General features: G+C 36.6%; 1 long non-coding RNA gene across 4 annotated transcripts; it reads left to right on the forward strand.

Annotated features, from left to right (window-relative positions):
* Positions 1-20,607: 20,607 nt before the first annotated feature.
* Positions 20,608-49,219, forward strand: LOC146406113 (uncharacterized). 4 transcript variants are annotated; one of them, XR_014831596.1, is made up of 3 exons: positions 20,608-20,769; positions 22,853-22,955; positions 45,203-49,219. It is a non-coding gene; the product is annotated as an uncharacterized LOC146406113 (long non-coding RNA). The 4 variants fall into 4 exon arrangements; XR_014831609.1 differs by lacking the exon at positions 45,203-49,219 and adding an exon at positions 32,316-32,388 and having other exon boundaries at positions 22,816-22,955; XR_014831610.1 differs by lacking the exon at positions 45,203-49,219 and adding an exon at positions 32,316-32,388.
* Positions 49,220-72,089: the final 22,870 nt, after the last annotated feature.

Consider the following 72,089-nt stretch of genomic DNA (forward strand, 5'->3'; position numbering starts at 1 on the left):
TCTTTTGGGTATTTCAGGGTTATGTTTCTTTATTTCTTGCCCTCGGCTTCCTCCCTCTAGGGATGTTGTCCCTCATGGATTAAGATTTCCTTCACCTCAGTCTGCAACAACACTTTCTTCTTTTATTTTAGATGTTTAAAAGCTATCTCAGGAATTTTTGGTGTAGCTCCTAATTCAGCTGCACTGATGGTAATTGAGAGGGGAATACAAACTGAACTCCAGCACAGAGCCGCTTAAATTTACCTCCCCTGAGAGAAGAATTTCCAAAGCTGCCAGTCCAAAGGACTCTATAAAATTTGTGTTTGTAAAAGCAACCCTTCATTATATTTTATTCTTTTTGAAATGATCTAGACTTCTATGAAAATAATCACAGCTTCCAAAGGGGTTGAGTGAAGTTTGTCTGTGGTTAAAAGAAAACTAATGGGCCTTGAGAGCGTTCCTTTTTTGTTTAAAAATACACACTGGTATCTCTGAATAAAATATCGTGGCTGCACTGCCATTCTGTTTATAGACCTCTCCACAGGGACTTTCTTCTGCATGGAGACTGTCTAGGACGATCATCGCTCTCTTGTATTCAAAGGTGATGGGTAGCCCCTGTGGCTTTATATCTTTATATCCATAGATGTATGTATACATGTTATAGAGCTAGATATTGTTATAGATATTCATATTGGTAGCTATAGAAATAGATAGGAATAAATTCAGTCTGAGGGATGACTTGCAGCCCCTCAGAGGGATTTCTGACTTTTGTGTGGTATGTACTCTTGTATAGGATGTAGCCATATTGACACTTAAATTAGATGTCATTTTGAGGAACAAACTGTGTCATTATTATGAGTTTTTTTTTTTCTGTAGGAGTTCATTGGCATCAAAGCTACCTGTAAAGCTCTGAGATTGATGAACTGGATGAGGAAAACTAGGGAGTAGATTTCTACACAAGCAGCTATTCAGGGTATGTAAAATGAGGGCAAAATGTCAATACATTTGCATGCTTCTATCAGACAGAACTGCAAAAACACAAATTCTTGTGAGGGAAGACTTCTTGGTGGAAGTCACATTTCAAAAATAATTTGAATGGGGAATTCCTGCTGTGGCTCAGCAGATTAAGAACCCGACTAAAATCCATGAGTGTGCAGGTTCTATCCTTGGCCTTGCTTAATGAGTTAAGGATCCAGTGTGGCCGTAAACTGCAGTGTTATGTTGTAGATACAGCTCAGATCTAGTTTTGCTGTGGCCGTGGCATAGGCCAGCAGCTACAGCTCTAATTCAACCCCAAGCCTGGGAACTTCCATATACCACAAGTGCAGCCCTAAAAAAAAAATAAATAAATAACAATAACAATAACAATTTGAATGTAAATCAAATTGGTCAGTTGAAAAGTGATAGGGTATGCTTGCAAGTGAGTTAAGTAAGAGTCAAAATTAGAAATACTATCTATAAACTTTGAGAAAGGATGCTATTTTAAAGGACTATGTTTTTCCTGAAGGTCTTAATGCTGTCCTTAACCCTACTCTTGCTGTCCCTGAGTAGGAGGTGCACCAATGTGGAGCGTTAGTAAACTGGAGGAGACTGAGGTGAATGGTATCACAGAACTATTAGCCTAGGAATAGCAAAGTCCCTTCATCTGCCCTTTGATCAGTCCAGCTTTGATCAGCCCAGTTTCTTCTTGCTTGCTTTCCCTGGTTTCCCAGAAATATCATATCAAAGTAATTTAACATGCTCTTTAGCTCTTTTCTCCCACTATCCTTTCCTTTCTTTACTCTGGTACAATTAGAATCTTCTGGTTGTTAATTCATCATTGACCACTTCTTCTCAGTCCTTGAGTCATTATTTAATTATATATTTTACATAACATAATTTTAAGCTATGTAAAATATTGAATTACTCCCATCTCTTTGGGGAGGGTCAGTTGGCTCCATGTTGGAATCTCCTGTATTTTCTTTTGGTAACATCTTCACATTGGAGGAAGTAGAGGTTACTGTACAACAAATAAATGAGTACATACATGCACATAAATTTTTAAAATTTAAAATTACAATCTTTCTCTTCCGTAGTGGTATGCCTCTACATTTTTCTTTATGAGGCGGTGCTGGAAGTAGTTCAGGTTGATGTTGAACAGGATAGGGAGACTCTTCTATTCTCTTGATGAATATTGTCCCCTCAGGGTTCAAGATATTTATAAGGAGAGGGAACAGAGCCCAGATAATTAAGGTTGCACTGGAGAATCACAAGACACTCTCAGGAAAAGAAAGGGACCTAATACTCATTGAGAATAGTCCAAACTTAGACTAAATTGAAGGTAATGCTGTGATGTGCCAACCTGATTGGCTTTGGGGACTGTGTTATTATTCTTCCAGTTCCCAAGAGTGTTGGCTGCTGATAGCTCATGGCCATGTCTCTCCCCAGGCACTGTTGTTTGCTAAAAGAAGCTGTTTTGTCCATTATTACACCCCTTTTATGAGAGCAGCTAGCATCCAATGACCAGTTTATGTGAATTTCAGTGTCTCAGGATCTAATTTCTAGGGAACCCTAAACTCTGGCTTTTGTTTTCCAAAATTAATGTGTGACAATATTTATAAATCACCGCAAGTCAGGCATCCCTTCCACAACGAATACAAAGTAGAATTTAGAGAACGAGCACACATAAGTCCTTTCCTCCAAGACTTTGGACATGAAATCATAAAGCAATAAAGCCCCACACTTCAGGGCAGGAAATATAGTCACACCAACACTGAGTATCACAATGCCATCACTGTTCAAATTGATAAGGAGATATCTATTTGGAGTCCTGGCCCTAAGCAAGAAGTGACTCTTCCAGCTGAAAAGGTTTTAAATCCTCTCAGAGAGCATGCTGACCCCAGTGAGAGCTGACACCAACCACACGATTTTAACACAGAGCACTTGGTCTGTAGTCAATGAACCATGGCATCACAGAGCCATGCTGCACATGGCGGCCTTATGGGAGGAAGGAAAGTCTTCCACAGAGACCAATGAGTAATTGCCTCACAAAGACTGTACTTTGATCAAGGGCACTTTTAGTAAATTAAGATATTGTGTCACAAAGTGATCTAATAAAACTTAGTTATGCACAACTGGTAGGATATTTTAGGTGGCCATGTAACTGCCATTTCTTATGCTTCCTAACAAAGCAATAATGTAAGCAAGTGTCAGATCAAATTCTGCCACCCACAGAGACATATATTAAACCATCATGTGTTGGCAAGCAGGCATAAAACATTTCAAACAACTTACTCTATAGGATGAATGAAATCTCAGTCCCTTAGATTTGTAGGTTCTACTGTCATACTTTGCATCGGAGGATCATCTGAAGCAGATATGACAGAATTCTTGAGACCAAATGGCTGGACACAGGGCCATTAAAATATCAAGCCTCAGGCATTGTCCCTATGTGTAAGCCCTAAAAGGCTTGTTAGAATGTTACTCTCTGTTCATGAGATAGTAGTTTGTCTCTGAAATTATTAAGCCAATTCACATATATGAATAATATTAATTTTACTAGAGAAAGATGATTTCTACAATATATTACCATATATGTCAAAGTTACTAATTTTATAAATGAAAACCTCTCCCTAAAAATGGATTAAGCTAAACAGCTAAGCTCCTGTGTTGCTCAAAGTCATGAGTTGCTGAAGTGCTTGTATTAATTTTAACCACAAGAAACTGACAATGTCCAAGCATGTCTGATCAAAAAATGGCACCTGGGAGTGTCCTTCTAGTCAGATATTTACTACCCTTGGAGTGATGTATGATTAGAACAATTGACCACCTCCACATAGCTGTCACATACATAATCTATGCCAAAATATTTTCAAGTAAATTCTAATCATCACCTGAAGTAATAATAAGGACAGTAGAATACAAAGATGTTCTTGATAGTCCATTTCTCATAGGAGATGTAGGCTTTAGAAGAACCAAGAGTAAAACTGAACCAAAACAATTTACTTAGTCATGTCACTGACAATTATCTCTAACTTTTTGATGAAAAGACGCTAAAGGCCACCAGAAATCACATTCACTATCTAGGTTTTATAGTCTATTAGCACTTCTTAAAAATTTTTTTTTTTGTTTTGTCTTTTTGCCTTTTCTAGGGCCTCTCCCGCAGCATATGGAGGCTCCTAGACTAGGGGTCTAATCGCAGCTGTAGCTGCCGGCCTCTACCACAGCCACAGCCACAGCAACGCAGGATCCGAGCCAAGTCTGTGACTTACACCACAGCTCACATCAATGCCGGATCCTTAACGCACTGAGCAAGGCCAGGGATCAAACCCGCAACCTCATGGTTCATAGTCTGATTCATTAACCACTGAGCCCTGACAGGAACTCCTGTTAGTACTATTTTAATCAGAGGCAGTGGGATGTACCCATCTCAACACATGATTATCATTAAGTTCTAAGTTAAAGGAGCCCTTCTCAGTATTTCATTGTGTGGATAGGTAAAGCTATCTGACTCTCACAATGAGAGCCTCACTCCAACCCCTGGACCTCAGAGAAAACTCTCTATTGAGGCTCTCTTGCTTGTTTGGATGTGGAATAGGTTAAATGATAGAGCAATAGGGGAAAAAAAAAGGAAAAATTCAAGGGCTTTTAGTTAAGAGAATGTAAGAGTTAATACTTTTTTTTAGAACCATCAAATCACATTTCTGAATTGTAATTACAGATATAATAAAAACCCCATCAATGAAATAGACATAACAAGACTCACAAGACCACCATTTATTGATTTTGTAAGCATTACACTAGTATATTTGATGTGCATGGTGTCTCCAAGTATTACAGATTTAAGAATCTGTTGAAGGTTGGAGAAATGCTAAATCAATCTCGAGGATTGTGACATTTGTACAGAGTGATTGGCCTTTGAACATCATTTATATCTCAGAGAGAAAACACATTTTAGTACTAATGGCTAAGGATTGGATAGATACATATCTATGTAAAAACAATTCAAACAAAAAGCAATCTAAAGGTACATCAAAATCATCTGAACATTTTGGAAAACAGCAACTTCCGAAGGAATAGCACTGTTTCCAAATATCTCTTTGGTGAATATTTTTGGTGTTTATTAGGCTCAATAAGTGTATGAAAGTATTGTAATAATCAAAGTACCTGGCTTTTTCAACTTTTTAAATAAAATTCTATGAGTGAAGATCTCTGAATAAAGATTATGAGAATCATAATTATTCTTATCTTTTGTTCCATAATTGCTTTTGGGGGATATAATTTTCTCTGAAAGATGTTGAAACTAAGACTCAGAGATATTAAACAAATTGGTGAAGGACATTCCTTAGTGGTTTTTTTCAACATGCCATGTATAAATAAGCAATATTTCATGGCTCAACCCCCTTTTTCTGTGAGAAACTACTCAAATAAGGAGGAAAAGCCCAAATATTTATTGAGCACCATCTCTGTGTTAGACACATTTTTATATAAATTTTAAACTGTTTATTTTTTCTCATTTTGTCAATATTGATATTGTGATTCAGTATAATTCAATTAACTTGCCTAAAGTCATAGGATGGCTGAGAATTCTACATTAAAATCCAGTTATGCCCATTCCAAAGCCCATGCCCATTCCACTGATTAAAAAATTTCTAAATTCCCACCATGGTGGGGTGGGTTAAGAATCCAACTGCAGCAGCTCGGGTTGCTACAGAGCTGCAGGTTAGATCCCTAGGGCTAAAGGATCCAGCGTTGCCACAGCTTCAGTGTAATTTGCAGCTGTGGCTTGGATTCAATTTCTGGCCTGGAAACTTCCATATGCCATGGGTGCAGCTATAATTTTTTTTAATTAAAAAAAATTCCCTTGCCAAAAATAATAATAATAATAACCTGTGTCATCAGTTGCCTGTGTATGCTAATGTCACTCCTGATTTTCCTCTCTCAAGACAGTCCTCCACACACACCAAAAGTAATATTTGCTATGATATTTGAGTCTCCTGCTCTGATTCTTCCATAATGAAATCTAAAGTGTGGGAGCTAGGGACAGAACTGTAGATGACAAAGGACAGTGGTCTCTCTGTGGGACTGTGCCTCATCTATAGGCTGCCTCCTCCATCTCTCAAGCTATGCTGCACACTCTTGAGGTGTAAATGGATTGAGAGGAGAGGAGAGGCTCTAGGTGACTCTCATTAGGGCACACAGCCCTCAGCCCCACCCTGTCAGGACTGCTCTCAAGGCTGGCAAGGCCATGACTAGTTTTGGAGTCATTTGAGAGGATAAGTATAAAGCCTTTATTTTCATGCAGTGAGGGATTTGGTTTCCCTGGCCCATGTGGCACTTCCAGGTGTCTGCACTTACCAGGATCTACCAACTTCAGGGGGGGAAGCAGGACTTAACACCTACTTTAAAAGGCATTTTCTTGACAGCCGGTACTGCTGACCCAGGGAGATCCAAATTAGGCCAAGACACTTTTCTATCTCCCATTTTTTTTAATGTCAGGCAGGATTTTTTTTCCCTATTAAAGTCTCTTCTTATTTTTTTCTATACATTCCCCACAACTGTATTTACTTGTTTATTTTTCTTGTGTGGACTTTGTAGATGAGGTTTTGCTTTTAAAGTGCTGTAGAGGTTAAGGGGTGGGAAAGAAGTATTAAATTATTTTCGCTTCTAAAACAGCAATACCAACAACAACACAAATCGTAACGAAACTTTTTGACACAGTGTAATGAAAAGGAAAGTAGCCTTTGAACTCAGGCAGCACTGAAGTTTGAATGCCACCTTGGCTGCTCAGGATTCAATATCTCATTCCCTCAAATTTTAGAGTTGTTAAGAGCATTAGAAATGATAAGATGTTCATCACAACAACCTAGCCTGTGCTCATCATTCAGTCAATCATGGCTCCTGTCATTTACCTGCTACTACTACCATTACTATTTTCTCCAGTAACCTATTAAGAAAGTTGCTAGATCAGAGATTAGTGAAATGTAAAGCTGAGATGGAGCAGGGCACCCACCCATAGCCCAGAAGGCTCCAAGGAGCAGAGCCCAAGCTACAAGGGCTGTCAGAACAGCCCTCCCTGGGCTCTGTTCTCTCTTCCAGTTTTGCAGTCTCCAGATCATCCATGTGGGTAACTGAATGATGTGGAACATAAAACCAAAGTCTCTTGACTGTAAATATTCTTGGAATTGCATGAGCAGGAAAATCCAGGGTCCAGAAGTTGGTGTCCTTTCTCCCATTCTGGAGCACTACACCCTCCACTGTGGCTACAGTGAGATTTGGACAAGGTAGTTCATGTTACTTCCTTGCTTAAACCCAGGCCTTCCTGTCCCTGCCCCAACCACCACCTTGAAGTGAACTGATCTGTCCTCTGGGTTTCAAATGTCAAGTCCTTCTCAAACTCCATCTTTTGTCTCAAATCTCACTCATTCCAAGAGAGCTTCCATGAATTTTTCTTCGAAGACATCCCTCCCCCAACTATTCCCTATTATTTTGTCATTTATTTTTGCAGTGTAGTTTTGAAAACATGAAATTCAAACTTAGTAAATGTCTTTTCTATATCGGAGTCTAGAATAATACATTGGAGGGTGAGAACCACCACATGCCCAGCCTAATACATAGCGAGCACTCAATCATATAATTGTTGATTAATTCATATGCCTGGAATGTGGTGTCTGAGAAGAGATGGCAAAGGATGAGACTAGAAAGACAGACAGGAGCTAGGTCATAGCAAACCTTCTATGAGGCTAAAGATTTATTTTCCTTTCATCTTTCTCCCCCACCCCCAGATTAGAAGTTGAAGGCTTTGAATGGATGAATAGCATAGTCAGATTTATACAATATCTCAGGTGTATGACTTGTGCATGGACAGGGCAGTGTTAGAATAGATAAAGTAGAGGTGCTGGAACCAGACTTTTTAAAAATGCAGGCTTGGTAGGGTTTGATGATTTCTTTGAACAAGGAGAGAAGAAGGTATTGTAAAGTAATTTTTGATCACGAATTGTTGGACATTTGCTGAGTTCTACTTTTTCCTATAACTGATATAAAATTAATCTTTAATGAATGATTACCTCTTTAAAAAAGAGGGTCATATTTCATGACCTCTCCAGACATAAGCTTTTTACATTTTGAATGTCAGCTTTAGGACTGATTTTAAGAGTACCTAGGAATTCCCATATATATTTCAAACTGATCTAACATCATATTTCAAACAACCTCACAAACTCAGCTTGAGCCATAGTTCAGGTTCATACCTTTGCATTAATTTGAAACTCTATTGTTTCCCTTCAAAGAAGAACTATTTCAATATTTCATTACCAAGTTCTGAGGCCAATGGTACTCTTCAGAAGTCTCTACATACAGTGGAGTCTATCATGACAGAATGCTTTACAAATTATCTGATGCCTATTGCTTACATTCTAATGCTTTATCTATCTCTTCCCCAAATTCCAGGAAAATATATTTAGCAAAATAATAAAATAGGCAAAACAAAAAAATAAATTTATGAGAGAAATTTTCAGGTTGAAAGAGCTACTCAACAGAACTACTTCAATTCTGACTCTCTTTTTCTCTTTTGACTCTCTTATTCTCTTTTTGGACTGTCCCCTTTTGGGATTCGGAGCTATTGTTTTAGAGGTGACTAGGCTAGCTTTACAGATGAGTCTTAGAGGCTGTGAAGTCTAATTCCAGATCATTACAGAATTCTGCTACAGCAAAAGAAGTTTTAGATTCAAGCCAGAGGGTTTTCTTTGAGTTCACCCAACTATGAGTTACACATGCTCCATGTAAGACTTGGGCTTGAGCAAAGACCTGTCTTATTTGAATATTGGTGAGCTTATTACCATGACTTCCTTGTATTGCTATCATTTAAATTACATTTATCCTTCTTTTGTTTCCATTCTTTCCCCTGATTCAAAACATTACCTTCTTTGGTGTATATAAAGTTCAGATTTATAAAATGAAAAGTTCATGCCCCAGAAGAATTACCCATTACCTTTATATTTTGTGATTGAGGGCAGAGATTTGTTTTACCTTTATAGATCATGTCTTTGGCCTATCTAGAGACTGTGACAGCTCATGCGTTACTAACTCCTGCTACTTTTTCAGGAAATCCTTAAGATTTCATCCAATCTCACCTCCCACATTTCCTCTTTATAGAGGGGCAAATAAGTCCACAGATGGAAAATGATTTTCAATGTAGGGTCATAATTATACTTAATAAGGACAAAACTGTTATCTTGCTTTTCAATGGTTTATATTTACCCCTACCCTATATCGTATTTAAAACACATATTCACCAAGACATGGCTTTTTATGGTCTTTTTAGAATATTTCTCATCTTGTAATAAAAGTGATATGTATCTTTACATCAAAGTATTTGTAAAGTAAACAGAAAAGGAAAGAAATTACCCTATGTCTCTCTTCTGGTTTAACATCTTCCACTTTCATAAACCAGATGAAGTTTTCCTCAAATCTTAGGACAGTGCTTTCACAAGACCGGTCACCCCATTGGCCCATCCTACTCCAGCTTCTGCCATTTTCTAGGACTTGGGTTTCTTGTCCCTTCTGCCTTGAAAACTCTTTCCTCAGAACTGAAAAATCCTAGTTAAGTCTCATTTTTCGAATGTTAGTTATAAAATCATTTCATCAGCATGGATTTTATAACCATTCTATTTGACAATCATAATTGAAATTTCTCCAGATTTCTCAAGAAAAGCCAGAAATTTTTATTTTTATGTGAAGATTTCCAATTTTGAAATATTACCTAATGCCATCTAATTTATATTTAAAAACAAATACTTTACAAACCATACAAGATTGGCCATCTGCTATCCATATTTTACCCACTGGTGACCAATTTGAGACTTTTGATTTATCACAATCAATATGTATCTTGCTTATTTGCTTCTTCTTTAAAGTTGTCTCTCATTGGAAAAAAATGTTCCAAGAGAGCAGAGCCCTTAATTTGTCTTGCTCTGTGCTATTTCCCTAGCATCTGTGTTGCAGCAGATATTCAACTGATTGGTCAAACAAATAAATCTCAAAACCTGAAAATAAAATTTTAGTATCTATATATTCTCTTTTGCCATAAATAGACATTAACAAGAATGAGTAACAATATGCATATTTTACAGGACGCATTTTTCTTATAACTTGATTTTGTGCAATTTATCAATGACAGTTTTCATCCAATACTGCTATATATTCTTCTATATTGTATCAAGTTTAGCGGCTATATAGAATTGCCAGAATATTTTTGTTGATTCCTTTCCCCCATCATCACTCTACAGATTCTCAGCACTTATGTGCACTGTGAACATTGTTCATTGAGTGGTGTTTAACTTGTAGCTCCTCTTGAATCTTTGTCATGTGCCCTCATTTCCCTTTGTAACCTGGATATTCTTCAGAGGGTCAGAACCACAGTCTCAAAATATATGTGTTCAAATAGAGTTAAGTTAAGGGATAGTTGTATGGTTGGATGCATTGTTTACTGTTATTTACATAACAAAACACAACCTGGGTCACTTTTGGAAAACCAAATTGAAGTTCTTGACTAACAGACCTGGGTTTTCCATCTCTGATTTACTCCTAACTCTGTAGATAGAAACAAACTTTGTGGCTCAACATTTTTTGATCTGCAAAAAGAAATTATAGTAAATTATATCTGAGGTACCTCACAATAACAAGTATTGGCAAGGATATAGAGAAATTGGAACTTTTGGGCCCCACTGATAAGAATTTCTTTTTTTTTTTTTTTTTTTTTTTTTTTTTGTCTTTTTGCCATTTCTTGGGCCGCTCCCGTGGCATATGGAGGTTCCCAGGCTAGGGGTTGAATCAGAGCTGTAGCCACCAGCCTACACCAGAGCCACAGCAATGAGGGATCCGAGCCATGTCTGCAACCTACACCACAGCTCAAGGCAATGCAGGATCATTAGCCCACTGAGCAAGGGCAGGGACCGAACCCGCAACCTCATGGTTCCTAGTCGGATTCGTTAACAACTGCGCCACAACGGGAACTCCTGGTAAGAATTTCAAATGGTAAAACCACTATGGAAAACAGTATGAAGTTTCCTCAAAACATTAAGAAATAGAATAATTGTATTACCCATGAGGACTCAGGTTTGATCCCTGGCCTCACTCAGTGGGTTAAGGATCCAGTGTTGCCATGATCTGTGGTGTAGGTTGCAGACGCGGCTTGGATCTGGTGTTGCTGTGGCTGTGGTGTAGGCTAGCAGTAACAGCTCCAATTCAACCCCTAGCCTAGGAACTTCCATATACTGCAGGTGTGGTCCAAAAAATAAATAAATAAATAAATAAAAGATAAAATTAGGATCCCAAAGTGGTGGTTGCACACCCATGTTCATAGTAGCATTATTCACAATAGCAAAAGATGGAAGCAACCCAAGTTCCCACATGGAAGAATAAATAGATAATTAATTCAACCTTAAAAAGAGATGAAACTCTGACACGTGCTGTAATGTATGTGAACCCTGAGGACATTATACTAAAGGGAAGAAGCCAGTCACAAGAAGACAAATACTATGTGATTGCACTTATATCAGGTATTTTGAGTCCTCAAGTTCATAGATACAGAAGGTGCAATGGTGGTAACCAGAAGCAGCTGGAGCGGAAGGCTGGAGAGCTATCAAGTTATCTTTTCGTGGCTTTAGAGTTTAGCTTTTGCAAAATGGAAAGAATTCTGAAGACGGATGATGGTGAAGGTTGTACCAATGTGAATGCACTCAATACACTGAACTAACTGTATGTTTAAAAATGTTTAAGATAGTAATTTTTATGTCATACATATTTTACCACAATTAGAATCATTTTTAGGAGTTCCCATTGTGGCTCAGCAGGTTAAGGACCTGAGGTTGTCTCTGTGAGGATGTGGGTTGGATCTCTGGCCTTGCTCATTGGGTTAAAGATCTGGTGTTGCTGTAGCTATGGTATAGGCTGCTAACTGCAGCTCTGATTTGATCCCTGGCCCAGGAACTTCCATATGCCACAGGTGCAGCCATAAAAAGAAAAAAAATATATATTTTTAAAATTGTATTTCAGGATTCTTACTGTTAGAATATTTTATAATTTCAGAAGCTCTCATAAAGACCATGCAGAGAGCTACTCGCAGGCTCTTTTTCAGATAGGCAGTCTCTTCCTTAAAAGAAAATCTGGCTCTGTGTCACGGCTGGGCAAATGGTCTCCACCTTCGGTCCTTTAGGTCTTCCAGTTCTGGTCTCAGCAGACAAAGGAACTTTTTAAAAATTCTATCCCTGAGAGAAAGGAAATAAAGCAAGCATTCCTTGTAAATGATCTTTTCTTTGACTCTCCAACTGGAGCTTTATTTTCCTTTTCCCACTTTGACTCACACATTTCCCAGCCCTCATCCTCATCACCCACCCCAAGGATTACGGCTATTTTCGTAGGCATTTTATCTTGGCATCTCAAAGAATCAATCTCCCCTCTTCTTTCTGCTCCTCTTGCACATTCAGGTCCCCAGAGCTGTGTTCGGCTGTCAGCGTCAGCGCTGAGCGGCACGGGTTCCCCGAGTTATTAGGGAGCACTCGGTGTGTCTCTGCAGCACGGATACTGACAGCTGAACACACAGGAGCAGCTGGCTCAGTGGGGAAAGAGAGAGGAGGGGGCGAGAGCTATTCATTGCTGGGTATTTATAACTTGGCCCTGAAAGCAAGGATGGCGGTATCAAATAGGAGAGGGTGAAAAGACATTTTATCCTAATTAAAAAGGTAATTAAGTAACACACCGAAGAATTTAAATCAGTGCTCTTGGTTTTTCTGACAGGTCTGATGGTATAACTACCCAGAAACCTTTCTGGAACAACACATGCTGCTTCTTAAGCTCTGTTGCTTGCTGAGTGGCCAACTATGGATGACAAATGACAGTAAGAATCCCAGGCAAGAGTGTGTGAGATAAGTAAAGGTCCCTCTCAAAGGAAAACAATGCATACAGGCATGAAATCTCTGGCTTGCCGAGATGAAAACTGTGGGCTCAAAACAGCACTCCCTGTCCTGCCTCTGTCCCTGATCCAATCTGCACCCCCCAACTCCACTCCCCTCCCACCCCCAAGTCTGAATTTTACCTAGAGCATCTCCTAGTCTCTCCATTGTCCACTTCTTTTTCTGCCACCCATTCTAACCTGTGGCCTTTTCTGCCATGCCTTTCACTGGGCTTTTGTTTCCAAATATATTCAAACTGAATGCAGTTTTACACTACGTATGCATTTATTTTAACATTTGAAACTATATCTATCTTCCTGAGTATTGAGGTCAATACCAAGTCCAAGGGCATGGTAATTCCCAACTGACTGCTGGCTAGATTTTGAACATTTTAGGAGTCTCTTACAAGCTGGTTCAGTCTTGAAATAATGATTTGTTTGACAAATGAAGTTATTTTAATTAGATGTATCTGTAAACTTCTGATTGTCATAAAATATCTTTTATAAATGATTTGTTAGTTAATTTTTAACTCAATTATGGGTACTAGTTAAGTTAATAGCATTGATAATTAATTATATAACAAATGCATAATTATCTTCAAATTTATCTGAAGAAATTGAACAATATGTAAAATGATGTGTATATGTATTCATATACATGTGTACATCTATATGTATACATATATGACTTTTACTGCAAATAAAAATATAATATATATACACACACATACGTTGCTAGATTATATACACAAACATTGCCAGATTCAGTATAATTTTATCCAACAAATTTTTTCTTATGTTTTTTCAGATGACTATATGGAAGAACCCCTAATTAATCAAATATGACAATAACATCTTAAGGTGATTTACCAAAACAAAACACAATCAAAATATTTGCAAGAGAATTATTCCTACCAAGTGATAGGCCTCATTAATTTGCATGTGCATTCTTTGGAATGCTCAGGTAACCAAAGAGAAGTGGAGAGAACCTTTGTAATATTGTATTTATTTCTTATAAGAAATGCATCATAGGAGTTCCCATCGTGGCTCAGTGGCTAACGAATCATACTAGGAACCATGAGGTTGCGGGTTTGATCCCTGGCTTTGCTCAGTGGGTTAAGGATCCGGCGTTGCCGTGAGCTGTGGTGTAGGTTGCAGACATGGCTCGGATCCCGCGTTGCTGTGGCTCTGTTGAAATCCGGCAGCTCCAGCTCCGATTCTACCCCTAGCCTGGGAATCTCCATTTGCTGTGGGCACGGCCCTAGAAAAGGCAAAAAACAAAATAAAACAAAAAAAAAAAAGAAGAAAAAAAAGAAATTCATCATAACATGGCATACAAAGACTTCCAGGTTGATGAATACTGAATTTGTTCGTTACCTAAGAAAAGAATAATCTCAACAGTTCCAGTCTTACCTAAAAGGACTTACAAAATAATACGTACAGTTAATTATTATTACCTGTGGTAGTTATGTTCTATATATTGCCATGAACACTGAATTATGAATATGAAGCCATTCCTCTTAGAGGAAATACAGAGTTAGTTTCCTGTGATCCTCTGGTCACAACATTTTAATCATCTGAGTAATGCATAACACTGTTTTATGTATTATGTTTCTGCTTAAAGACACCTTATTTGATATGTATTGTTGATTCATTACTGATGAACCCACAGCCAATATCACTATAGCTATAACCAAACAAAATTTATCTATAACACAGATTTTCTTTGAAAGGCACATCACAGCCTTCTTGGGCTTAGAAGCACTAGACAGCACATTAGTGCTACGCTACATGAAAAAAGCACCCAAAAAAAGCAAAAAAATGAGAAAAACAGGCACCAAATAGACCTTGGAAAGGACATTTGTTGACAGAATAAGAGCTAAATACGGCAAGCATTACCTTGTACGACTGCAGCTGGGAACATGTGCATTGAGCAAATTTTGAATGTATGAGTCCAAATGACCATGAAAAGCCTATGAGTACTGATTTGGGGATAACAAGTTTTTGAAAACATGAAATCCATGAAAAATAGGATCAATAGTACCTCTCTTTTTAAAATATTTGGAAAACTATCAAATGACTGTAATGGGCATTATTTTTTGTTAGTACAATGAACTATTTTATCCACCCATTTATAATTATTTTGATTTTATGAATGCCAAATTAAAGGTAAGAGAAGATAGAGAATGTAAATATTTGACAAATGCAGATCACTGATCCTAATGTGAATTAAAGTGCTCTTGGATGTAGTTCTGGGTTCCGAAATAATTCCAACTCTTTGGTCAGCAACTACATTGTTTTTCCATTTTCATGACTGTTAGAAATTCTTTTGAGAAATAGAAATGGATTTTTATTTTTACAGTCAGACTAAATGTTTGAATGGCCTCAGTGGGACACCCTTGGAATGTGAAGATTTGGGGGGATTCAGGAGTCTGAGTCATCCCATATCTTTAAAATGAGCAACCATCTGAGTTCACATGTTTAGCAGGAATTATTTACGAGTTCAAAGAGACATTAGTAATGCTCTTGTCAAGTGCTAGAATAAATCACAATATTTTGAAAATAATAAAATGTGGGTAGTTACAATGTTAAGGATTTTTTTGATGATTGTTCTTTAAAATTCTCTGATTTTCAAGTAAAAATTGTAAGATATGGTTTCCATGTATTTCATGTAAAAAAATTACAGAGATACTCATATATTTTTACTCTGCAATTTACATGGTGATACGAAAAGTATATTTTGTGCTGGTTGGAAAGGTTATTTTACTTGAAGTGTCCAAATGTGTATATACTTGGAATCATGTTACTTTTGGGAACTTTGCCTTAATTCAGTTTCACTGAATATTTCTGTGTGTTATAGTGTATGGGCCATAGCTGAATGTGGCCCATAGCTCCTGCTTCATAGACTACGATTTTGGAGAAAATGTCATTTTGGAGAAAAATAATGTTTACATTTTCTACGGTTTTTTCCCAGTATCGTTTGTGCCCTGAAAGATGGTCCTGAGTTTTTCCAAACCTGGGAACTAGATGGAAAATTTTTTTTTTTTTAATTTCATCCTTGCAGCAGAAATTATCATAGCATTGTAAATTAACTATACTTCAATAAAACTTTAAAAAATAAAAAAAATAAAATTTCAACCTTGTTTCTATTTTCTCTGAACTTAATTTAAAGGTAAACACTGGCATTTTCGAAAGAGAAGCAAACGGAGCTATCACAGGGCATTCCTTGTTCTCTTGTCCACCAATCTCCATAACAACAACAACAAAGAAGGCATTAGACTTTCTAAACTCTAAAGTTCAAATATTGGCAGTTTTCAGTGTTTTATTTTTTTTTCTCTGCATCTCAAGCCTAATGAGGGTGAACAGTAGTGAGTTCATGAGCTTCTCCAAGTGAGCCTAGAGGGCCGAGCTTATCCCTGATGAGCTGTTCTCTGAAGCTCTGGTGTTTACCAAATGTGTCAGATGGATAATGTTCATTAATGAACCTGAATATCGCAAAGCAGAGCGATTCCTCCAAATATTATGATGCTTTAATGACACTTGTAATAAGACCGCCAAGGACTACCAGCAGCTAACAAATACGCATTTCCAAATGTAACATTAGTAAATGTTCGAATGCAGCAAAATCTTAAAACTGGTATATGAGAGTGTGCTTACTTTGCCTCCTGAGGACCTCAGAAATGAATAAGTGATGAGCAAGACAGCCCTGCATGCAGCCTTGTGACTGTGAGGAAAGGGGCAGCTATGGCATTTCCAGTGATTTGCATTTAATATGCAGAAAAGGGAGAAAGAAATGAACTTAGATCTAGAAGTATAGAAGGAAGCAGAGACTATGAAAAGGGATAAAAATATATCAAATTATATTCTTTTATGAGAAAGAAAATGAATTCCTGGATAGTCTCCTAAGAGTCATCATGAAAATGTCATTGAAGTGCCATTGTCCAGTCCAGCTTCTATTGACCTCCTTACACCAAGCATTGTCCTGGGACTGCCTGTCTGCTTCTGACATTGCTTTCTTCTTCCTACACAACTCCATGGTTTTGTTAATCACTGAGTATTGAAGTCAGTCCTTTCCTAACTTCATCAAGACAGAGAAAGTACATTCAACTTTTCTATGGATCTCCATGGAATTTCACAGGCATCTTTCATATTCTTGAGCCTGTGTTTTCATACTTCAGCTGAATATGATGGTTTCTTTTTTATTATTAAGTAACCAACATGATATTACTTGGAATCCATATCTGTTCTTTTTTTTTTTGTCCCTGGTGGAGTCTTACTGTAAAAATACTAAAAACTCATAAATCTAATTTCTGTTTTGCCATAAAAAGATTAGCAAAATGTTTTCTGAAGGATAAGAAAGGACATGGCTATTAATAATGTAGAAGATAGATTTCATAGTCTTCTTACCATTTTACCTCTTTGAAATAAGATCCACTGTACCTATCATTCATTCATTCAATAAATATTTATCGAGTGCCTATTCAATAGAGTGATGTGTGGTTGACTTGTAAATTATTTGTGGTAAAGATTTATTATAGGCTACGAAAAAGCAGCCAAACAGCAATTGCACATTCTAAAATGTTACTTCTTTTGGAAATCAAATTTCTATCCACCCAACTTAGGCTTTTACATATAATTGTGTATGTAATGTTTTCTAAAAGGACATAAACAGTGTTTCCTAAAAATACACGTTTCCTTCTTCCTTCCCTCCCACCCTCCCTCCCTCTTTCTCTTTTTTTTTTTTCTTTTTAATCTCTAATGGTCTTTCTTGCATGCAGATACCAGAAAACATTTATAAAAACATTTCTCTTTTCTCTCTATGTTATATGAATGTGAGTCCTAATTTTTACTTTTCTATCTCGGTAGTTACTGATTGAAATACACTCATAATACAAATACTACTTACATAATACAGTTGATCTAGACTCTTCAACCCCTGCCAAATGTGTCTTATCTAGGAAAGGTCCTCTGAGCCTTCCATGTGCTACCACTAAAAACTATAATTATACATTTAAAGTTTATGGAAACAAAGATTAATTAACCAAATATGCTATAATACTGCTCCATGCATTTCTAATCTTAAAATCAGCTAAAGATAACAAAACTACTGTTTTTATTATGCCTTTAGTAAATAAAAATAAGCTTATATATTGCCCATCAAATTTTGCAGTAATAATTACATTCAACAAATATTTTTTATTTAGAAAGAATACTAAGATTGTGATTGGGGAGAAGATTTAAAAACAAACACTATTGATGGATTTATATTTCACTCTTGTTATCATTGTTTCTAAATGTAATACATCTAAACGTAATACCATCCCAACTAATGTTTCCAATTTTTGAGCAGAGAAATTAGTTAAAACATGATATTTTCCACTTAACTAAAAATACTCATCCTGAAGTTGCATTTTTTTTTTAATATTTACTACCTCAGTGAACAAAAATAGGACATGAGTCCTAAAATCCATTGTAAAATATTCTAAATTCCATTTCTAAAACCCATTTTCAGTCATGTGGCAAAACATTGCCCTTAAAACACCCTCATTTCTCACAACTGTCTTCATTAGAGTATATCTCTTTTTAATTCAAAAATCTATAGTGGGGGAGTTCCCATGATGGTGCAGCATAAAGGAATCTGACCAGGAACCGTGAGGTTGCAGGTTCAATCCCTGGCCTTGCTTAGTGGGTTAAGGATCTGGAATAGCTGTGAGCTGCATTGTAGGTCACAGACATGGCTCAGATCTGGTGTTGCTGTGGCTGTGGCGTAGGTTGGCAGCTACAGTTCAGATTAGACCCCTAACCTGGAAACCTCCGTATGTGGTGGGTGTGGCCCTAAAAAGACAAAAAAGACAAAAAAAAAAAAAAAAAAACCATGGTGGGGTAGAATTTTTCCTTGCTCCCCACTGTTGTTGCTGAAATATGTCCTGTCTCTGAACACAGATGCCAAGTAGAAAGGCAGAGACAGAGTTGGAGGAAATGGAAAAAGTAGCTTTAACTTCCAGGCAAAGAGAAAATACAGCACGCTAGTGCCTCAAAAACCGTGCCCCCGTTGGAGGGGGTAGTGAGGAGTCTTACAGTGTTCAAGGAGCAGAGGTGATCAGCTCCTGAACATTTTCCTGATCGGTTGCTTGTGAAGTAATTGGGAATCAGCATCATCAACCATCTGGTTCCAACTGGTCTGGGGTCTACATGCTTGTGGGCAGCATATAGTTAACTTCTTCCACCCTGTGTGGGCTTCAGCACCTGCAAAACAGCTCCAAGGATGCGGCTCAGAATATTATCTATAGTCCTTGAGGAAGGGCTAAAAGTCCTTGACTTTGTTGAATGGCTAAACTATTATTATTTTGCCTTGCTTGACTGTTTTCCTTTCTTTCTGTATTTTCTCACTTCTCTGATTAAATTGATCCTTTGACTAAAGGTTTTCTATAGATGAAAAGGGAGGCAGAGGACTTGAGTTGCAGGATCCGCTCTGAGAAGGCCTCACAGGGTCCTGCTGGATTACACTGCCACATTATGGCTAACCAGTTTCTCCTGGTGGATCCATTCTTTCTTCACCATCAGAACCTTCCATGTTTATTTGGAGGCCTCTTTTAACTTCTGAGCTCCCAAGTTCTCAGTGTCATCTCCTCCAGTGACCTCTGTCTCTACTCAGTTCACCCACTCTCACAACTCCATCAATGCAAATAACTTATACTGACAATTTCTTGCCTTGAAATTACTTTTCTATGGACTTGTCTTTCTATATTCTTTAGCTATTTACCACTGACCCTCTGTCTTAGAAGCCCTTTGACTTTCTCTCTTTCTCTCTCCCTTATTCATGGAAGCAATTTCACTAGGAAACACGCATTGCTTTATTATTTTTTTAATTTAGTTTTATTGGAGTACAGTTGACTTACAATATTGTATTAGTTTCAGGTGTACAGCAAAGTGAATCAGTCATATATATAAACATAGTCATTCTTTTTTCCCCATACAGGTTATTACATATTGAGTACACTTTCCTATGCTATACAGTAGGTTCTCATTAATCACCTATTTTATTTATACATGCTATTCCCCCCCAATTGACTTTCACTTTTTTACCCTTCTCTTACTTTATCTTATCCATCTTGATTTATGGCCCCTACTTTCTGGTCTGAGTCACCTCCTTGGTCATATTATTTACTTATGACCAATAAGGACTGACTCACTCTTTCACTCTCCTGCCATTCACTACCAGACAACACAACATTTGGTATTCTCCCCTGTCTACTCCCTTTATTCCCCAATACTCACCTCCCAAGAATGCCTAATAAAATTATTCATGATACTTTATTTACACTCATAACATTCTGATTTCAACTTCAGGTCTATTCTTTGTGAGTTTCTCTTGTCTTCTGACTTCTAAATAACTCTTAGATTTAAACTCCAAAGAATCCTATTTGGAGAGTGATTAAAGTTGGTCCAGTAGGATTTTGCTGTTTCACAATACCATAAATGGAAGCACTAGCTATCACTTCACTGCATTCATTTTCCATTTTTGAGGCCATAACTATGATCTATTTTTTACTCTTTTTTTTCTTTGGCAGTTAGGTATGTCCTTGTTATTGAATTTTAACCAAAGGAATATGAATGGAAGCAATCTGTGTTATTTCTGTCCAAACACTTTTAAAAAGCAGGTGAAGGAGAGCAGATTATGCAACCCTGATAGGTGTCATTTTGGCATGTAGGACTGAAGGTAGTCAAGACCCAGCAGACTCAGGAAAATCTTCTTAACTCCCCTTTAACTGCTTGAAATAATTTTAAAAAGGAGCCTTTACCAGGAAGAGCAGTATCAATACAGATAACTTTTCATTTGAAAGACTTATCTGCATGGCAAGGTAAGCTTTTTTTAAAATAAATATTTGCTTTTTGCATCTTCCTGTGAATTGTCTTCTTCCCCTTTGAAGCCCCAGACCCTATCCCTTTCCTTAGCTCAGTATGGCATATAAACATCAATTCTCTGTCTTCGAGTCTCATATTTTTATGGGACTGCCATACATGCAAAATTAAATTTGTGTTTCTCCTGCTAGTCTGCCTTATATCAATTTAATTATCAGACAAGGCAAGAACCTAGAGAGGCAGAATAAAAATTATTTTTCCTCCCCTACACAAGTATGCAGGCTGCACCTTGCTTTCCCCTTCTGAAGAGATGCAGATGACAGTGAGGTTTTAAAGGCAGTACAGCCTTTAGAGGGAAACATACTGTATCCCTGAATATCTACATGCAAGATATTCACCAAGATATGCTCTGAACTTTTTTGTGTATGATGAATTATCTTCTTTTATTTTTGTACCATTATACTTTTCTATTAGCAAGACTCTCAGTAATATCTCATTTGTAAATAACATATTAAAAGAAAAAAAAAAGAGTATCGCAAAAACTTTTTCAATTTTTATCTTGAACATTTGTGTACTTATAAAATTATCTCCTACTAGTTTTTAAGTTCCTTGGTCAAAAATAGCTCCTTGGACTGTATCCATTTATTTCTAATAAATGATGATAGGTCTATTCCATTCAGTTAGAAAGAAATAATATTAAGCTCTATAAAAATTGTTCATAAATCCCTTAAGATTACATGTTAAGAACTAGCACAATCTTCATCTTAAACATTCAATGAAGGATGTATGATAAATTATTTTAGCTTAAGGTAGTATCCATGAAAGGTATCAGATCCAGAACTATACACATGGAAAGTGTTTCTTTTGTCACTCACTCTTTGTCATCTATCCTAATTATCATATTTTTAATAGCTACCTACCATTCTTAAAAATCATTAGGAAGAATCATATATCTGCATTGTCTAGCTTTCTACCTTTCTATAGCACTGATCCAATTAGAAATTACAATAAATTCCAGCAGGCTATTATACTTTACAGAAATCCTGCAACAAGACACTTGGATTTCTGGTTTATATATAATCTTGCACTCTGTTTTTTGGGTAAATGGATTCACTTGGGCTATATATCATTAAGGATTTTGTTGATGATGGGTTCAGAAAGAAACAGCCAACATAAAGTAGCAGTGGCAGATAATGAAGCAAGCCATGAAGCATATGACAACACAGGTCTGAGAACCACCTTATGGATGATCTGCTGTCTGTGAAACCTCTCTTCTAATATTTGTAAATGCATGGCTGGAAAAGCTTCCTATAGTTTTCAGAAACTTTATTGATTTACGGAGGAATAACAAAATGGACCCATGGCAGACATTCTCCTAAACCAGCGTTGATACCAGAAGGGAATAAAAAGTTTCTCTTGTTTGGTCTGATTTGGGGCACAATACCTTTCAGTGTCTGAATCACTGAATGCCTCTAAAACAAGCCTCTATTGACCACACTGGAAAAAGGAGGAAGACTACTTCTAGTAACAAAATCATTCTGGAAAATTTGAGATTTAACAGCCCATTAACCTGCTATTAAAGACCAAGGATGGGAATTTCTTAGGGAAATGAAGTTGCATTGTGCAAGAAGTTAGAAATGAGGCCACAAAGGGAGCTCAGCAATGGGAGGGGCAGGGAGAGAAGATCCTTATCAAAAGGTAGGCTATTAAAGAAATGAATTTGGAGCTGCACAAAGCTGAGGACACCGATGACGGTAACGGTGCAGAACCAGGTTCCATCAGCATTGAGTTTCAGGCAGTTCCCACCCCATTTCACCTGTATTCACAGCAAGTTGAGCCAGTGTCAATGATCACTTAGAATTCAGGTGATCACAGTGCTAAGAAAGTCAAACTGACAGTTAAGAGAAAGCAAAAGGTTTGGGGTCGCGTCTCCGCTGGGTTTTAATTTATTCTCGTTAGACACACTAATACAGCAGAGCATACAGTGTTGGTTTTTTTTTTTTTTTTTTTCATTCTTTCTTTCCTTTTTTTTTTAAACCATGAAGCATGAATATGAATGCAGTTCTGTTCATGTTGCCACAGAGTTTACAGGATGGTGGCCGAGGGGGAGATGGGCTGCCACATTATCAGGTTGTTGGATTTGTTTCAAGAAAAGTTCCTGACACAGTTCTCCAAATGCAGCCGGGTGAGTGGCCCTGCTCTCTTTGTGTTATATAATGTCCCATCTGTGCTCACGGAGTGTGGCTTGATGAGGATGCCATCAGGTGTTGTTTCTGACTTAATGGTGTTCTTTCAAAGCTGGAGCAATAAACATTAAGGGACCTTAATTGTATTCTTTGCAGTGGGAGCAATAAACATTAGGGGCCCTATTGTACCCTTTCCCAAAATGTCCCCCAAGCCCAATTTGGGGAGTATTTTGATAGCCAGTTCTAATTTCAAATCCTCCCTCTCATTCCATGGGTTTTGAAATTGACAGACTGGACAAAAACAAAGACATTAAATTAATAGGCATATCTCCATGTAACAAGTTTCTGGAAAGCTGCAGCAGCGCCTATTCTGTACCTCACCATCAGAGCCTTCCTAGAACAAAATAAGGTGAGCCCAGTGATCTGATTTGTTTTTCTAAGGTGACAACTTCTGATAAACTGCAGCTATCAGCCACAGAGCAGCAGGGGCGTACTTTTACATGGTACGTGGGGAAGATCCATGGGAAGAAGGATTAAGTTGCCTTGGAGATTGAGAAGATTGTGGGATTTTAAACTGAATCAAGCATGAAGTGATAACTCATGATAATCCCCACTCTGTATTTCATCTACATATTTCAGCCTTGGCTTTTTCTTTTTTATCTTTTTGATGAAACTATACACTAAAATAAAAAATTTTCCATGATCTTAGAGGTATCCCACTTTCTCCCTGGTAACACCCAATGGTCAATGTTCCATCAAGGAAGAAACATCTTTTTTTTTTTTTTTAAATTAAGATCTGCACCTGACACATTCATATCAGTGAATCATGAGATTCTAGTAATTTTGCTGGAACCAATAATACACTTATTTTACTCATTTTTGATACTAATTTGACTTCCCTCTCTTTGGTACCACTCTGTGTGCCCCAGATGTAGGCCTATGAACTGGTGGGTGGTAGCATATCATGTACAGTGAGAATCCTATCCTTTCTTTGATTGTATATGGTGCCATAGCTCCTCATAGATGTGATGTTTAGCTAAGATAAATGTAGCACATGGAAAATTTATGGAGGCATCATCGTTGGGATCAGACATTATTTACTATACAGAAGCTTTATAGTGTAGGGCTTTACGTAAGCAAAATCAAATGATCATAAATACAATTAGATGCTATACTCTGAAGAACTGAAATAATCTCAATACTACGCCAATGAAAATGCTAGCTTTTACTCCAGGTGGAAAAGTTTTGATGTCTTTTTATTTAAACAGAATTGTCATATCTTACCAAAAATAGGAAATGAGCATGTGAGGACATCAGAGCAAAGAAAGAAATAAATTCCTGTTGATTATTTTATTTAACACTGTGGTTTCTCACACAAAGACATTTAATTTCAAAGTGTTTGACTTGGCCACAGCCGTAATTGTGTATAATATCCATTATCTTTTAATTGGAATTATCTTTTATCTTTGGCTACATTTATCCTAGGATCCCTTCAGAAAGCCCACCAGAAGCACAAATTCCAATTTGTTCTCTCAGCTTGACTAATGATGAAAAGTATCAAAAATGACTATTATGTGTTTATAAATCACCTCTTTTATCCTGATGCAGTTCTGGGATTTTGATGCTGTTAAGTATTATTTCTCTGTGGAATGCAAATGCAAAAATAACAACAACAAATTCAGCATAAACAACACCACAAAATAAAAAGGAATACAGAGTCTTTAAAGGAAGCATCACAACAACAAAGTCCAAAAGAGGAAAGCATAACGTATCGATGAGAAAATACATTTCTCCCAGATTAAAAAAAAAAAAAAACACTGAGTCAAAAATAGTTCCCATCCCCTTAGCATCTAACAGTTCTATTTGGAAAAGCATGGAATCCATGGCACAAATGCAAATAAATATATCTTAATTGGGCCCACTTTCATCCACCTGCTACCGTTTCTTTTTAGTCACATTGAATTTGCTTAACCACACTTATTTACATTCCCTTGCTAGCACATTAGCATTTATTTCATTTTATAAAATAAGAAATATGGCTGGTTTAAAACGTGGAAGACACACCGGCCAAGAAACTTGAGGTCAGCTTGCAGAATGAAGCAATAAACATATACTTCTCGCTGTGAAGTATAACGCTTAGATCATAATGGGCTACCAAACAGCCTCAATTAATTAAATCATTCATCCCACAATTATTTATTGAGCACCTGCTGTGTGTCAGGCAATCTGCTAGGAATTCACAATGAAAAGTGCACAGGGCATAGCTCCAGCTCGCTTGTCTTGCAGCCTTTATGTATCTATGGTAGCTGCTCAAGGCCAGACACCTCCACTGACCTCCCCGTGCACAGGTCTTCCCATCCCAGCTCCTCCTTCTCTCACCTGAGCTCCTGGTTTACATAAATATGGACAGTCTACAACCTCCATGAACCATCGACACGTTTCCCACAGCCTCTGAGGCTAAATATTGAACCACTTCGTGCCTCACTGATGTTTGTGGGGCCCCTGCAGTGTCATTGTATCCCCTTAATTGTCACCTGGACATGATACCTACAGCTATAAACAAGGAATATGGGGGCTTGGGATGTTTCAGAGGCTCCAGTAGCTGCAATTGGCTTGAGTCTCTGGACCCCACTGGGAGTATTTAGATGAGTCTACAGTATTTGCAGTAATTGGATTTCACCTTGTTGGAACAACAGAGGCAGGCTTCTCTGCTGCCAAGAGTAGACTCTGAAGTCAAGGACTGTTTTCTTTCATTTAGTCTCTTCAGAGCCACCTCCAGCTGGCCACCTTTCCATGTATTCTGATACAACTAAACTAAGCCCCACCACTCCTCTGGTCTTACCTTCTGGGAACTGTATCTTTTCTCCCCAGCACAGTCTGGACCACCATTTATCTCCCAACCACAAGACAGGTCAATAGGATCTCCTCACTCATCTTGTGTAGTGACCATCTCTTTTTCTTTAAAACGTGAGTAATACTTGGCATAGCTCATCTTTCACATGACAGTCATGATTTTCTACTCATCTTTCCCACCCCTTTTTTAAGATGCTTTCCGTTATGTTTTCCATGAAATCGTAACTCATGTGCCCCCATATTTCCATATTGATTGAGTACATAAGCCTTAGTTCTAACCTGGAAGTTTCAGCGGGCACTCTATCAAACAGCAGAGCCCCTTATGTTGGACCACATGATTTTCCTGAGGCTTCGTTTGTCTGGAACTGAGGTCTCAGATGATGAGCTTCTGCCCACTTATCTTCAGCTACTGGGTGTTACCTGCACCAGAGTGTATTTGCCTGACAGTGCAACCTCTTGGTAACTCATTTTCTCACCTTGACATCCCTGGTGCAGGTCATGAGTTGAAGTTTGCCAGACTTCAAATAGATGGTCCAGAGATGTTCTCTCCTAACTCTGATCTGCAACCCAGCTTTACCTCCCCAGCTCACTACTTAAACAATTCACAAAGTTCTTTTTTATGACCCAATGTGTTGGTCTTTCTTTTAGTCACAATTAATTTTATTTTTCTACTTGTCTGATAGTGATTACCCCACCATGTCCAAACCCTAAAACACTCGCTTTTGAGCTGCACAATGTTTATCACTTATATAGTCTCATCATTTAGGGCTGCTTTCCTCAGCAAACAATAAATCTTGACTCAGCTGGTTTAAATAAGAAAAATTTATTACTTCACATAATATGAGTCTGGGAAGTAGAAGAGTTTCAGGTTTGTTGAATTTGGCAGTTGAATGATGTCATCAAGAGACCACATACTTAAACATCTTTCTGTTCTGCTCTCTATAACACATGGGCTGGTCCTCATGGGGTTGCTTCCTTTTATGGCTATAGGTTGGCCTACTCTGTTTCAGGTATTAGTGACATCAAAGGGTGAAAGATAGTAATATTAATGCCATTGAATATGTTTTCATCCACAAAGAAATCCATTCCCAGCAGTTTCTCAGAAGGTATCTGCTAGGCAGTCATTTGTTAGAATTGCTCCTTGTGTCCGTGCTTAAATCAGTTATTGGTAAAGGGAATGGTTTGGTGATTGGCTTTGATCGATCATCATTTAGGCAGTATGTCTAGGGGAAAAAATGAACTTCCCCCAAAGTACAAAAAGGCAGGGGAGAGATGCCAGTTGGGTAGATATCCCTATAAGCTGGGCATGCTTGTTGTCCCGAATATGCTATGGACCAAAAACAAAGGCTCTGCTTCTTTGCTGTCTGACAGCATAGGCAGAGTCCCTTTCATGCTGGCTCTCATGGCTGCCCTTTGACACCACTCAATGCCTGCTAGTAATCTTACCCCTGGAGTCCTCCCTCAGCACCTGGAGAGTAAGGCATAGGCTGTTATTCTTAATGAAAGAAAGTTTCCTGCTTCCTTATAATAATTGTATTGTTAGACATAGCAAAAGAATTATCCCCTTTCTTAAAGAATCTCATTTCCACATAGTAGTGAATGAAAAAGGAGGTTAAAAATGAGGCTAAGGATAGTCTGGTAAGTATAGCAGTAAAGGAGGAGAAGAGTGAGAAAACAATCAATAAATAACTCATTATTTTGATATTATCTCCAGCTCCTAGTACCAGGCCTGGGACTTAATGTAGCCTCAGCTTTTGGTAGAAAGAAAGTGAATTCTACAGAGTTCCACAGCAGGCTCTCACCATCTTAAAATTCAATTAAGTAATCCAGATCTGACTGAATACTAAGGACTAAAGTGATTCACATTCGCAAATATTCATTAACAGAGTTGGTTGATATTAAATAGGGGTGATTCCTTCTGAGTGGCTTGAACACTTGTGTTCATTTATAACCATTTTTTTTCCCTTTAAAAATGAGCCTAGGAATCAGAAGATTTTGAGATAGGAATGGAATCAAATGATTCTGAAAGATGATTTGCTGCATTGCACTATAGGAAGTATTGATTAACCATCCCACTCTCATGTCACAGCGAGCAAAAGTAAGTGGGATCATCATCCCAGCACGAAGAATAACAGCAACTTCAGAATAAGAGGGCAAGAAAAAGGCAGTAGAACTGGGGTACCACAACATGGTGTAGATTTAAGGTCAAAGCCTCATAGATGGCTGCACAATTTAAACAAATTTTGCTCCCAAATAAAAGTTCTATTATTTGTTCAATTTACCAATATTTGTTAAATAAATATTTACTATCTTTATATGCATAGATACATATAAGTATTTAAACATAGATTATAGAAAGCATTAATCAAAAAGTTGTTTCTAAACATAGATTATAGAAAGCATTAATCAAAAAGAAAAATTGAAAAAATGGCACAGTAAATACCTACAGTCTCTCAATCTAGGTTCAGCAATAGTTAACATTTAGGAAAATATGTGTACATAATCACACACTCCCAAGCACACACACATTTAAACAAATTTTGCTCCCAAATAAAAGTTCTATTATTTGTTCAATTTACCAATATTTGTTAAATAAATATTTACTATCTTTATATGCATAGATACATATAAGTATTTAAACATAGATTATAGAAAGCATGCTTCTCACAAGAATAAGGACATTTTTCTCCATAACCAAAATGCTATTATCATAGAAAAATTAACAATGATCCTCTAATGTCATCTAATATCCAAATCATACACAGATCGTATTTTTGACAGTTTTTTTTTCCCCTGGGCTTGGATAGGTTCACATATTTCATATGATTTCCATGTCTCTTAAGTCCATTTAAATTTTTTCCCCAATTATTTTTTTATTTTTTCATAATAATGTCTTTTGAAACATCTAAGTCTGTAATCTATAGAATTTTCCATATTTGAGCTTTGTCTGATTATGTTCTATTTGTGTTGTTTCTTCATCTCCTGTATATCTCGTTAAACCAGAAGTTTTCATTAGACTAAAGTTTTCATTAGACTTTGATTAAACATTATCGCGTATACATTCTATTGCACTACTTTATGAGCTGCAGGATTTCCCGTTGTCCCATTATGACTTATGCTATGTTTGAATGTTTTGTTAAGTTATGATTTAAGAATTTTCCCATTGTAAAAATATAATTTTAAAAATTATTTCATAAAAAACATGTATTGAAAATTTTCGAATATCATTTTTTATTATTACACTTGGTTTTAAAAATTTAACCATTTTCTTTTCATTACTTACTACCACAAAGTTTTATATATATAACATATACATATATTATACACACACAGCAAGAGAAGTTGAACGTTTTCTTCAATATGTTATTTTTTTCCCAAGCCCACAGCAGGAGTTCCTGGGCCAGGAGTTTAAACCATGCTACAACAGTGACATGTTGGATCCTTAACCCACTGAGCCACAAGGGAATTCCAAATATGCTATTTTTAAAGTACATTTAAAATGTTATCTGTATTTTTATTTCATAACATATTAGCATAGAAACTTTATCTTTTAAAATGGCTCTCTTGCATTCCTAAGATTAATTTTCTTGTTTTGGAGAAAACATTAGTTGCTTTCACAGTTTTCCAGTGATTTGTGGTTATAATTTTCTAACAAGGTGTCCAAGGTGAAGTAAGTGTTTGGTGCACTGCTTAGTCATCTCAGCAGGAGTCTTAGCCCAGCAGCAGGGTTTCATTGAACAGTTACCACACCAATTGCTCAATCTGCTGAAATATAAATTATAAGGAAAAAATTGAAGGGAGAGTTGGTATTTTAGTTAGGAAAATATATATGATTTAGATTCGAGGGAAATTAGCTTTAACCAAGAGAAAAATAAAAATCTACATTTTTGTAGGAGAAAGCTAAAACCAAGAGCCCTGGGATCCTGTGAGATTTTTCCATAATCTAAGTAATATGTACACTTCTATAGGAAACTACTGCATGAATAAATAAATTCTCCATCATTTTTACCTGTAGGTATTCAACATTCTGTTTGAATAATGGGATATGCTTTTTCTATTATGTTATCCTTTGAAGGGTCTTGATTTTCTTCCACAGAAAATGTACAACAGGCATTATAAGTACAAAATCGGTTTACTCCAAAATGCAAAATGTTGATGCTGATAGCAGACATTCTCAATGTGCCTGGGAGACGTGATTTGAGGATGAAAGCATCTTATTCAGAGACAATGGTTCTTTTGACTTCCTGGCTGCACCATTCAGCCTTTGCATTACTTTTCATCAGCTATATTTGCCGTCTCTAAGGGTGAACATTAAACAAAGTATAAAGTAAGAAAGTATGGGTGGGAAGTTTCTCTGCCCATCTTTGTCTACACATTGATTTTTAAAGCTTTTTGTGACTTGTGTAAGATTTGGCAAGACATGAATATATTTGCTCCATTGTAATAAGGCGCATTTGCTGGATATATTTTATCCTTGGGCATGGCAGCTACTCTTCAAAACTTTGCTTGTTGTTTTAGCTGTTATAACCTTTGTGACAATAAAGACTCATTGCTAGATCCAGTTACTTCCATGCAATTTTCTGAGGCTTCAGCACAGACATGCTAATACATCTAGCTGCAAATCAGTGGACTTTCCTGGGGTTGAACCTCACTTCTGGAGTGGAGGAAATACAAGTTAAGTAACTTTGCCAATTATATTTGCTGTCTGTATCTTTTCATCCCCTTTTATAAACATTGGGCATTTTAAGACAAAATATGTGATATTTGGCAATAAACTTGAATGATTAAGTCTCAAATAGTATTTAAATGGTGTCTAAGGCAATTTGTATATTCTTTTACTGAATAGAGAACCAAAAGGTAGAGTAAATGTGTCAGAGAAGTTCTTTGTTTACATTTTCTTTAGGATTGCTTACTCAGCATAAACTTTCACTGCTTACAGCTTTCCCTTTGCACTCCTTTGCTTATGTCCTTCACTATGTCTTCCTTATACAGAGGATGTTGAGGTTATTAGGCCTTAGAGTAAGGAACCAAATACTAATGAGGTTTCCCACTGGTCAAAAATGTAAAAGCACATATTATGCTTTTACATGCTTCATTAATGTCTAAGTTATTTATAAACATCCTTAATATCTTTCCAATTGAGATGATTCACTTCCATAAATCTTGTAGAGAAGAGAGATGGGTTTCATTTTTTTTCAACAAGATTATTCCTAGTGCACTATGGGTGGAGATACCTGGGTTTTTTAAAATGCATCCAAAAGTGCTTCATAGCAGTTGACACTGTCTGAGTAAGAACCACCACACCAACACTTAGTGACTTAAAACAAATTTTTAGCTTGTGGTTGTATAGATTGTCAACCTAAGCTGAACTCAGCTGGGTGGTTCTGATTACTTTGATGGGTGTACACCGCTGTGTATTAGGGTAGCTGCCACATCAGCAAGGGTCTGGCTGATGGTTGGCTGGGATGCCTTGGTCCTCTTCCAAATGTCCTCCCACAGTCTGGTAGGCTAGCTTAGGCTTGTGCACACTGAAGGGTTATTGTGTCCTAAGAATACAACAAAATGCATGGCCTCTTTGTGACAGGTTCAGAATTGTCACATGCTTTTCAATGTGCATTCCAAAGCAATGTCCAAGTCCAATTTAGATTCAGAGAGTCAGGAAAAGATTCTGCCTTTTGATGGGAGGAATTGCAAATAATTGTGCCATAATTTTGCAACCTACCAGATACCTAAGAAAGTGGGGGAATTTAAAAGATTCTCTATGTGAATATTTTATAAACTCAATACTTAATATAGAGTGGTTACATTGTTCTTTTCATCCTTTCTATTTCCAAACAATATGTTTATGTTAAAACTAAAAATAAATATACCTGCAATTTTTGTAGGACTGTTTGCTTTGCAAAATATTATCACCTTATTATGCACTTAAATTTCCATAAAAGAATTCATGAGATAAGTGATATCACTATTACTGAAAATAGTTGAACACCATTTCATCTGCCTGTATTCTATTTTAACTACCCTTTAAGAAAATATTCCCCTAACAATATTTCTTATACTTGACAGAAGTGTTTTCTCTTACTGAGGTAGAAGTAGCATCTTTAACAGAGTAGAAGAAAAAATTACTAACTAGTACATAGCTAACTCCCACCATTAGATAATTGAATCTCACTATTTATGTGACAAATAATTAAATTTTTTCAGATCCTAGTTTTTTATTGTTTCAAATTTTCTTCAGATCCTAGATTTTTATTTTTTAACTCAATGAATTTTATTACATTTATAGTTGTACAATGATCATCACAATCCAATTTTACAGCATTTCCATCTCAAACCCCCAGCCCATTCCCCCACCCCCCACAAATAATTAAATTTAGCTATTACAAGCAGTAATCTGTTTGCTTGGTATAGCTGAAAAAATGTAGAAGACAAACATTTAAAAATTGATCCCTCATGTACAGTCCTTCTAACTCTGCATCATTCTAATTCAGAAATTATTGTTTCAGTGTTTATCTTCAAGAAGGCTGTGAAATCAAGTAAGAGGTCCATCAAATTCATTTCTCCTTAACTTATTGCCAGGTAATTAATAAATGCTTTTTAATGAGTACGAGTTCTTTTAGTATTAAACTAGACAATAATGGTATGACATATACATATCAATTAGCTAGTTTATGTTACATGTTCTTATGTTTAAGACTATATCAGGTTTGGAGTTCTCTTGTGGCACAGCTGGTTAAGGATCTGGTGTTGTCACTGCAGTGGCTTGGGTTGCTGCTTTGGCTTGACCCCCCAAAATTAAGAATATATCAGGTTTATTTGCTATGGGTCATTCTATCATGGAAAATGTAAATTTACTTGACAGAATTAAAAAAAAACAAGAAATCAATCAGATTTGGACAGGTATATAGTTTTATATTTCATCATTATTTATTTTATTACTTACATTTACTATTTAAAGTAAATTTTACTAAAATAATTTTAATAAATAATAATAGTAAATTAGCATTACTAATTTAATAATAATTTTGAAAATTGAATTGTCTCAAAATTATTTTATCAAAATAAATGAAGCTACCCAAAGACGCTATAAAATCAAGGTGAGAAATCTATGACTTTAAAAATATTTTAAAAATACTACTACCATCAATAATAATAAATAACTTTTTTGATAAATTATCAAATAATAAGTCATTGAGATTGATTTATTTTTTTTCTTTTTTCTTTTTAGGGTCACACCTGTGGCATATGAAATTTCCCAGGCTAGGGGTCAAATCAGAGTTGCAGCTGCCAGCCTACACCACAGCCACAGCAATGCCAGATCTGAGCTGTGTCTGTGACCTACACTGGTGCTCATGGCAATGCCAGATCCTTAACCCAGTGAGTGAGGCCAGGGATAGAACCCATATACTCATGGATACTAACTAGGCTCTTAACCTGCTGAGCCACAATGGGAACTCCTGAGAATATTCTCTTAAAAGCATTTGGCAGAAAAAGAGTCTGTAAATGCCTTTTATGAATAAAAATGCTTTCAAGGTCAAAATGTTTGGAATATGCTGCACACCACAGTAGTGGGGGAGAGGATGTTTTCGAGACTCAATATATCAAAGTTTTCCCAGCTCAATATATACCTCCTACATTTTTACACCATGCTACTTCAATAATATATGGAAACAGTTCAACTAAACACACTTGTGTAAAATAGAATTATAGAAACAAAATTTCAGAGTTATAAAATACATTAGATAGAAGATAAATTGATTCAATATGTTGTGAATATTTGTGGAGGACAAATATCAAATACAAATTCACTTTGAATTGCTTTATAAAAATATGTGTCCTTTTAATTTTTGAAAGGCCTTGTTTCATTTCCTTCATTAAAGATTTTTCTAAAGATATATTTTGACACTGGCTTGTAAATGATATAAAATGTTAAGAAATGTCATTACAGTGTATTTCCATTGTGATTTAAATGACAATTGAAGCAGATGTTAAATTTGCTGAAATGAAGGTCTCCTTCTAGAAGTGGCTCATGGTTTGAGAAAAAATTCTGAAATATTTTATGAAGATATGCCTGCAACAAATATATGATTTCAAGAGACAACTACCAACTGTTATTCCTACATGTTCAGAAGTTAGTTAAATATATTTTAGAGTATTATGCAAAGATGCAAATAAAAACGTTAGTCCACATTATTATTAAATTTCAGATGTTATTTATGTCATCAGATATGTGAAAAATGCTATTATCATAAGTGGATTTCAATTTCAGCAGCATGGTGATGTAATGAATATAAATTACATCTATATGGATTGTTAGAAACAATCCTAGTCTTTTTGATCTTAACTTTTCAATAAATCCAATATTCTCCATCTGTCTACACTGATAGGAAAGATTGGCAGAGGCTGGAATTATATTGTTATGTTTGATCCAAAGTTATGATTAGAACAATTGTGTGAATTCTCCTATTGCTATAGTTGGAGTAACATAATTCTCTCTATTTCTAATGCCAGTTTTGACAGAATGACTGTGTCACCTTAAGCAGGCCATTTTCCTTTATTATATCTATTTGTAATGGCACTCCCAATAATACCAGCCTATATCATTTGAGCATTCCTGGCATTGATGAAAGAACTACCAAAAAAAAGGTCAACAACATATTTATACAATATACAATATATTTATGTAAAGATCTTGAAGTTCTCTTGCAGTGCAGTGGGTTAAGGATCTGGCATTGTCACTGCAGCTGCTTGGGTTGCTGCTGTGGCTCAGATTTAATCCCTGGCCTGGGAAATTTGACATGCTGAGGGTGTGGCCAAATCATCATCATCATCATCTCACATGATGCTCCAAATGTCAAAAAATTTTTATGGAATTCCTACTGTGGCTCAGTGGGTTAAGAACCTGACTGCAGGAGCTTGGGTCTTTTCAGAGTAGCAGGCTCAATCCCTGGCCCTGATCAGTGGGTTAAAGACACCTGCATTGCCATAGCTAGGGCTAGAGTTCAGTCCCTTGACCAGGAGCTTCCATATGCTGTGGATGGGGCCATAAAATTTAAAAAGAAAAAAAAAAAAAAAAGGATTGCTTCTCAAACACTAAATTTCTATGCAATTACAATGTTATCCTTTGGAGAAACAATAATAAAGGACATTAAAACAGGAAATGTAGAGGTTTTTCAATTGAGATATTTTTGTTTCCTGTTTCTAAGTAAGGATAGTTGGAAAACTAGCTGATGTGCTGGCATTCCAAAATAAGGATGGCAGATTTTACGCTGATCAAGATGCTTCCCAACATGGTTGTGTTAATTAGATAGACTGATTTCAAATAGCCAAATAAATGTATTAACATGTGATATGGAAGTAAAATAAATTTGGTTCAGGCAGCACTCTATTTGAAACATTATTTCCTATATCTGCTACTCGGAGTATCAGTACCTTGACTGCAGACTGCCACTTTGGTCCTCCTGATGCACACTCATTTACTGAACAGCACCTTCAAGATGCTTTCCTTCCTTCCCTTCCTCTCTCCCTTCCTTCCTCCTTCCCTTCTCCTTTCTCCCTCCCTCCTTTATTTCTTTCAACTTCAGACTTCACAAAGAGTGGAAAGAAATCACTAGAAGAACTAAATATTCATTATGGAAACAATAATGCACAATGAACTCTAATAAGACCAAATATATGATGATATGCTTAACATATAGCTAATGAGAAATAATGCTTAATAGAATTAACAGCAGTGTAATTTAAATATTATCTATGTAATGTTCATCAATATCTTTGGGCAGGTATATTACATATTTCAGCCTATTTTAGCACATATTTTCCTTTAGCAAAAAGAAAGAAATTTAAATGTTTGAAATGGAAAAGCTTATATATCAGTCTGAAAGAAAGTATAATTAGCACACAGTAATGAAAGCATTTATTTAAAATAAAAGAATACTTTTTCACAAATTGATGAGATTCATTTGGAAGTGAAAAGTCAGAAACCTGCTTCTGTACATCTTACCTAATATAGTCCCTAACAATATTTTTATATAAGTAAATTAATGGTCAAACTTTATGTGAATATTTCAGGTTATGTAAACTAGGTACCATTAAATTATATAATTCACAATTCTACTTAATAGGAAGAAAAATATGCTCTTCTATCCTTTTTCATCTACTTACTCTGCCACACCCTTCTTGCTAATTAAGTTCCTCAACCTTGAAGATAATGATATTACAATTTTTTTGGAAGAAATAGATTTGAGGATATATTTACATCATATTAAATGAAAGCTACACTTCTGCAAATAACCTTGAAAGCACTATAATATTTGTTATTGCAACAAAATAAGGTTATTTGGAACAAAAGGTGAGTACAGGGGTAGGAAAGAAGAAAGTCAAAGTATGATAACTATTGACAGCCCTCACATTTTTGTCTGTCTCTAATTAATTACTTATAATGTAATAAAGACCACATATGTTAATGTCTTACATTTTAAGATTTTACTGTGGGAAAATAAGACACCAGTTTATTTAGTCTTATTTATGCACTAAAAGTATTTAAGATTTTATAGAATGTTACCTAATCTGAAAACCTTTTGAAAATAAAGAAAAACCTCCTAAGTAATAAGGAAGTGTAGTCGATTTCTCACATAGATTATCTTATTCAAATAACAATTGTCCACATTTAAGAAAAAAAATGAAAATCTGAACAAACTTTAGGACCTCAGGTTCTTTATTCCAATAAATCAACAAGAAACATGGTATATTTGACTATTATTATTACTAGACTTTCATTAGATGATTTAATCTAAAATAATTTGATGTTGAAGTGTAATGAATATATGATATATATATACCTCAAGACCAAAATCACTCTCAGTATAAAATGTTCCTAAATTAAACTGAAATAGGTCTATTCCTTAAAACACCTAGAATTATCTCTCCAACATTTAATAGAATGGGAATAATCTTTAGGGCTTCTGTCTCACAACATTTAGATAGAAGTCTACAACAGTGTTTTTTTCTGCCCTACAGTAACAAATTAATTACTAGACCCTAATCTGTCCTCCTGTGGATGCCTGCCAGAAACGTGACAGCCCATGGGCTAATACAGAGCAGCCAAAAATGCCATGTTAAACCCACCAAAAAAAATTAAACCCATGAATTACAAAGTTGCTCTTAGCAAACTACTGTAAAAATAACCCTACTAGCATGGAGGAAAGGACAACTGTTGTCATTGTCCCTTTCCTACCCTTCCTGCCCTCCTGTTCCCAGCCATCCAAACCTCCACCCTCCACCAGATTCCACAACTAGTGTTTCTGGAGACTCTAAGATTCTTTCGATGATTTCTGCAATTAAGGATTTCTTCAAATCAGTTATGATTTCACCTGATGCTATGTTCTGGAAGATTCTGAAGGCTTAGTAGTTTGGCATTGGTTAATTGGGGAAACAGCAGATACCACAGAACTATTTCATGCCTCTCCAAATGGCAGACTGCCAGAAGTATGGCGAGTGGTGTTATGGCCTCTAATAAATCACAGTTTCCAAATAAAGTTGAGCATTTGTTTTCAAACTGGGTCTAAAAACATTTTTAAATATCTTACTGTATACATTGAATATTAGTTTGGAAAGAAAACAACTGAATGAATACATATCCTGTATCTAAATATTTAAACATTATAAATCAAACTAAAGAGTGTTTTATCCTTCTTACCTTAACAAATATACCTTCCACATGACAATATCAAAGAATTGGTTCAGTCATTTTATATATATATATAACAAAATGTCAAGAAATATAAAGACGATTGAACTTGGTTATTTTTCTTCATGTCTAGCTATCATTAAGGGGGTCGGTGATGATAAAAACTAAAATAACAACAAGATAATCCCATAAATTATGATATATTATTCCATAAAATGTATTTTTCTTGCCTTTATTTCAGCAAAATAATCTTGTTATAAAAATAATTTACCAAATATTTGCACTGTTAATATTCAGGTGTATATTTTGAATACAATTGTATTTTCTTTTTAAATCTTTTAACAGAAGTGAATGAAAGCAATCTAAAAATGTAAGGAATATAAATTAAAGTAAATTTGAGAGATCAAAAATTATGTTTCATATTTTCCAATGTAGATTTTCTCTTAAGTATTCAAAATTTCATCTATGCAAAACATAATTTATAATTACTGAATAACAAATTATACAAATAAAAACTTTAATTTTTGCAAAAGTCATTACATTTTAGATAACATGTCTCTACATGTAAACCATTTACAGTTTTAGCATGTCTGTAGCTGGCATTGTTAGGAATTAGTCCCATGCTTAAATCCACAACATACATACAAGTTGAAGAATAATAAGAATTGTTCAATATTGCAAAAATTTATCAGCTGCCATGGACACAATGTGCTAATTTTTTAGTGTTCTGGAACCATGAATTGGAATGTGAGCAGAAGCAAGAAAATGGATACTCCAGCACTACTGGGAAACAATGCTTTGTCCTGTAAGAATCTCTTGCATCCCTACTATCTGAGAGAAGGATATGACAAGTTTATTAATATAAATTTTTTCTTACCTAAGCACATCCACTCCTCACTTCTGCCTTCTGAAATACTGTCCATCTCTAAATTGGGCAGGGATTTGAGCCACAACTCTTCACTATATCCAAACGAGGTTACCTTTTATTTGGAAGGAATAGGGAAAAAGAAGTGAAGCAGTGAAACCATGGAGCCTAAAACCAAGACGTGTGGAGTCCCGGGCTGTGCTGTGTGCTGGTGGTGACTGCTTGATCCTGAGTAAGAGGCATATCTCCAGTCTTCAATACATTTATTTTCTGCGAGTTTGTGATCCCCAAGGCTCTCTAAAGCCCAGGATAGCAAAGGATTCCTTCGCCTGAGTCTTTAGGAGTATTGTATCAGTATATAACTTCATAACAATTGAAATGACTTTCTAAAACAAATGCAGAACAGTGTACAAAAACAGTGTCAGAAATGTGAATATGGATATATAGGAATATATATATGTGTATACATGAACACATATACCTGTATATATGAAGTTTATTTATGCTTATTATCAGAATGTGTTTTTCTTTAAAGAAGTATTGCTTTAGGATTAAGAGAAGATACTACCTGGAAAATCAGAACTTTTTGAGCATCTTCCTTAGGAAGACATGGTAAAAATAAGAAAGGAGATGGAATAAGAGCAGAAAATGCTTCTCATTGAATTCGGACACTAACCTAACAGACATGGTAATAGATCATTTGAATTGTGAGTTTAAAGGCAATACAAATGATTCCATTAAATGCATTCACATTTGCCTCCTTCTGAAGAAGATTTATACATGTATATAAGGATTTTATTCCTCAGTTTTTGTTATACAAGAAATATCTGTGATTGGAAACATGGAAAGGATGCTCAGAAGCATTTCTGTTTGAAATCTAATAGGAAAATAGAAATTTTGTTATTTAATGCTATGGTATTGCTCACATATAGCTTTATATCAATGGATGCATGGAAATAGGAAACACTTGAAGAGGAAAGAAGAGTCACTTGAAGAGTCTCAGCTCCTTCCTTCCTTAGCAGAACGGTGAGGGTCCCTTATCATCAGTGGCCCTGGTCAGAGCAGAAAGTGGCCTCCTTGTGTCCGAAATGCCAAATCCTAACATTTTAGCACCTAACTCAGGTGCAAAATCCTGCCATGAAAGAAGCCCAAGAACCTGTGGAGAATTTACAGGCAGGGGTCAGAAAAAAATTAAAGACCTATTCTCTGAAACACAGCTTTGTTGGAAAGAAAGAGACTCAAGGAAGGAGTTAGGTGCAGGATGATCATGCAAAATGGCAGGGTAGCTGAAACAAATAAATTAATGGATTAACCTGGAATTAATCTTTAAAAAACTTTGGGCACAACAGGATCAGCAGCATCTGTAGTGCCAGAACTCAGGTTCTATCACAAGCCTGGCCCAGTGGTTTAAAGGATACTGTGTTGATGTGGCTGTGGTGTTGGTTACAACTGCAGCTTGGATTTAACCCCTGGCCCAGGAACACCATATGCCATGGGGTGGCAAAGAAAGCAAAAAAAAATCTGTAATTTAAACTGTATTTTTTTTAAACCTCTAGGTTAATTCAGTCTGAAAGCATCCCAAGATCTTTAGGGGATGGCATTTTTTTTTGGCTAATATTTGCATGCTCATACAGCATCACAAATAAAAAATAATAGTTTAATGTTTTATTGGTGAGGCAAAGCATTCAAATAGGTGAGCAGGGATTAGCTGCCTTGTGATTATAAAGAGGGTTCTTAGAGCTTAATCCCCAGGAGCTATTTGCTCCAGTGTTTTTAATGGCCCTTAATAGCTCAAGCCTGCATAGAACACATATGCAAGTATTTATATTTGTATTGATACATATTTCATGTATCAATTTCTATTCCCTGGCCGGAATTTGTGCTGTGAATTACTATAGTCCTCTTTTGTCTAAAATGTAATTATCTAATTATGTGTTCTGGGAGATGGCAGAGCTAGACTCATAGAGCACCAATTCACAAGCATTTAATTTTTGTTTTTAATAAGAGACTGTGAGAAAAGGGATCTTTCTCCCTCTGGAGGGGGGACACAGTGCTCAGGCTTAAGTGGTACTTTCAGAATTGAAATTTTTCCTGTCAGCCCCTCTGGGCATCTCATTAAGTGTTTCTAGTACTGCAGGGTAGATTTGCCCTCCAAGGTGACCCTTAAAGGAATCCTGTTAGTAAATCACAGGCTAAGAAGTCATACATCATGAACCTAAAGTAACTACATAACATCAAATAATGCTATCAAGATGTGGTCTTTAATTTTTTTAAGGACGTTACAAACCCCTGTGAAGTCTCTTTTTCAGGTTCACTAAATAAGTAATGTTGTGAGCCAGCACTGATTCATCCCAATAATTTGGTTGAATCAGAGGAGCTAGTGGAAGCTTATGCAATTGGCCAATAATCATAAATGTGCCTGGATGGGAGCAGGTCCACCCCCCTCCCACATGCACAGGCTTTAAAAAGTTTGAACTGCGGAGTCACCAGTCCTTAAAACAGCTGAGTGTTACATGTCTCTTTTGATAATGAAGACTCAGTTAAAACTATGTTTTGGCAATCTGAGAGATGAATAAAAACCTATTTAAACTTGGTATATCTAATACTAAATGTCACATTTTGCCAGCTGGCACGCGTTTATCACTTCATTTCCTAATACAGTAAACAACTCATAAGTCACCAGTTACTTTGATTGACAGCAGCCTTGGGCATTTCTTAGCACTCATGTACTGTACTGTGTGGAGTCAGACTTCCATGGTAATTGGCTTCAACAACAACAATAATAATAGAAATAATCATTCCAGAGTTAATTTCAAGGAGCCAAAAGAAGTAAGTCAAATATGAGGACAATAAATTATGGGGATTTCTCATTTAAGTAAGTAACAGGTTTAATGGCTTTCTCTAAGTACTGAGATCATTCAGTTGAACATCTGCTTTCCAGCTGTGCATATTGATATATTACCTGGTTTTTATTTCCCTCTACCTTAAATGTATCCATAAGTTTTTAGGAGTTTCACTACCTGACTTTTTGACAAAGCTTTGATTGTGAAAGATATAAAAATGTCAAAAATTCTGTAGGCCATTTTATGCCTAGGGTATCATTTTTCAATTGACTCCAAAGACAGATGTCCACGAACAATTAAACCATTCTCCAATCACACCTTGTTCCAGCTGGGATCAGAGAATTAAAAGGAAATAAGCTCTCATAATTTACTTATTTCTGGAGTTCCTATAGTTTCCTGACTGTTAATAGATTCTTATTAAATAATTCTATCAATGCAAAAGGTATATTATACATTGCTTGGACTTTTGAAGTTTGTTTTTGATATTAAATTTAATATTTCTTTTCATACAATAATTCATATACTGAGCAACTACTTTCAGAAAAATTGTAAGATGGAAATTAGGTTATCTTAAATTTGCCAAATCCCAAGTCAAGTCTTATAGAGTTTAGTCATAAAGGACAACATTGAAACAATCTGGACTAAAATAGTGAAGCTTTGCTAATCAAAATAGATGTAACCCAATATCTTGTCTAATAGGGCAACATGGAATGTGTTCTTCCCTTTCAACAACAACAACAAAAAATCCCAAATAAGATGTTATCTTCTTCCAATCAGCCTTTATCGTTACTGTCACCATAGCAACTAAATAGCTCAGAGTTGCAACCTAAACAAGGGACCAAATAACATGAGCTTATGAGCCACTACATTATCAGTGTTCATAAGATACTAATTCAAAAACGCTCAAGTCATACCCACAAAGGAAAAGATGTTATTCTCTCCTTCCCTGACCAAAGTATGGTTAATAAAAGTATTTCACCAGGCTTTATGGATTTATGGATTAGGCTTTATGGATTAAAGAGCTTAAGATGTGGGATGATGTAACCTGAGGGGACCATGTACTTATCTTAGTCCCAGGACACACTTGACTATGGCAATCTGCTGGCTGGCAAAGTAATATCAAAGTGAAGATGAGATTTATTGATTGATTGGTTTAATTTTATTAAATGACACCAAAGAAACATGGGTTGCTTTTTTTTTTCTTAACAATATATGTAATTAGGAGAATACTGTATATGAAAATATAAAGTAGGACAGATTTGGACCGCTCCAAATGAGTTCTATAAATAATAAACCCTTGAGCCATCACAGCTTTTCCAATTCTTACAAGAACATTGTAATCTATGAGATATTTTCAAAATTCTCTACTTTATTGTTCTTCAAGGAACAATAAATTTCTGGGTATCAAAACACTTTTGATGCATATCTGAAGGGAAAATTTAACAGTAATAATAATGATACTAATAATAAACAATAGGTTAATACTATTTGCATACATTATAACATGGCATTTGCCATGTACTATGTCTTTTATTACACACTATTGTTATCCCCAGTTTATGGAAAAGTATATTGAGTCACAGGGAGAGTAACTTCTCAAGTTTAGGGATGTGAACTCAAGCTTACTCTCAGCCACTATGTACTGTTCAAATATTTCCCGTGTTATGCCTAAAAGGGCTAACAGTGTGGCTAAAAATACAAAGCGATGGATGTTTCTTGATCTCCTTTCATCACCATTTATTGAATGTGCTATCTTTTTTGTTATGATTGCATCTTCTTCATGTCAAATTTATATCTAATTTAAGCTCTGTGACTTTTACACCATTCTTGGCAAGATTAATTTTGGTTACCTTCCACAAACTTTTAAAATGGTAGCCTTTGAATACTTGTAGCTTATAATGTCTATGCATTTAATTCCTAACACATCCAATGTAATATTATGCTTTAGGTTTTTTTTTTTTTTTTTTTCCTTTTTTGCTTTTTTTTAGGGCTGCACGTGTGGCATAAGGAAGTTCCCAGGCTAGGGGTCAAATTGGAGCTACAGCCAGCCTACACCACAGCCACAGCAATGTAGGATCCTAGCTGAATCTGCAACCAATACCAAAGCTCGTGGCAATGCTGTATCCTTAGCCCACTGAGCAGGGCCAGAGATTAAACCTACATACTCATGGATACGAATCATGTTTGTTACTGCTGAGCCACAATGGGAACTCCAATACTTTAGCTCTTTAAAGACAGCCAAGCTTTCCCTCTCCCCTGCTTTTCAGAAAATAAACCAGTCTCTTGGGATAGACCATGATAGAAGAAAATATAAGAAAGGGAATGAGTATATATATATATGCATACTGGGTCACTTTGCTGTATAGCAGAAATTGACACAACATTGTAACTCAACTATACAATAAAAAAAGAGAAAATAGGAGTTCCCCGTCGTGGCGCAGTGGTTAACGAATCCAACTAGGAACCCTGAGGTTGCGGGTTCGATCCCTGCCCTTGTTCATGGGTTAACGATCCAGCGTTGCAGTGAGCTGTGGTGCAGGTTGCAGACACAGCTCAGATCCCGCGTTGCTGTGGCTCTGGCATAGGCTGCTAGCTACAGCTCCGATTAGACCCCTAGCCTGGGAAACTCCATATGCCGCAGGAGCGGCCCAAGAAATGGCAAAAAGACAAAAAAAAAAAAAAAAAAAAAAGAGAGAGAGAGAAAAGAAAAGAAAAAAAAATCTACTGATGGAGAGGAGATTATGGGCTGGATTATGGCAAAGTGCCCTGGTCAGAGGGCTTGTCCAAAAGTCCTTTTAAAGGCACTGAATTTTTGGTGATGAACACAAACCAGAAATGAAGTCAGTGATTCCTAAGGGTAAATCTTAGCATGTGTGGGAGGGGAACAAACAGGCTGACAGGAACTCCATCCCAGCTTTTCACAGTGTGTGACAAGAAAAAAAAATCAGAATCAGTGATCTAATGCATGGAGCTTCTCCAACAGTCAGATAACAAGTTTTCTCTGTGTATGGCTTGGGACAAGGGGTATCAGAACCCAAAGTCCCCATAAAAGCAAGAGACTCTCAGTCCAGTGGGAAATCAGAGAAATAAATATGAGATTTCTAGTTACATGTTGTAGGTCTCTTACCATTAAAATTATATAGTGAAGTAATATATTAAATCAATTTGCTTCTCTAAAAATTATAGACAATTCTAGTGGCATGCAGCTCTAGACACTCAACAGCCAACACTTTTTTTTTCTCTCTTCATAATCAACTGATAAAATAAATGAGAAAAAGCCTTTGTGTTTTTACTTGAAAGGGTTAACTTTCCCCCAATTAAAAAAAAAATTCTGGAAACATGCTCAGCTATTCTACCCAAGGTAGCAGTCATTCTAAGACCTCCAAAGTGATCATGTGGGGAGAGGACCAGACACATCCAGAATCAATATCAGAAGTAACGTGAGATGGACAATGATAAATTACAGTTCTGTAAGCCCAGAGGTTTTGCAACTTAAATAGGAAATGAAGTATGAAGAGTTCATGTAATTACAACACAACGTGACAAATTCTCTGTTAAAAATGTGAGCACAGGGTCCATGGAGAACTGGCATCCCAGCCAGAATGGAAGAAAGAGGGCGGAGAAAGAAGAAGGCAACACAAGATTAGGAAGACTTCTTGGTGGATATGGCATCTGAGTTAAATTTTGAATAATGAGAAGGCATTTGCCAGCCAAGAGGCTGGGTATAGACAGGTGATAATCTGTACACAACATCTGGCATGGCACTTTCAAGAATCCTTAAGTAGTTAAGCATGGCTAGATGGTCAAAGGTCATGAGTTAGAAGAATTGAGTCTACAGACTTTGGCAGATGCCAGATCACCAGCAGACATGGATAGACTTTGGAGGCTGCGTTTTATCCTAAAGGTATTGGTGAGCCATGGAGTGGTTTTAAGCAGTAAAGTCACAGTTCTTAAGATTTATTTTCAGAGGTTTTTAATTTTTAATTCATCTTTCAGACATGGAATATAGAAAGGATCAGAAGCCAAACCAGCCTGGGGCCTAGAAGACCAGTCATGACAACTCAAGAAGCAATGATGCAGCTGACAGAAGACAGAAGCTGGGGAAATCAACAGGAAGAGGTGTGGTTGAGCATGGTTAAGTGTTCAAATTGATATGATTTGCTCACCACTGTGTTGGGAGGGTGGAAAAAGCAACAGATTGAGGAGTGCAGTGATGGAAAGCCCCACTACTCCTGGGACACAAGGTTTTTCCAGTTCCTCTTTGACCAAACACCTAATCTCTAGGGCAAAGTGCCCGCAAGTGGAGACAGCTCACTGTAGGTAAATTAAAGGATGGGTAGTAATGATAGCCAGTGTGTTCTAGGGAATTCTCAGAAGGTTAGCCAGTAGGAGTTTCAGCTTCTCAAAGAAAAGGAGGAAGATTAAGATGCCATTTCTTTTTTCCAACACTCTCCTTCTCTTGCTTTTTGAGTCAGAAGAAAGAAATGGAGCCTACAGTTGGCACTCAGCTAGAGATGCAGACCCTAGAAATAATCCTGGGGTTGCCATTCTGCAAAAATGTATATTTTGCTATTTTAAGTACTTTTTCTTCCTTAATAGATTTTTCAGGGTAAGGGTTATATTTTATACCATGGCAGTTCATGGTATAAAGACAGTCTTCTCTAAGGCTGGTGAACTCACTCAGTATATAGCAGTGTTAAGACAGTATTTCTAAGTTGTAATCATTCACAGAACACATATTCACTGAACACATAAAATGTGCTAGGCGTGGTTCTAGGGGTGGAAGATACAGCAGTAAACAAAACAGGAAAAATCTTTTGTCTTTACAAGCTTACATTTCAGGAAAAGAATAGATAATAAATAAGATAAACCAGTAAATGCATAGTATGGTAGATGATGGTAAATGCTGAAAGAAGACATGAGACAGGAAAAAGGGACAGAGTATCAGAAGGTGGCTGTGACTTTAGATAGAGTGGCCATCTCTGGTCTCATTGAAATGATTTTATTTAAATACAAACCCAAAAAAGGCTAAGAGCGAGTCATACAAATACCCAGAAGAAAAACTTCTAAGTCAAGAGAGAAGTACATACAAAGGTTTTGAGATAAGAGTATGCCCAGTGAGTTTAATAGCCAGTAGGAGCAGAGTTGTGTGAGCAGAGAGAATGAGAAAAGATGGGTAGCCTATGAAAGCAGAGAAATGGTTGAGTAGTCATATCATGCAGGCCCAGCCATGCTAAAGTAGAGCTGGCTTTTATTCTGAGGAAGATGGGAGCCATTGCAGGGTTTTTAGCAGAGAAATTAGATGGTCTGACTTATGTTTTAATAGGATCACACTGGCTGCTGTGCTGAAAACACGGCTGTGAGAGGGAGGGCAGGGGCCAAACAGGAAGCAAATTAGAAGGTTTTTGCCATTATCTAGGCATGAAGGGAGGGCAGCTCCAAACTTGGAGCAAGACTGTGGAAGTGGAGGAGGTTAGAAGTAAGTGGTCAGTTTCTGGAAATATGATTACAGTTTCCATGCTAAGGGACAGAAGCCCAAATCAAAGAAGAGCATGTGGTGACCAGGTTTGAAACTGCCTTTGTCCCTGAGACCAGAAATAACAAGATCTAAGGTTGGAAGCCTGGAGACCCAGGAAGAGCCAATGTTTTAATTTGGATCCAAAGGCTAGAGAAGACCAGTGCTTGGAAACAAGCAGTCAAGCAGGAATTCCCTCCCCCTCAGCTTTTTTGTTCTATTTAGGTCTTTAAATGATTGGATATGTCCCATCCACATTAAAGAGGGCAATCTGTTTTACTCAGTCTGCCTAATTCAAACATTACTCTCATTTAGAAATACCTTCACAGACACACCTGAAATAAGGTTTGGCCGTATGTCTGGGCACCCCATGGCCCAGTCAAGTTGACATATAAAATTAACACCACAAGTCCACTTCTTGTCAACTTGGCAACTCCCTGCATCTCCTCAAGCCATACCTAATCTCTGAATAAGGACAATAACAACGTCATCATTTTACCTAATATAATATGACTATTTTGTGTACAAGCACAAACACACTAAGCACTGTCTCAGTAAAGAAGATAAAAATCCTTGAGTGATGTTTATTCTTCTCCTTGATATTCCATAACTAACCAGCAGTACTTAAACACTATGATATAGAGCCAATATAACTTGTGTTACATGATATCAGAATCTAGAGGGAAGAAAACAAAGACATTTATTTCATATGCACAAGCACATATTCACAATGAGATTAGGAGGAAACACTCATAATAGTTACAGTCCTCATTTCTATAACTGGTCAGGTGGTCATAGTTGATTTTGATAACTACCTTCTCCCACTATTCATTCTGTATTCCCTTTGCCTTCAGCAAGCACTTTAGCTGGTTGCGATTTTTCACCGGGTGGAATGACTCAAACCTTCATTCCTGAAGAGTCTGGGCCATTAGTAATACTGCCTATATTGGGCTGTTATAGTTTTCCATTATCTTAATCACAGGGCATGGTAATTCTAGACATACACTAAGGGACCTCTTGTATTCCAGACATAGTCTTCTTACCTTGTGGGGTAGTTGTCCAATTTCTCCTTAGTACTCAGAATGAATCCTTTCAAGTCAGCAGAGTAAATCCCTTTTTTGCTTGTTAATCCAAAGGCATAAGGATACAAAGTGGCTAGGCTGCAGTCTTAATTTCCAATTCAAGGGACTCATCTTGTGTCTCCTGATGGAAGTTCCTTCTCTGGAGCTGAGCCCTCAAGTCCAACAGAGCATAGAGTCATGGGAACAGGAAGCAAATTTTTTACTAATGGGTTTCTACAGGTAATAGTGAATGGTGCCACTCTCATTTTCACACATGAATCCCAGACCTTGAAACCTGGCTGGGGAGAAACAGCACCACATATCAGGTACTTAGAGCACACAGCTTTCTAGTAAGAATCTTGCCCCAAATTTTCAAGGTATTGCTACTTAGCTGACACTGTAACTGGAATGTTAAGAGGTCATTCAGTCATTCTATCAAGCCAGCTGTTTCAGGATGGTGTAGAATGTAAGACCACTGAATGCCATGAACATGGACCCATTGCCACACTTCTTTTGCTGTGAACTGAGTTCCTCTTGTTCAGTCTTTTTGTTCTATTCAAATTGTCAATAGACTGAATTATGTCCCTCCGCATGAGAGAGGGTAGTCTGCTTTAGTCCACTAATCCAAACATTAATTTCATCTAAAGATCCTCTCACAGACACACCCTGAGTAATGTTTGGCCAAATGACTGGGCATAAAATCAACCATCACAGCAAGCTTTATTCTAGCCTAGCTTTAAGAATGGATGAAGGTGCATAACAAACTATCAACAAAACAAAAAGATTTTCTATTAAATGGGAAAAGATATTGGCCACCCAGATGTCTGATAAGGAGTTAATAGCTGAAATATACAAATAACTCATGCAACTCAACATCAAAAACCCAAACAACCCAATTTTTAAAAAGTGGGTAGAGGATCTAAATAGACATTTTTTTCCAAAGACATACAGATGGCCAACAGGCATGAAAAGATGCTCAGTATCACTAATCATCAGAAATGCAAATCAAAACTACAATAAGACATCACTTCATACCTGTAAGGTGGCTATTATCAAAAAGACAAGAAATAACAGGTGTTGGTGAGAATGTGAAAAAGGAAGAACACTTTGTGCATTGTTGATGGGAATGTAAACTGGTGTAGCCATCCACTATGGAAAACAGTTTAGAGTTTCCTCGAAAAAATTAAAGATACAGTTCCCTTCATGGCTCAGCAGTTAACAAACCCAATGGGATCCATGAGGATGTGGGTTCAAGCCCTGGCCTCACTCAGTGGTTTGAGGCTCTGGAGTTGCCAAGAGCTGTGATGTAGGTTGCAGATACGGCTCTGATCCTGCATTGCTGTGGCTGTGGCTGTGGCTGGCAGCCATAGCTCCAATTTGACCCCTAGCCTGGGCACTTCCATATGCCACAGGTGCACCCCCCACCAAAAAAAAAAATTAAAGATAGAACTACCATAAGATCAAGCAATTCCGCTTATGGGTATTCATCCAGAGACAATGAAAAAACTAACTCAAAAGGAAAGATGCACCTCTATGTTCATTGCAGCATAATTTACAATAGCCAAGTCATGGAAATAGTTGAAGCAGCCATCAACAGATGAATGGATAAAGAAAATGTGATATGTAATGTAATATTATTCAGCCATAAAGAGAATGAACTCTTGTCATTTGCAACCACATGGATGGACCTTGAAGGTAATATGCTAAGTGCAATAAGTCTGACAGAGAAACACAAAAACTACATGATCTCACTTATAAGCAGAATCTTGACAACCACAACCACAGCAATAAGTCCATAGGTACAGAGAACAAATTAGTGGTTATCAGAGGCAGGGGATGGGGAGAAGGCAAAATGGGTGAAAAGAATTAAAAGGTACAAATTTCTAGTTATGAAATAAATAAGCCATGGAGATGTAATGTACATCATAGTGACTATAGCTAATAATACTTTATTGTATATTTGAAAGTTGCTAAGAGTGTAGATCTTAAAAGTTTTCATCACAAGAAAAAAATGGTAAGTTGACAGTTATCAACAAGATAATGTGGTGATCATTTCACAATATATATACATATATACAAATATCAAATCACGATGCACAAATGACACTAAAAAAAATGTATGTCAATTATACCTAAAAAATGGATGTGCAATTAAGCAGTCCTGCCAAACCACCTCTAGTGGGAATAGAGTTTGTTTCAGAACAAACTCTGTTCTGGAATTTGGGTTTGAGAACTATTTAAAGGTCACATTATGGAGTTGATTAATAAGTTAGAAAGAAGACCTCAGAATCTTAGTGTGTTCTGTTCTGCAACCATAACCCCAGGGCAGGACAGAATGAAGAAAGTAGAAAGTCAGAAAGAACATGCAAGCTAGCTCTCTGGGAGGGTACAGCAAAAAAAGAAAAAAATGAGTGACACGCCTAGTAGAGAAGGCTCGCTCTTCCCATACTTGATACTGAATGCAATATTTTTAAGCATAGGAAGGATGTTTGAGTCTGAAGTCACATAATGGTTCTTGAGAATATAATACTGTAACCTTTAGATGCTGACCTTGATGTTACATTTACTGCCTTATTGGCACCAACTTCTGTTTGATAATCTACCAACAGATGGTCAGGGTATCTTGGTATGCTTTCTAGTCCCTTGTCTATTTGTGCATCATTTGACAGGATACTTCTGAGGCAGCAAAATTTAGCTGACAATGTTATGGTTCATTGTTTCCAGCAATGGTTTTGGCTTTATCTAGAATTCTTTGATTCAAATTGACATATGACTCTAATCTTATTCAACCTGATTGTCAAACAATAAGGATGTGACAACTCTGTAAAGTTTCAAGATCAACTGTTGCCTTCCATAGTGTGCATTTCCAGGCTGTCATGGCATGGCTAGTAAACAGGAATATTTTGAGAGCTGATTTTAAAATGTTTGAAAGTTAGTTACCTTTTGAATTGAATGCACACAACTGGACAGTATTTTAATACTAGAGCACTGTATTCCTGGTAAACACAAAAATGTTATCAAATATATCATCATTTTCTTACGGATAAATGGTGGAACACAGATTTTTATCACAATTTTTAATGTAGTAAATTATTGTTCTAATACTCAGAATAGTTTGATTGTAACATGCAAGAATTATTGTGAAATTCAAAGCAAAAATTCTTTGTTTTTTACATACTATAATTAAACAGTTGGAAGATTTCAGTATACACATGATTTCAGAATTCTTGTAAATAAATATTACAAAAATAATTTGGCAATATGGATTGCAGTGGTTGAAATTTCATATTTGTCCTGAGAATTCAATTAATTTTACCCTGATGAAATATAAGAAATGTGGACAAAATTTAAAGTCCGGAGATGATTGTCACAGCATTGATATAAAAATAGAAGTGGAAATTAATTTTAATTATTTGATATTTGAATAAATTATTACTTTTAAAATGATAAATTTAATGCAATGTTTATTATAGACCACTTACATAGTGTTTCCAAATTATTGAGAAATGAAACAGTATATATAATTTCTAATACTCATATATGTGCATATATATGCAGTAAGAAAATGTAATAAAATGTCAACCACATATTCTTAAAAGACATTGATGTGTTCAGTCAGCAAAGAATGATGTGTCTTTGATGGTAGGATTATGGGTGCTTTTTATTTCTTCTTTTTGTTGAATTTTTGCCAGTTTCGACAATGGAGCACACAGTGTAATTAGAAAAAAAATCCACAATAGTTAAAAAATAAATCATGAAAATATTTTAGTTGTTAATTCTATGCCATTAGAGTCTTTTAGAGTATGCATTTCTGGGGGGTTGTGGGTAATAAACAGGAAATTTTGAGTTGATATAAAAATGTTACAAAGTTAATTATCTTTTGAGCTAAATGCATAAAACTGAGCAGTATTTTCATATTATATATGATATATAAGTATTCTATATAATCACATCTATAGGACTCTAGAGATTTTGGTAATAGAAGCTTTTCAATCTCATTGATAGCTGTACCTAGAAAGATCTCCTGAGTTTTGCTTGCTTAAGAACATGTTGTCTTATGATGTTCTAACAAGCTGTAAAGATGTCTTCTCTGATGTACTTTTTGGGAATTTAATAAATAAATGAGTAAATATTTCTCTCTTTTGAAGTTCCCATAAGAATTAAGCAATACTTCTGGTGATTTAATCAATCTACTGTCTCAGTACCTTCTAAAGTTGAATGAGGCTCACAAAAAAGAAAATAAACATCCAACGTTGACTGAATCAATAAAAACCAAGCAGAGGAAATTATTATTCCCTGTGAAGTATCAAATACAATAACAAAAGCAGGCGTGATGACAACTTGTATGAAAGTTTACAGTTTAGAACGCATCTACCAAACTGAAGACGTTTGAATGACAAACATTCTCATCACACCTGCCTCTATAAGAATTTTGCTCTATGTAAAATACTAATACATATTGAGAAATGTTTATTGACATGATGTATGTCTTTATTTAACAAATCAGCAAACATTTTATTTTAGTCATTTTGTTTAAAGTATGGAAGTACTTCATTTTCATCATTTAACTGTTTTCTAAGATTTCATTATATCTGAATGTCTTGTTTTAACCTCATTACTGCTTGATCAGATTTTCACTTCAGTGAATTCTTCAGTGAAACCCAAAAGCCTATGTAACATTAGGAAGGAATGAAGCTCTGATGCTGGCTAAGTCTTAAGTCTTCGTTCCTTATGAAATGCATAAAAAGAACTAGGGGAATAATAAGTCAAAGTTTCATCTCCACTTCTTTCTTGTGAGATGCATTTGATACTAAAGTTTAGTAATTAAATGGATAAAGGGGAAAAAATAGTCCCCAAACTTTTAAAAAGTAAAATTGAAAAATCGTGCTGCATTTGTAAGTTTCACTAAGAAGAATTCTTCTAATTAAAGATCTGACACCATATAAACTATAAAGTCTTATTTAAAACTCTAATGTGTCCCCATAATTTTAAGGTTACTCTGGTTCATTAGTTAAGTTTCAGTGTCATCAACACCATCAAGCAGATTCATGACACCAAAGTGATTTACTTAATAAAAAGCTTTTTTTTTCTGATAAAATACATTACCTATATATTTCTGGAATAAATTCTTTATAAATTATATAATCATAGCAATCTATAGACTAAATCAATTAAACTTAATGAAGACAAAGCCAACCCATTAAATGATATGAAAAGATCTTATCAGTTGAAGTGGATCAGACTTAAGGACATGATCTAATTCCTAAGGGATTGAGAGTCTGCTCAATGACTTTAATTTTTAATATCTTGTTTACATTATTCAGTGTAACTAATAAAAACATGTATTCTATAAAATGGATTTTCATCTCCCAAAGCGAGATATTTTTATTACATATTTATATCATGGACCAGTGATAAAATGCTAGTTATAATTGTTATTGAGGTAATAGTCATTAAAATGTACACTCATCAAGAAAACTGAAAGCTTTCTTTCATACATTGGTAAGATCCAAGTTGTGGAAGATGTACTCACAAAGTCCTATTTTTAATTAATTCATATATTATAAGCAAAGAATTAAATTTATAAGAATATAGTTGCAGGACAAGGAATTTAAGTTTGTTGCAGGATGATCTTCTGTTAGAATCCAGTTCAATAAATCCGCTCTTTGACTACATCTTTCTTTTGATAACATTGAAGTAAAAACAAACACCATCTATTAAAAACAAAATTTTGTCTATATGAGATAATAGAAATTAGGTATCTATCTCTGTTCCTGGTTCCTGGCACAGAGATGCTGAAACCTTGTAATGTCCTGGGTTATAGGAACATCTTCTGTTATGAGTTGACTCTGGGAGGTGGAGGCTCCTGGATGACTCCTGAATGAGGGCTGACCACTGGAAAGACCAAGTCATAATTAGAAGCTTGAACTATTTCAGCCTTTCTTCCCATTCTCTTGAGAAAAGAGAAAGGCTAGAAATAGAATTTCAGAAGGATCATGCCTATGTGATGCAGGCTCCTTAAAAATCCCAAAAGCTTGGGGAGTTCCCATTGTGGCGCAGTGGAAACAAATCCAACTAGGAACCATGAGGTTGCCGGCTCGATCCCTGGCCTTGCTCAGTGGGTTAATGATCCAGCGTTGCCGTGAGCTGTGGTGTAGATCGCAGATGCAGCTCGGATCTGGCATTGCTGTGGCGCTGGCGTAGGCCAGCAGCAACAGCTCCAATTAGACCCCTAGCCTGGGAACCCCTATATGCCATGGGTGTGGCCCTAAAAAAAAATAATAATTCCCAAAGCTTGAGGTTTAGAGAGTTTTCAGGTTGGTGATCATACCCTCATACAGGCAGGTTGCTGCATTCCAACTCCACAGGAGAAGAAGCTCCAGCACTTGGGACCCTTCCAGACCTCATTCATCTGTGTCCTTTACTATACCATATTCTTTCCATATTCTTTAATATACTGGTAGACATAAGCATTTCCCTGAGTTCTGTGAGTTGCTCTAGTATATTAATCAAACTTGAGGAGAGAGTCATGAGAACCTCCAATTTTTAGCCAAATTTGATCCAATGTATTGCATGCAACATGATACCTCCAGTATAGCATAATATCCCATAACGTAGGAAGTGAGTGATGGGTAAACCAAGGACCTACTGCTTGAGATGGACATCTCTAGTGTGTGTGTTGGGAAGTCATCTTTTGGGATAAGCCCTTAACCTGTGAGATCCAGGGAATGTGTCTGGGCTCCTGAAGGCAGATCCTGATATAAGGACTTGAATGCAGGAAGAATGTTTGGGAGCTAACCCCAGGAAGCATGAGCTGGGGGTCAGGGGATGGACAACTGGGTCTAACTACTGTAGGCAACTGGTTCACTCCATCTAGGGAAACTTTGAGGAATCTTATAGAATCTTCCACAGAATTGTCCCTCACTAAAAATATTTTTCAAGTCTCATGAATTTTTGTTTGTTTGTTTGTTGATGGTTGCACCTGAGTATATTAAATCTCTCTTGTCTACAGGCTGCCCTTCCCTTGGGCTCAGCACATTCCTATGAAGTTCCCAAGAAGAAAAACACAGAGATGCAGGGGCTAATGGTGGGTGACTGTCACGGGGTATGGGAACTGTTCACTTGGGCTCTATTTGAACTTAAAGTTTCGCTGAGGAGGCATGGAACATATTATCAGGAAAAACTCATGAGATAAAATTGCTGAGGTATTTTTTAGAAAATGAAAATACGGGAAATGAAGTATACACATACTAGAATATTTACCTCATTTACCTATAATCCCCCCCCAAAAATTAATGTAGCTTTTAAACCAGAAAGAAATGGGTACAAATATAATCCCTGACATAATTGTTGCTGTGCCACCCTGGTAAGCATATTTGACATCTCCACCATTATTTCTTAACATATACAGTAAGACAATGTGAAACTTTTCTGCAGCTTTTCATTCCCTGTTATGAACCAAATGCAACCTCCATAAAAATCATGTATTGAAGTCCTCACTCTGCCATGTGACTGTATTTGGCGATGGGGCCTGTGAAGAGGTGATACAGATTAAATGAGATGATAAGGGTAGTGCCCCAGCCCAACAGGTCTGGTGCCCATATAAGAAGAGCAAAAGACACTGGAGGTCTCTCTCTCTCTCTCTTTGCCATGTGAGAACCCAGCAAGAAGGAGGACATCTACAAACCAGGAAGAACTCTCACCAGAAACCAAACTGGCTGAAACCTTCATCTTGGACGTCTAGCCTGTGGACCTGTGAGAAAATAAGTTTCTGTTGTGTAAGCCACTCAGTTTGTGGTATTTTGTTATGGCAGCCCAAGTAGACTAAAGTATTTATCTTCTAAATCTATACATGTGATATAATGAGCATGGTAGTGTCTTCATATCATAGACTGTGTAGCTTATCAACAGCAGGAATTTATTTCTTACAGTTCTGGAGGTTAGGAAATCCAAGGTCAAGGTATGAGCAGTCATGTACTATTGAGGACTCTCTTCTTGGATCATAGGCATCTGGTTGCTCTTCCTTACAGGGTGGAAGGGGCTGCTGATCTCTCTGGAGCTTCTGTTATAAGGCCACTAGTCACATCCATGTGAGCTCCACCCTCATGACTAGATACTTCCCCAAAGCCCACCTCCTAATACCTTGGGATATTACTATTTCAATATATACATTTGAGTGTGACACTCAATATAGTCTTAAAATTCAGACTATAGCAGATAGTTTCCACTCAACTGGGGGAAATTATTTTTGCTTTAATTTAGTCTTATTTGTTTATGTGAGAGATTTGTAGGCTACTTCAAATTGTATTATCACTGCCACTTCATACAAAATTATAATTCCTACTAAATTGGTCTCTCTTTCTGCATTGTTTTTGCTTGCTTGCTTTTTGTTTATTTTTTAAAGAACCACCTTTAGCTTAACTACCTTTTAAATCCAGTTTTACATTTCAAGTATTTATCCCAGATCCCACATTCTTGAATAGTTCCAGTTCCTACCCCTGTGATGAGAGGCAGTTTTGTTTCATCTAAGATGCTTTAAAACCATGAGAATTTACTTCAATTTTGTATTTTAAGGATATGCTGGAGACTTGAAATCTACAGAGTTCCTGATTTCCAGATTTTATCCCTGTACCTATTTTCACTTACAGCAGCCTCTCCGCTAACTACTCATTGGTTATACAAACACATATTAAGTAGCTTGTAGGTACGAGGCCCACCCCCAGGTAGTAAGGATACGGAGGATAATGCCCTCTGGCCACCTCTCTCTCTACTGTAAACTAACAGTCCGGTGGAACATATAAATGGTCTATCACAGTTCAGGGTGATAAATAAATAACAGATTATAAAAATACTTCTTTTTGAAGTGAAACACAACTGGGCAGAAATAAATCTCTTCAGGGCAGAGTCTGTAAAATGTGACACTGGCCTTATCACCTCATACTGGACACTGGAAACCTGATACTAAGTAGGCAGAGTCAGCCCTGGTTAGAGGGGTTTTGTTTGTTTGTGTGAATGCTTGTCTTTTTCCTTAGGGCTTTGTAAAGATGACAAAGTGATTTGCTGGCGATGAATGAGCAGGCGCTCCGCAATGATAGCCATTTTACAGCCTCCTCTAACGCATGAAATACATATCCACAGACAGCAAACTGGAAAGGATCGAAAGGAGATCCTCATAACCATGTCTTCTCTCTCAATAGGGACAGATAATCACTCTTCACCAGTACGGAGACTGGATTAAAGATCCCCTTCAGCGCGTCTCACAGGGCTCCCTCCCAACACCATCTGCCTTCACACATGCGCACCAGTGCTCCGGGAAAGCCCTCCAGAGTCCCAAGGTGTAGAGAAGCTGAGGAGGCTGTGCCCTAGATGGTCACAATTCGATTCAGTGTCAGTAGAGCTAAATTCTAAAAGGAGAGTTAAGAAAGGTTCAACATGACTTTATTTTTTCATGATCACTATGACAATGCATTTTCAAAGTCTTGCTGGAGTATGTTTTATAGCCATTGAAGTGTATGATTCAATGAGTTTTTCGTAAATTTTGAGTGGTGTAGCTATTGTCACGATCCAGTTAAAGAATATTTCCATCACTCCAATACATTTCCTGCTGCCCACTTACAAGCATTCTCTTTCCTCTACCATTCTACCACTCTCAGTCCCGATTAATCTTTTTCGTCTTTTAATTTTGAAATAACTATGGAATCACAGGAAGGTGCAAAAATAGTACAGAGGTCCTATTTACCCTGCATCCTGTCTTCCCCAATAGTAACATCTCCTGTAACTGTAGTACAATGTCAAAAATCAGAAATTAACATTGACAAAACACGTGTGTAGTTATAGGTCATTTTATAATGATAGATAACACATATCGATTTATATTACATGTGTAGAGTTTGTCCTTTTGAGAGTGTTATTTATGTGAAATTCCAATATGTGACTTTTATACTTTATGTTCAGTTTACTGATGATTAATTATACCTCAAAAAATGTTAAAATGGGATTGGGCAAAACATTTACTTACTCAAATCAGAAGGCTCTTGCTTTACACATTTGAGGCAGCAGTGATTTCCTGGACATAAAATCCCTTTTGCCTCAGCTCCCCATAGAGCAAATTTGACACAGATTCTGTTTATATCAATATAACAGAAAAGTAGAATGATAACAAAGATGTTAAGGAGTGATAGAAATAACTACTTGTAAAAGTTGTAGCAATAACCCTGCAAGCCAGGTTAGGGTGGATGCTCTCCTATTTGCTGAACCATTTCAGCAACTGAAGACGCACCCAGTAACATTCAGCAACCATTTCAGGAACCCCACAGGGAGTGTCCAATCCATGGGAAAGTGTCAGGTGAGGAAAGATGATGCCACACAGGATTCCTCCCCCGGTCTTCCTCTTACCAGTGAGTGGAGGTGGGGATGGGGCTGGCAAACAGTTGTAAAGATACACTCCCAGATTTTCCCATTACATTTCCCTATAGAGTTACTTGATTTATCCATAGTGTTTTTTAGTGCATCGCTTTGTATAGATATTTAATGATTGCTCTAGGCATTACTTTATACACACAATATTTAGCACAGCTCTCTAGTGTCACTGAGTCCAGTTTGAATGAAGTCTAGATACCTCACCTTCCTTTTAGCCCCTTTGCTCTTCCTCATTTACAACACAGTCGTCTTAGCTATTAATGCTAAATGCATTGAGAACCACATCAAACGACATTGCAGTTTTCTGGGTTGTTGACTTCAGTATTCAGTCTGGGATATACAAAGCAAAAAGAAAACCCAGGGAACTTGCCACCAAGTCCTTTTTTGGGTTCTGAAGTCTCTAATCAGCCTTCCTCCTTCCTTCTTCTCAACACTTTTAAGAATGTATTGTGTGTTTGTATATCATATATATGGGTGTGTATATATATATGTTTTTATATATCAAAATATGTTTTTATATTATATAACATGATATATATTACATATATTTTACTTACATATTTTATATAATTCAGGGTTTTTATTCCATAAATATGAGGAAAAGGAAGAAGTGCTTCTCTTCCATCTTGCTGCTGCCCTCTCCCACTACATTTTTTTTTCCCAGCTGCACCTGCAGCATTGGAGGTTCCTGGCCAGGGATGGAAGGATGGAACCTGTGCCATAGTAGCAACCTGAGCACCTGCAGAGACAACTCCAGATCCTTAACCCACTGCACCACAAGAGAATTTCCTTCCCATTACATTTTAATTGTTTTTTTGGGTCTTTATTACTAATTTACTATAGGATCATAAAATTTTCAGGGAATGGGGGCATAAAATTTATAAAAATCCATTCTGAAAATACAGTTTTAGAAAATTGAATTCCCATTGTTCTGGTCGCTGGCATCCAGGAAGGTGCTGACTGTATTGTTTACCTTCACCTTGGCCTCCCCTCACTCTGGGTATCCCTTATTACTGGGTTTAGTTTTTGTTCACCCACGTGCTTAACATCCAGTCTTTAAATACTGAGGCCCAAGGCGTCATTACTGCAGAAATCTATACTCCACTCAAAAGATCTTCAAAATGTTGTTTGTGATTGTGGGAGGTGATACCTCCCTGACTTTCTAATCTTTTTTTCTCTTCTATATGATAGTTAACTAGTTTTGGTAATTCTGCAGGACACAGTTTTTCTTGATCTATATCTGTATAAAGACACCTTACGTTTCCTTCCTTAGCCACTGCCCTTGGAGTTCCCTCACTTGGACCAGCCAGCTCCACCTGTCCGTGCCTCGCCCTCTCCTCTGTCTTCCGGAACCAACTCCTTTTCACATCTGTTCTCTGCCTAGACACCACTGGAGCAGCTCCAACTCGAACTTCATTCCCTCCTCAGGCCACCTGCCTCCCATTCAACCCTCTTTCTCCTGACAACCCCTCCCCCAATCCTCTCCCTTGCTTTTCCCACCTCACATTTGTTACCCACACCAGGAAAGGAAAATGACTTCAAAAAAGCACAACTTTCCTGATGCTGGATTTGGTTTGCACCCACTCCCACTGAAGAACTCAGCAGGAGGAGAAATATCTTGGTTTTCCAAAGTATATGCCTACATAGGCCAGGCACAGGATATAGATAAATCTGGATGTTGTGGTATATCGGACTCTTTGTATTTATAGCACATGTTTCTTTCCAGGACATTTTCCTCCTTTAAATAGACTTAGCAAGCTTCCAAGTTTAACAATCATTGACATTAATTATACTAAAAATACATTCTGACTTTTAAAAGAACAATTTGAACCTAATTAATTTATAAGTTGTAGACAATGCAATTAATAACATGGTTGATTATTTGGTTATTAAAGTCAAGGGTTCAGGTTAATAAAGGAATCTAATCTAAAAATAATAGCACACAAGTCAGAGATGAGCAAATGTAATCACATGTTCTAGAAAGGGGATTTCAAGGCACAAGCTACTGGACTATGCCATGTCAGTAGGGATACACTAATATTTGACTGTCTTATGTGGCCTAGTTTATTGGAAAAATCAGTTTATTGGAAAAATCAAATTGGAAAAATCAAATTGAAGTTTTCATTCCTTATTCATATAATCAGAAAAAATATTTATTATATAGAATATGCAAAAGTATTTAAAAGTTTATATCTGGAATCTCGTAAAATACATGGCATATCATACTCAACTTTATTGAAGTAAATACTTATCCCCTACAAACACCTATTGAACAGAACCTGAACTTGTTATGAACAGATTCACTGATTAGGTGGTTATTCATCCTGTTTTACCACATCTGTATTACATAAAGGTTCCACTCTGTCTTTCAGTTAAGGAGCCTCTTTTAAAAGCCTATGGCCAAATAACACAATTTTAGATAACTTTGGCTTCAGCTCTTTGTTTTATATTTATTTTTGACCATGATGCCCTGCTCTTCAGTGATAGAATTGTACTTTTCTTATTTGACATGCACCATCTCACCTGCTGCTGCTGGTAATTACATAGTAGAACTCCTGAAGTCCCTTGACCCCTTATTAGAATGTACATTCTCTTCCACCCATCAGTCACCAAGTGTTCACTACCTGTGGAGTCTTGATGACATAACTCAGTTCTGCATGTCAAATAGTCACTTTAGTCCAATTAAATTCTCATTGCATGACATTTTGGACTGCTGATGAAAGCTGGAAGAAGTGGTACTTCCATTATGGGGTTTAATAGTATGACTTTTTGACACGAAGCAAAAATAAGTATTCCAGAGTTGTGCTGCATGGCTATTTTCTCTCTTAAAAAAATAATCATCTGACAGTGCAGTATTTTCCTGACTCAAACACCATAATAAATAGGAGTTTGACCATAGTAGTTAATATAGTAGCACCACAAACTGAGATACTGAGGTTTTATTATTGACTTCTCACCAGGAATTAGACCTGCCTGGATATTTCACTGATTAAAACTTGATTAATCATCTGTTAACTTGTCAGATTTGACTCACTTTGGCAAGGACACTCTCTGTGAAGAACAGATGAAAGAAATATTAAAGAAAATGCCATTTAGAGCTAATCAGATCCTTATCCAAGTCCCATCCTGTGTATTAAACTATTTAGCAGATACTGTATCAAATATTTTTTGAGTGGTTAATTCCATAGATATAAAGGAAAAAATAATCATTTATATTTAAATTCAAAACACACAATTTTCATTTTTTTGTTTGTTGTAATATCAAGTATTGTAATGGTGTAGATTGTGAGAGAGGACAATGTCTTGATATAGGAAATAGACTTATCCAATAAGTTATTTCAGCAAAAAATACTACCCAAGAGGAATTCAGTGGTTAAACAGTGGCTACAAATGGTGGGAAAGTAGCTGCATACTGCAGGTTCTCACCGCTAGAGGGGCATCATCATTTGTGTATGAATAAGTAAGTTTGTCAGATTCCTTGAGCAATTATCACTGCACTGTCAGGTTCACAGTGACCCAGAGCATGAGAAGGTATACATTAAAGGTGAAAATTCACATTTTATTTCTTAAACCAAGTCTCATCCTTCTGCTCTCACATTGTTTTGGGAAGACATTTCCACCAATTTATCAAGTGTTATAATTTTATCTGTGGTCTTTGAGAAAAGTTTTTACTGGTAAGTTGCCCATTTCTGCACTATTCTTCCTTACTGTAAAATATCAGCTTTTTTGATCTCAAACCCATCAATAGTAACTGTGGTTCTTTCTAAATCTGAGGTGCCATTCTGGGTTGCTTGGATCAGTAGGACTTTTCCTTCCAATAGCCCTCTTCTATGTGAATTTTTTCCATATAGAAATCACATAAATCTACACAAATTAGTTATTCAGTACTTATGGTCAGTTTACTCACATATAAATATGTTAAATCAGTTATGATATTAAATATGCATGGTCAATTTCAAGAACATAACAATGTTTTGATATTATTTTCTGTATACTATCTTGAGAGTGAAGGTCAAAGGCTGCTCCTCAAGTTACAGTTTTAGCTGTCTGTGGATTTTTAACTTTTGGTTAAAACACACACATAAACTCATTCAATATGTCTTTCCACAACCCCTTGTCTCCAGAAGAGAGGCGGATGGAGTGGCATGGAGATTCCCTGGCTGGAAGTTGTGTCCATCACATGGTCAATCAGGAAGAAATCCATGCACAGCAATTGAGGAGAGGGACTATGTGCTCAGACTGACAGAAACAGCTGCAATGGGGGAGCATTCCCAGTGCTCTCTCTGTAGCAGACTCAGCAGGTAACACAGCAGTGTTCCAAGAAAAGGAGCTGTCATTTTCTCTTACCAGGTAGGTCAGTTGTCACGAGGTTTACTGGTTGGTTCACCCTTGGCTCCATCCAACCAATGGAATTCAAACCAAGGATTAGATCATTAAGTAACATTGTTTACCACTTAGACCCTCAGGCTTCATTAACTTATTCGCTGGCCCAGGGAGCTTGTAAAAGAAATCTCATTATATGTTTCATTTATTTATTTATTTACTTACTTATTTTAGGGCCACTCCTGAAGCATATGGAAGTTCCCAGCTTAGGAGTCAAACTGTATCTGCAGCTATCAACCTATGCCACAGCCACAACACCTTGGGAATCCAAACCTCATCTGCAACGTATGCTACAGCTTGCAGCAATGCCAGATCTTTAACCCACTGAGCAAGGCCAGGGGCTGAACCCACATCCTCATGGATACTAGAAGGGTTCTTAACCTGCTGAGCCACAACGGGAACTCCTCATTATATGCTGCTGAGTTAAATATAAACCAAGAAGGATTTTCTTAGGATTTCATGCACATTGTTTTGGACAATCAAATACCCTTAATATATAAAGAATATAACAAAAAAATCGTGTCATGTTTTTTATATGACAAAGGATTCATACTGCAATCATTTTACTAAAATGGTAGGTTATTAAGTAATTCAGTGCATTGAAAGAAAGGAAATTTCTAGTAATAGGAAAATGGTATCCCATCTGGGTGATTTTAGTCTTCTTCTACTAATATCCAGAGTATGGTTCGGAGAGCTCACTTTAGGCATTTCTCCGTTATCATGAGGGAGGACAGAAGGAATAGAACTATGCGAGCAGTGGAAAAAGTGAGAGATTACAAAAAGGTAAGAAACACCTACTGGCTATGTATTTTGTGATCGTTGTTTATACTTATTCTCTCATCTGGTTTAGACTGGCACTTCAGAAGAATAAGTTCCTTCAGTTAGGTATGGGGGCATGTGGGTTTCATCACAGGAGTTATTATATTCCATAATGGGAATAGTTTTGAAGAAGAACACTCCTTTAGACACATTAGTTTTGTTGTGCTGGATTAAAAATGTGTTTCATTGTGTTGTGATAACCAAGAGCACAGCATTAAAATTGACTCAAAAAAGAAGCCAAAAATCAGTAAAAGTTGTAACACTGGGTTCAATCAAGAGTTTGTGTAGGAAATAAAACTCAATTTTTAAGGATACAAGATTGGTCATTTAGAACACAGCAGTAAGGAGAGAAGGCACATGTGGGAAAGGGAAAGATTTCAAGGACATTGAGCTTCACACAGGGTCTTGGCGCTATGGCATTGTAGTGTGGGCTCTTCTTTAGAAGGACGGGTTGAAGGTAGATTCCTGGTCTGCTTAGGTATATAATACTTAATTCACTTTTCTGAATCCAGCTGCCCTTTTACCCTTTTAAAAACATTAATGTGATCCATATTTCAGCTTACAACCCACACAAAACTTGCCCTACATGTTAAATAACATATGGGGAAAAAAGAGAGTATTAGAGACAGGTCATGCACGAGAAAGGTGTGGGAAATGGTCTAGCTGCTTTTCTAGTAATTGAAAACTGCAACAATAGGGAATTTTTTGGCCTTTAACCTCATTGAAAATGTCACAATGAGTCCTTATGATGCAACCTAAAATTAGAAGTTCATGCGCATTTTTAGTTTCTGTCTGATGGAATCAAACCATTCTATAATATAAAACAACCCACTGGGGGAAAGCCATTTGGTGCCTTCCACAGAGTATTCAGACGTAGGTCCAAAAATACCTTGCCTTAAACATTTCCTCTTGCAAACACAAAGGCTTCTAGCAGAGAGACATGGTGATTATCGACTCTGACATAAAACTGAAATAAAATGATTTATAAAATATTACTATTCAGTACCCCAGACTGAATGGGCCCATCAATTTCAGTTGGGAAATCAAGAACTTTCTACATACTATAAACATAAAGGAAGGATGTAAAGATTGCTTTCAGTCAAGGATTAATATTTGCAATCAGTTGAGAAGACTTAGCACATTAGTGAATGAGGAGTCTGAAACAAAAGCCATTGTCAATTTGATTTTCCTTTGGATATACACATGCATAGGCTATATGGGTGGCCCAGGATCTAAAATGAATGTAATTTTGTCATGTCGGCACTGAAATTATACTTTGATAAATATATATTTACATCCTTATTTAAAAGACTGTCAGGTAAAAAAGGTAATTCTACCTCTATTCTGCTCCTAAGTCAAAACATTTTTTAAAGAAACAAATGAAATGTTAGATATGGGTTTAGCTAAAGATGTAACAATAAAAACGTGAAAGTCAAATTAATATTTGTAATTTATATCACCAAGAATTTTGAAATAAAGAAATATTGCAAACTTAGTAATCAGAGAGCTCTGTTTTCTAATTCTACCTACATTTATATATCATCTGAACATCTTATCTGTAAAAATAAAAATGATGATAAAGTCTACCTTGCAGAGTTTTGTAAAAAGTATGAGCTAAAGATAAAGCATTTAAGGAGTTCCCATCATGGCTCAGTGGTAACGAACCTGACTAGTTTCCATGAAGATACTAGTTCATGGGTTCAATCCCTGGCAAGAATACGGCGTTGCAGTGAGCTGTGGTGTAGGTCACAGACACAGCTCAGATCTGGCATTTGCTGTGGCTGTTTTGTAGGCCTGCAACTGCAGCTCCCATTCCACACCTAGCGTGGGAACTTCCATATGCCATGGGTACAGCTCTAAAAAGACCAAAAAAAAAAGATAAAGCATTTAACATGATGCCTGGTTATTAGTAAGGAAATGCAAGCTACTTCTGCAAGAACATAGCACTTATAGCATATTTTGATTACCCAATTATTTATTGAAGTGAGTTATATTACCATGTACTGAGGGACACAGATGATACTAATAACATCAGAGATTTTAGTTCAAATAAAAAAAGTGATTAGGACTGGCAATAAAAATAGAGGAGCACCATTAAGGGATTTCCTGATTGACTGCTATTAAGGTAGATGGGGATTCTAGTATGCCATGGTCTAAAATAAGCTAAAACAATTGCTAACTAGGTGAAGAGAAGAAACTGCACACTCTACTTTCCCAACAGAATGGAAATTGAACACCGGTAGTGTTTTTCTCTGTCTCTGTATTAACAATAAAGGATAACGGTGAAATTGAAAAATTATTGTGACCTCGGTGTATGTGGAAAATTAAGCCCCTTGAAAACTTGAAATGGTAAATGTTGCCAAATGCATTACAGTTTCAGTATTCATGGTCTTGGGACTCTAGGATTGGGGAAATCATTTAGTCCATGTGCCTCATTTGAGAGATAAGGAAACTGAAGCCCTCAGAGAGCATGAACTTGCCCAAGGTCATATATTCAGCTGGTAGCAGACCTCCTGTCCAGGTCAAAGTTTTGTCTTACAATCTGAAGATGTAAGGGTTAATCCCAAATGCTAGGTTAATGATTTTTAATTTGATATTCTCTCTTTGGGTAAAGCCTCATCGTTTTATGTGTATGCCTAAATTACCATATACCATTTTATATCACATGTTAGTAAATGTTTTTCTTCCAAGCAAGCTGACTCTTTCCTAAATCCTGGAAAATGAAATTGATTTTCTATTACTCCATTAGAACATATCTAACCACTTCAGTACCTGAAAAAATCGAAAAACAACAACAGAACTTTCCAGAAGAATAAAACATTTCTCATCCCTTGAAATGATTTGACAAAAAAAAAAAAAAAAAAAAAAAAATCACACTTTTTTTTGGTCATTTTAGGTTTTAGATTAAGATAGAAAATACTATTGGCTAAAATATGACAGTTTTGATATGACACTTCTGTGGGATTATTTTACAGACAATTCTGGGGATTTCAGACACGTCATAAAAATGAAGGAAATTAATGAGGCAGAAGGATGGTCAAAAATATTTTTTATTTTAGAACTGGAGAAAGGGATGAACAATATGTTATGGGGCTCACCACCAAGCCTAAGCTAAAGGCAAAGGGAGGAGAAAGAGAGTGTCATAGAAGGATGTACAGAAGCTAGTGGTACAGGGTAATGGAGTGGGAGGGAGCAAGAAAGCAAAGAAGAAGGAGAACTGTGTATGGAGGGGAGGGGCAGGCTGCCATAGAAGATGACTGCAGCTGTCACTCAGGGTTACCACTGCTGTAACTTGCCTACATTGATCTACCTTAATCCTCCACAGCACCACTCCCTTCTATTTGTGCTGTCAGTGACAAAACAAAATAAATAAAAATAAAAAAATAAAGGGAGAGAAATCTTTCTAGGTAGAAAATTAATCTTTAACAGGATTGAAATGTAGGAGGATGTTTTTTTGTCACAGGTATTCTAAAGCCAATCCAAATTTTATAGTACAGAATTTGCCATTAAAAGACATGATTAAAATCTCTTTTGACTCATTTTCTTTCTATTGATTTTAAAACTTCAATGAAAGCAAAGATTGAAAGATGCCATCTGTAGCATGTTCTAAATCTTTCAACCTATAAAGACCAGTGAGCCTGTTAATTTCCTAGCTAATTCTACAGTTTTAATTTTATAGAATAGTCTTTGGTTATGTACATGTGCAACTGATGTATTCAACTCCTAGTTTTTAACTAACAAGACCATTAACATAGTTCAGTGGGTAAAACCTATCTGCCAACTGCCTGGTATCACTGATGTTTGTAAAATAGGTGGATCTAAATTTCTAAAATGCAGGTTGGAGAGGAAGATAGTTCAGGCTTTGGGGCAAGAAAAATAAGAAGGAATATAAAAATAAATAAGGAGACAGGAAAGTATCAGTACATTACATAAATATTACTAAAAAAATATTTTGTGAGACCTGGAAGTAGAGATGCAGAGTCATGGATTCTTCTATGCTAAGATATACTTAAAATAAAAACAGGTACGCTTAACTCTGCTGCTTCAAGTTACAGCTAAATGTTCTCTTTGAACCTTTTATATAATTAATCTTTTGTGAGCTAATAATATTCATTTCTTAGAGTTTTGCTTCAGGTACTTAAGAAAAATTGATTCTAGTAATTTTATACTTGAGGCCAATATTTTTTATTCAGGCCAATATTTTTTTTAAGGGAGAGAAGTCTTTCCATCTATTATCTCAAAGACCATGATACTCTTACTTCTTGGATTCTTTTTCATGTCAGATAAGAAACTGGAGTTTCATGATACCATTCTACTTTCCTTGGATATATAACCAGGTTGCAAAATCTACTGAGAAACTTGGCATGATCTGGAGTTTCCCCTCAAACAGGCTAAGACTGGACTAACAGAAAAGGGAGCAGGAAAAGATATGGAAGGATTTGCTGAGCTGTGCTCAGACACTTGCCTGCCTGCCTGCATTATACCGAGCTCTAGTGGAGAGAGTTATTAATCCTCCACTTTAATGAGCACGAAGCTTTCACACAAGATTTAAAATAAATCTTCTACCAGTGTCCCCTCACAGCATTATTGCAATTTTATATGCTTCTATTAGATCTTGCAACTGGTAAAGAAAATGATACGTTTCAAGACTATTGAACACAGTGAAGCAGGGCAAGTTAGTTAATATGGATTTTTCCATAATTTTGAAAGAAAAGGAAATCATTTGTGTACATGCTTCCTATTTTCTCTGGCTTTATGGATCTACTTTAAAAATATTGTCTACTTGTTTATTTCGTGTGTGAGAATATTATTTGTAATTAATTTTTTCTCCCACGTTACCCAATCTAAATTAGATTCTCCAATTATTCTTTTGCAATGCCCTGCTCTGATCCTTTATAGAGCTTAATAAATGTTTGATAGATAAATTGACAAATTTCTAGGTCTTTATTCCAGCTTTTAAGAAGAAAAAATCAAAAGACTCTTCTAAGATAAGTATTGAAAATCATTTGCTGTAAATTCAAATTCAAAGCTAATATGAGATTAATGGAAACTGGAAAATATATCCCTCTATAACATTTTGGTAAACTTGAAATGGATAGCAAAATAAAGTGGTTACATCCCAAGTAATTGAGAGGGGACACAGTTTTGTTTTGTTTTGTCTTTTTTTGTCTCTTTTAGGGCCATACCTGTGGCATATGGAAGTTCCCAGGCTGGGTGTCAAATCAGAGCTGTAGCCGCTGGCCTGCATCACAGCCATAGCAATGCCAGATCCAAGCCCCACATCTGCAACCTACACCACAGCTCACAGCAATGCTGGATCCTTAACTCACTGAGCGAGGCCAGGGATCAAACCGGAGTCCTCATGGATACTAGTCAGATTCGTTACTACTGAGCCTTGACTGAAACTGCCAAGGGACACAGTTTTATTATCTGTGAAGTCAATAGTGGCTACTGACTTAGAAATAGGCAATGTGTTCCATCGACAAAATGACCTGATTTTAATCCTAACACATCAGAGGCCTGAAGACACTGACTGGAAGAAGTTCATGAAGCCTGGGGTGACACTGAGTTCTTTTAGGAAATTTGGGTTATGAAACCTACATTTCTGCTCCAATATGGACTCATTGTCTGAAAAAAGCTTTCCTTGGCAAACCTGAAAACAAATTTTAAAGCAGTGAATGAAGCAAGGAAAAAAGAAGAAATATTTATCCATATGTTCTGACCTCTAAACAGTAAGTACCTAAGCTTGGTTATGCTATATTTTCATATGTTCATTCATTCCTTTGTCCACTTCACTGACCTTCTGTTCTTCACTAAGCATGTGGTGTGGAAAACACAGAGTATAAATTTTCCCCCAGGAAACTGCCACTTAAATAAAAGGAGGAACTTTTTCTGAACTCTTAGGTCAAGGGAACTTTCTTTATACCTGAGAGGAATAGAGACAACCTCCACGCACTTGCAATCCACTTAAAAAGTGAAAAATGAAATTCATTTTTAAAACTATTGATTATCAAACATTAACTTTCTTTGAATTTTCATGGAAATGATCTTGATTTGATGTCAGCTGGGGCAAAATTCAGGATTAGATGGAAGGTGAGAAGACCAGAGAAAGGTAGCTCCTACATTTTTTTTTTTTTTGTCTTTTTGCTATTTCTTTGGGCTGCTCCCGCAGCATATGGAGGTTCCCAGGCTAGGGATCGAATCGGAGCTGTAGCCACTGGCCTATGCCAGAGCCACAGCAACGAGGGATCTGAGCCGCGTCTGCAACCCACACCACAGCTCACGGCAATGCCGGATCGTTAACCCACTGAGCAAGGGCAGGGACCGAACCCGCAACCTCATGGTTCCTAGTCGGATTCGTTAACCACTGCACCACAACGGGAACTCCATAGCTCCTACTTTAGACTTAGCTCCATGCTTAGAGAAGGAGGCTTAGGTACTTGGACCTTCTCAATTGATGGGTCAAGTTGAGAGTCTATACAGAATGAAGCGAAGAATGAAAGGGCACATAGCTCTTCTGTCTATTGAGAAAAGAAAGAGTTTAGTGATTAAAATTGCAAATTAAAATTATTTTTGATAATGACTCCTCTTGTTTGGAAGCTAGAACAGCTATATAGCTACTATATGGCGGGGGGTCGGGGGGGTGGGACAAACAACCCTGACTGTAATGTTTTTGATGACACACCAAGCAGTCTTTGCATACTCTGTGTCTTACCAGGGCCATCCCACCGGTATGCAGTGTCCTCTGCCAACTTCCCTGACCACACTGGCTAACTTTTCACCTCAACATTCAATGTCAAGTCAGACACAGACATGATGACTCACACAGGCACTTGAGTTTTTAACACCACAATTTAAAACAACAGAAACAACTCCTTGCCTTATTTTTTCCATCTTTTAATTAAAAAGATTTTAAAATGACACAGTTCATAAGGTAAAAAGAAAAAAATCAAATAATATAAGCATGTGAGAGTAAAAAGTGAAAGTTCTCTGCCTTTCCCAATATCCTAATTAAAATCATCAACAACTTGGTGATTATTCTCTCAAAATATTTTTATTTGCCTCAGTATTCCTGTACACATGCGTTTACAGAGAAGCTGTAAAAATAACATATGCATACATATATACATATGTTTTAAAGTTTAAATATTCCATGAACATCTCTCTATATCATATATATTTCTTTGAGCGTATTCTATTGTATGAGTATTATTAAACAGCTGTTGATCTACTAACAGACAGGTGGCTTCTACATTTTCGCTACTCCAAGCTGTGAGCAGAAAAGACATCATGGATCAAGAAGTGGCTTTTCTCAATTAAAGAAAAGCATATTTTTAAGATTTTGAAGTAATTATTAAGTTACTCATTAGAAAATTTGCACAAATTATACTTCCACATAAGTATACGAAAATATTCCTTTCTATGTCCCAATCTCACCACAGTTTAACAGATAAAACCTGAGTTTTCCTTGCTTTTGTTTAATTTTTTTCAAAATAAAAATGACTATGATTTTATTTGGGTATTAATTAAAAATTAAATAATATAGAAAAGTGGGGATGAGTTATATTTTTTCCAAGAATTGTAAAATGTATTTTAATTGATACACAGGATAACCAGTGTTAAAATTTTGGTAAATATATTTATAGTCTCTCTCTTTGTCTCTCTGTCTCTCTCATACTCTCCCTCTCCTCATTTTTTTTTTTTTTTTTTTTTTTTTTTTGTCTTTTTGCCATTTCTTGGGCCGCGCCTGCGGCATATGGAGGTTCCCAGGCTAGGGGTCGAATCGGAGCCGTAGCCACCAGCCTAAGCCAGAGCCACAGCAACGCAGGATCCGAGCCACGTCTGCAACCTACACCACAGCTCACGGCAACGCCGGATCATTAACCCACTGAGCAAGGGCAGGGACCGAACCAGTAACCTCATAGTTCCTAGTCGGATTTGCTAATCACTGCGCCACGACGGGAACTCCTTCCCTCTCCTCATTTTAATTAAATGGGAGCATATTAAATTTGCTGTATTGTAAAATTTTTTGATCAATTTCTTCCTTCTACTAGTTGATAACATCGATTTAAAACCAGAGAGTGATTTCACAATAACCAATATAATGTTGATATTTTTAGTTAAAAGTAATGCTTTATAACAACTTTATGGTTATGGAAGTGATTACAATCAAAACTACTCTTTAAGAACTCATAGTAATTGCAACTATCAGAATACCTGACAAAAGAGCTTTAAACCATTTGGGTTCATTATCTCACATTTTAAGAATTTGGAAAGTAAATGTTTCCATGGTTGGTTAATCTAGAAGCTTCTTGATTGGCTTTGAAAAAAATCTCTTAGCTTGATCCTATGATCCTAAAGATAGCTGTTTTGTCTCCAATTTACCCTCCTACAGGAAATCTCATTTGAAGGCAAGATGGAAGGCATGATTTCTCCTAACACTGCTCTTCTTATCAGGATAAAAATCCTTTCTCATAAGCCAGAGGGAAAGTGATCTCTGAGATTAAGACCTGTACCAAGGCTGCAAGAGGCTGGTAAAATGAATGGCCAGCACCTTCAGTATCTGCTGTGAGAAGGGATGCTTTGGCAATGGAGGAGGGGGAAGAGTGGGTGATGTTGATCGACTGTGTCTGCCACAACTCAGGATACTTCAACAATTATTAGTGTTTGTAGCTAGGAGCACAAT

Source organism: Sus scrofa, chromosome 1 (genome assembly GCF_054392235.1).
Source record: "Sus scrofa isolate SSC_HxYL_T2T_F1_AM1 chromosome 1, Sscrofa_HxYL_maternal_Yorkshire_Landrace_v2.0, whole genome shotgun sequence".
Classification (NCBI taxonomy): domain Eukaryota; kingdom Metazoa; phylum Chordata; class Mammalia; order Artiodactyla; family Suidae; genus Sus; species Sus scrofa.